This window comes from Silene latifolia, chromosome 4 (assembly GCF_048544455.1).
Source record: "Silene latifolia isolate original U9 population chromosome 4, ASM4854445v1, whole genome shotgun sequence".
Lineage (NCBI taxonomy): Eukaryota > Viridiplantae > Streptophyta > Magnoliopsida > Caryophyllales > Caryophyllaceae > Silene > Silene latifolia.
The window spans coordinates 30503088-30575176 of NC_133529.1; the positions used below are offsets into that span (position 1 = coordinate 30503088).

At 38.9% G+C, this 72089-nt stretch overlaps 2 protein-coding genes and 1 long non-coding RNA gene across 3 annotated transcripts; 2 read left to right on the forward strand and 1 right to left on the reverse strand.

The window, feature by feature from the left end:
• Positions 1-19533: 19533 nt before the first annotated feature.
• On the reverse strand, positions 19534-21044 carry LOC141652179 (uncharacterized). The gene is made up of 2 exons (XR_012547009.1): positions 20727-21044; positions 19534-20173 (listed from the first exon to the last, which is right to left on the reverse strand). It is a non-coding gene; the product is annotated as an uncharacterized LOC141652179 (long non-coding RNA).
• An 803-nt stretch (positions 21045-21847) lies between these two features.
• LOC141651313 (uncharacterized) lies at positions 21848-22435 on the forward strand. The gene has a single exon (XM_074459031.1). The coding sequence runs from the start codon at positions 21848-21850 to the stop codon at positions 22433-22435; it is 588 nt and encodes a 195-aa protein (XP_074315132.1).
• Positions 22436-24338: 1903 nt separating this feature from the next.
• On the forward strand, positions 24339-25103 carry LOC141651315 (uncharacterized). Its single transcript, XM_074459032.1, has one exon. It carries the CDS (start codon positions 24339-24341, stop codon positions 25101-25103), a length of 765 nt encoding a protein of 254 aa, XP_074315133.1.
• The last annotated feature ends 46986 nt before the right edge of the window (positions 25104-72089 follow it).

Here is a 72089-nt window from a genome sequence, read left to right on the forward strand (position 1 = left end):
TTTAATTATTTGGATCGCTTGAGCTGCTTAATTGGAATCGCTTGCCAGGTAGGGATAAATCCTACTCAACTCTTATTCGATAATGTTTGGTATAATGGATCATTTATATTAAAGTGGAATTGACCATATGTAAATTGTGTTGGTAGATATTATCGTAATTGTTGGATGGGAGAATTATATTGCATTGTGTTGGTTGATATAAATAATTGTGATGAGTTGAATTAATTGTTATCGTTGATTGTGAATGTGGTCATTGTGAAAGCTTTGCTATAGTCAGAAGTACGTTGTTGAGGGAGTTTTTACTCTGGGTGATGGTAATATATACATTGTGAGGGAGGGGTACTATTACATAATGGCGGTACGTTATTAAGGGAGGGGTACCAGAGTAATGTGAGCACGTTGTTAAGGAAGGTGTGCTAAGTCGAGGAAAGGAGCACATTGTGTAACACCCCCATACTCCAAGTGTCTTACCAGGACCACTCAGGTATAAGGATGCCACCATCTCGGTTACCCGAGGCATGATATTCATAAGACAATAACGAAACAACTTTAAAAGTAAATAAAGTTTAAAGTGATTACATAGCAATTCCAAACTGATAAAAAGAAATACAAGATTCTCGACGGTCTCATCGCTAAAACTATCAAAGCTATAAAACATCGTCTGACACAGCGGAAGACTTCTAACTGCCACGTGATGACTCATCCCAGCTATCCCATACGCGTCATATCATACCTGCTCAATAACTACTCACCACCCCCGAATGGATCACCACAGTTTTTAAAACATTTAAACGGGGTCAGTACTAATCACACAACTCAATATATATCAACAATAAGATAAACAGACAGCTTAACCGTCACACACACAACCACACCAATTCCAACAATCTCAATCACCGATCGTCCACCTGGACCAGCCCGCGAGTGGGGGACCGCAGCCGTACCCACCAAATCCCCGCTTCTCATAATGAGCGATAACCCTGTCCATTAATGTGCACATCCCTTCTGTGGCGGGTTCCACAGAAGGCGAAACTAGGGCGTGAAGCCACTCCCGCAAGTGACCTCACTCAGTCGAGGCCACGCCTCGCGAACCATAGACAACGATCACAATCACAATCACAATCACAATACAATTACTATATCAAACAATCAATCTCAACACATCAACAATCATCCCATTATGGGACTAATACTGAGTAGGAAATCCTACCTGGAACAGAAACACAATCAGACGGTCTCAACAGCTGTATAAAAAAGCCTCTTCTACAAATCCTTCTCCTATCATACATACACATAATCACTACCAATCATTATCTACAACAAAACCCCCAATCCCAAAATTAGGGTTTAATGAAACTTGACGAAATACTATAAAATTGGTATGTAGATCTTACCCTCGACGCAAGGATCACAAAGGTATAAAGAACGATGGAATCCGACCTCTCAAGCTCCGGGATTCGTCAACAACACGGATGAATGCGAAGAACGTAACTTGAATCTCCCTTTTAATGTTATTAGGTTTGTAAAAGTGTATTATGAAAGTGACGGAAAGATTTATATATTAATCCGTGTTATAACAAAACCCGTCGAATTATCACCCGCTAACCGAGCTACTCGATCGAGTAGCTAAGGTACTCGATCGAGTGCCCCCTTACTCGATCGAGTATCCTAGTTACTCGATCGAGTACCCAACAGGTCAGAAACTATTTTAAAACGCAACTCACCTTTACTCGACAGAGTAAGGCCTACTCGATAGAGTACCCAAAGACTCATAAATACGGAGTATTGGTCTTCCCTCCTAAAAAGAACTTCGTCCCCGAAGTTCAACCCATACATAAAAACAAACATACTAACTCGGTCAAGACGCAACAAAGCTACTAAGAACTCAAAACAAAACCCCAACTTACGAAACATGAAACCATGAACTCTTAACACCAACTCTACCAACTATTCCTACCTCCACACCTCGCTCACGATGTCGTATCAACTACATCATAAACTCTCCCGACACTAACTCCATACATAACCAACTACATAAATATCAAACGGAATGTTACATTCTACCACCCTTAAAAGGAACTTCGTCCTCGAAGTTTACTCACACTCATAACCTCATCATCCAATCACAACACTATCAAGTATTCTCGCATTCCTAACATCGAACTACTACAAGCACGTCCATGACCTTTTAACACTATCAACCACAACATATACAAATCCATACCTTATGCTACACCAACACTCTACTTCCAAATATACTACCATATGTACAACCATCAAAATCTCTTTTATCGCATCCTACTCCTCTTAAGATAAATGTTACGTCCTCGTAACTCACTAATACTAAATCCTAGATATATCTTTTCATTATTCTCATCACCACCGCATGTCAAAGATAACCACCTAGAACCTAAACACTCGCCATGCACATATCCAAGGCTCTCTTACTTAAACAACTCTCATACTTCACTTCACTCGTCACACCACCTAACCTATACCACAAAATCCTTAACTTAATCCAAAACTTCACTTGTTCCCTATTACCACAACATGACACACCTCTCTATATAAACTACATAAAACTCTTATCATCAAAAGCATAACTCACTATCCACACTTGTTACGTACACTCACACTAGATCCTCAAGTTCTTTTCTTTATTACCGCAAAACTCATACAAAACTTAACATGACACTAATTCCCAACACCCTACACTCACTGTCCCAAAATCTGATTATGAACCACCTGCAGCGTCCAGATGTAATACAACACATGTTCCACCGATCACTTACCATGACTATGTCTAAAGCCTCATCTTAAAACAAGATCAAAAGTACTGTAACAACTTCTGACGACTGTGTCCCATCAAAATAATGTCACTATACCATGACAACAACGAAAACATATACAACTCTCTTCATATCACACTGTACTCTCATACCAAAACTGAACTGGTAAGAAACATCAATAAACAAGACAACGGTCTATCTGCACCAACTGAAACTCGCAGGGAGCAACATCAAACAAAACAACAATCTATGTATAACTGGTATGTACTTTCGAAACTCGAATCATAAACATCCTGCCTACTCCACCACATCCGGTGACGGCATCACAACACCGCCACCAACAAGACCACACCGCAGATGCGAAAATACCCGCATCACAACACTAAATATCGTGCCCGGATCACCACCCGAGGCACCACAACCACATCGATAGTCATCACAAATTACACAATCCCATAAGTACTGGCTCAACATAACTTCTCGAACAAGAAAAAACTTACTCAAATCCACTTTACTAAATCACAAGCAACATATTATATGAATTAAACAGATAATAACCTCGTGAATATAATCCTCTTACCATATCACAGTTTGACATGTATCATGAATACATACAAGTATAGCCAGTCATGCCAGATCACTCAAATTATTACCTTTTTGAATATCATTCAATTAGATTAGCATACTAAACATGCATTACAGAACATTCAAATAACAATTTTATGATAATCACACCATACCACGTCTTGTGAGGTCAAAACCTCACACCAACATTTATATACATCTTAGACCCATAATTACATCCAACTAGTCAATCCTGATCACGTAAGTTACCACTCAACAAAGGTTACCTGTCACCCGAGCTTAACTCGTATACACCTCATAACATATTTTCCCATTCGCATATCCATCACCCTCTGCCAAATGTAGCCACACCACTAATACTCCACTACTAACAACCGCCTCATATAACCACATCTTATACTATTTCATAACCATACTTATCAATCCGGCCTCTACAAAATCAGTCTGATTGGAATTGTTACCTTTCTAATATACCATCACCCTTAACCACTAGTCACAAACCATAACACTACCGCTGTCGGGGCATCAAACCTCTTACACTCATCTCTAAACATCACGATTTCTTTCCTATCTTTGGTTAACATTCCAAATAACTATCATCAAATTCACCAACAAAATTATATCAACATCATTCCCAATACTATCTTACTCGTATTTTCATCTAACTCTCCACCAATTATCTATTATCGTGCAAATTCTCCACCAACTTCGTACTCCCTTAATTCCTCGAAACTCATGATTAATCATGTTGTCCTGAAATTTCCGTACAATCGTTAACTTACTTACTCTTTATAGTATCATACATCTCGACGATTCCTTACTTTTATGTCACATAACTCCGGTGAAAATTTTCCTTAGCTTACTTTTTACTCTCCTCATGCTTTTCTTTTTACACTCGACTAAAGCAATTGACCATTCAACTCCTTATTACTTCTTCCTAACTTTTTAGTGCTCCGATCACCTTCTCATTGCTCCAAAATTCCAATCCCATTATTTCTTATCGACATTATCTCACTCTTCCTTACCATGTATCCCCTCTCATCACTCCACTCACTCACACTTGTCGTTAATTTGTCCATAAAAATCAACATTTAAAGTTCAAACAATTACATATCTAGAAATCAATTCTTTTTTTTTTTTTACCGTTAATTGCCCAAGGAAATCACACATTAGTTTCGTCTCTCGATAACACAAATTTCCAAACTCAGTCACTATCTGCCAATCCACGTCGCGACATGTCTCCATTAAGTTCACTATAAACCACTCTTCTCAATTCCTCTAAAACGACCTTTCATTACATATATTCTTACTCAACACTATTTCTAACCATCTCCTTCCATAATTCGTTATACATCTCAGGTTGCTACTATCCACATCCTTTCTTTCAATTTTTTTATTCTCACGTTCCTTAAACTTACATCACTCTTTGCCCACATTCACTTACTCTTACATTACTCAACACACAATCATATCACTCATCCCGTCTCACAAAACATGCTCTATGCCTCAATTAAGCCATACCAATCTCCCTTTTCTTTTTTCCACTATCTATCACAACACATAGAACTCATGTCCTCCCACCGAACTCCTACTCACCACAGGTGTCACTCACTACACCATAAGATTGGGTAACTTACGCATCAGGATCAACATACATGTAAAACAATGCATAAAGAAGTAAAATAACATCTTTGAATTAAACATAATATGCAACGAAGTCAAAAGATAAGCATATGACCCAAAACAGGGGTCACTAGATCGAGTACAGGCCACTCGATCGAGTAATGGACTTACTCGATCGAGTAGGTGAAGATCAGAAGCACGTAAAACAAATCACCAGGGCTACTCGATCGAGTAACTAACGCACTCGATCGAGTGCCCCCTTACTCGATCGAGTACCAAGGATACTCGATCGAGTACCCCAATTCTCAGCACTGTCCAGTTTTCGTAAAACAGTCATAACTCACTCATTTCTTGATCGTTTTGGGCGTGTGACCTATCGTTAGAATCGTAAAAGAACAAGTTATCACCTCCAATTGGAATCACATTAAAATCATTTATGCATCTCAAGTTATAACAGTTTAAAGACAACCTCTTTATAATCGAAAAACACAACTATTGATTTTTTTACTTCCCAAACGACTTAAACAACAACCAAGCAAACAAAACCAGTCCAAAACTCATAAAACCAGTATTCATAATCATATGTTACTATTTTCAAAAGCCAAGCAACAACATTAATCATGCACATAGATTATTTAACTTGTCAATCACGATTTACCACATGCTTTTATTTTATAACTTTACGTACACAATAACATAATATACAACATAAAATCCCCTATTCACATGTTACAAACATTGCCATATTATTAAAATCCATTACCCATATAAACATGTTCCACACATGAATTTCATATTTTTATGCAATTACTTACTTAATCTCTTCCAACCAATTCATTCATTACAGCTACACACTTCTTACCACATATACACATGAACAATAGTGGACAAGTACATAAACTTATCATGCAACCTTATGCAAACCAAATATACGTATACGACACAACATTCCTATGCACATGTTATTATTATGCCACATTATGAATCATCCATCCTGCAACATCATCATTCATCACATATTATCACATATGAACTACTTCCTTTTTCTACCACATCATTCATCATTCTCATATACTTTTCCTACAATTCAAAACAACATTGTAAACCAACTATCATGCTTTCAATCAATAGCTTACGAAATCACATCATCACCATCTTTTCTACACATTCCCCATTCTCCACATACATACATCCACCGATTCATGCCACACATCACCATATAGGTACACAATTCACAAGATAAACACATAGCGATCCCGACTCATATCCCATGGTGACCGGTTCAAAATTGTAGGGCGAGTTCGCGACTTTAGGACGTCTCCCAAGCCTTTGCATTAGCTCCTACAACCTTTACCCCGGATTCATTTTAATTGACTCCCTATATTCATTAAATCCATTGGTTACAGGTTTCAGGATCGTCGCTTTGATACCATTTGTAACACCCCCATACTCCAAGTGCCTTACCAGGACCACTCAGGTATAAGGATGCCACCATCTCGGTTACCCGAGGCATGATATTCATAAGACAATAACGAAACAACTTTAAAAGTAAATAAAGTTTAAAGTGATTACATAGCAATTCCAAACTGATAAAAAGAAATACAAGATTCTCAGACGGTCTCTTTGCTAAAACTATCAAAGCTATAAAACATCGTCCGACACAAATGGAAGACTTCTAATCGTCATGTGATGACTCATCCTGCCTATCCCATACGCGTCATATCATACCGCTCAATAATCGCTCACCACCCCGAATGGATCACCACGTTTTTAAAACATTTAAACGGGTCGATACTAATCACACAACTCAATATATATCAACAATAAGATAAACAGACAACTTAACCGTCACACACACAACCACACCAATTCCAACAATCTCAATCACCGATCGTCCACCGGACCAGCCCCTGTCGTGGGGACCGCACCGCACCCACCAAATCCCCGCTCCTCATAATGAGCGATAACCCCGTCCATTAATGTACACATCCCTTCGTGGCGGGTTCCACGAGGAAGGCGAAACTAGGGCGTGAAGCCACTCCCCCGCAAGTGACTCACTCGCCCGAGGCCACGCCTCGCGAACCATAGACAACGATCACAATCACAATCACAATACAATTACTATATCAAACAATCAATCTCAACACATCAACAATCATCCCATTATGGGACTAATACCGAGTAGAAATCCTACCCGGAACAAAGAACACAATTAGACGGTCTCAACAAATTTGTATAAAAAGCCTCTTCTACAAATCCTTCTCCTATCATACATACACATAATCACTACCAATCATTATCTACAACAAAACCCCCAATCCCAAAATTAGGGTTTAACGAAACTTGACGAAATACTATAAAATTGGTATGTAGATCTTACCCTCGACGCAAGGATCACAAAGGTATAAAGAACGATGGAATCCGACCTCTCAAGCTCCGGGATTCGTCAACAACACGGATGAATGCGAAGAACGTAACTTGAATCTCCCTTTTAATGTTATTAGGTTTGTAAAAGTGTATTATGAAAGTGACGGAAAGATTTATATATTAATCCGTGTTATTAACAAAACCCGTCGAATTATCACCCGCTAACCGAGCTACTCGATCGAGTAGCTAAGGTACTCGATCGAGTGCCCCCTTACTCGATCGAGTATCCTAGTTACTCGATCGAGTACCCAACAGGTCAGAAACTATTTTAAAACGCAACTCACCCTTACTCGACAGAGTAAGGCCTACTCGATAGAGTACCCAAAGACTCATAAATACGGAGTATTACACATTGTCAGGGAGTTGTGCAATGTAAATGGAATTGGATTGTCTATCATAGGTTTTAGTTGTTAGTGTTTATTCCTACTCAACCTCGTGGTTGAAAGTGTATTCGTGAACACATGTGATGAACCATAATGGGGAGCAGATTTGACAGGTACTAAAGACTAGTTGACTTGGGAGCTTATGGGAATGCGTGAGGACTTGACCAGTCTACCTAGAAGTCTAGACCACATAGATTATTTAATCACTTTATTTATTTCCACTGCGAGTTGTAATTATTTGATAATAAGTTTTAGTTGGTTAAATTGTAATAAACATATAATCGCTAAGTTTTAATTTAAAGTACTTTGGTGAGTTGGACTTTGTTATTCACTGCCTCGGGAAACCAAGATGGTAACGCTCTTATTTACTTGGGACGCCTAGCTAAAGGCTCCTGAATAAATGGGGGTGTTACAAAGTGGTATCAGAGCAAAATGATCCTCAGGCCTAACCAATGAATAATAATGAACTTTGGATGTGTCTAAATAAAATGAACCCTGGCTAGGAACAGTTAGGAGCCCCTCTTACTACGGTTAAGAAAGCGCACTTAATTCGCACCTTGGCCCTTCCAGTTTTGAACCGGTTACCTTGAGAGATATTACAGTGTGGGGTAATTTAAAATGAATATTGTTTATTTTGTCTTGGAAGTTTTGTTGCCTTGTTTGAATATTGTTTTCATTGATGATTGCGGTTACGGGGACGTAACCTTGCTTTTACGGAGAAGGGATGTGATATGATTTTAAGCATTGTTATAACATGTGGATATAAGAAAAGTATGTGGGCAAGTATGTGGGAGGTGTAATTATTATTAACATGTGAAGCATTACGGAAATTGCGTGGAACTGTGAAGAATGTGGTTTGGTTGATTTCTCGAAATTTTATCATTCATTGTTTTGGCTGCCATTTATTGTCTGTTTGATATACTTGCACGAAAGTTTTATGTGTGATAGCCTTGTGAGTTAGCTTTCATATGCCACTGGTTTCATGCTTAAATAATATACCGTTTAGGAGAATTAAATATTTTAGTTGACAATGGTCAGAATATTCCTGTAGCGTTATGTTTTCGTCCCATGTTTTTGTAAAATTTGTCATTTAAAAATTACTTATTGTTTAGGTATGATTCTAACTTCACTGTTTAAAAGACTCATATATATTTTTAAATTGATAAGACATGTTGCAAGAAAATACTTTAACATTTCATACTAATTTTTACAAGTTGACCTAAGTTTCTGACAAGTTGCTGTAAAATTTCTGTTTCGACCAAATAATTTGTAAAATGCATTATAAATTGACCTTATGATTTTTTGACTTGATTATTTCTCTCATGATTTACTAAATCTCTGTATTTTCTAAAAAGTATAATTGCTCAGGAGGTAATTGTGTTATTATTTATTAATGATTTTTTTTGAAAGTTGTAACATGTTTTCTTAGCCTTGGAAAATGTAAGGTTTGTTTCTTATCCTTTTCACATTGATATTTTGATGTTGTAAATTATGTGAGATAGGATGACATGTCTAGTGATATGCGAAATGTGTTGCCCTAAGCCTATATATATATATATATATATATATATATATATATATATATATATATATATATATATATATATATATATATGTTCGCAATAATTGCATCCATGTTTAAATAAGATGTCATTGGTAAGATGTTAGACGAACAAATAATAAATGGGGGTGTTACACTAACCAAAGAACGTGACCAACTTTTGATTGCTCTAGCAACATGTGAAACTCAAAAAGATGATCTTATCAAAATTCTTTGAAATGTTAAACGACGAGTCAAGTCATGTCAAAAGTGCTTTAGACCGAGTGCAAAAATCAAACGATGATCTTCTTGTTCAAATTGAAACTTTGATAAAGGTTGAACAAACCTATGTAATAGATACTCTAACTGTGGCATCTGAGTCTAATGAGGAAATGGAGACTCTCACAAAACGTGTGTCTTCATTAACTAAAGAACGTGACTCTCTGCTAGCTGACCTCACTTTAAGTCAAAGGGATAACAAGAAACTTAAGCAAATTGACTTATTGCTCAGTGATGAAGCAAGACATGCTAAACACGCTTTTGACAAAGTAGGTCAACTAAATCTTAATCATCTTGCTAAAATTGAAACATTAACCAAAGAGCTTGATGAGGCTAAAATGTTTTTTTCAAAATGGGAAAGAAGTCAGAATGGTTTGGAGTTTCTTCTAAAACAAGAATACGAAAAACTTACAAAGAATGATGGAGTTGGTTTTAAATGCAACAGTAACACGCACTGTTGCACTCGAAACCAGGACCCAAGCAAAACTGATTTTCGAAGAAGAAAATATGTTGGCCTTCCTGAATATATCATTTGCAATTAATGTGGTAGAATAGGCCATGAATTTAATGGTTGTGAAAAGAGAGTCCTTGACTTAGAAAGAAACACTAAAGTGGCTAAACAAGTTTGGATTAAAAGTGAAGAGGTCAAAAAAGTTGTTGTCAAGTTTGGGTTCCTAAACTAAACGTTTGATTTCTTATAGGCATTAGTGAGGGGGAGCAGCAATTGGTACTTAGACAGTGGATGCTCTCTTCACATGATGGGGAATGAAAACCAATTCCTCTCGCTAGAAGCCTACGATGGTGGCATGGTGACTTTTGGTGAGAACAAACGACGTGAAATCATTGGTATTTGAAAAGTTGGTAAGTCAAAGTCACTATGTGTCAACAAAGTGTTGCTTGTCAAAGGATTGAAACACAATCTCTTAAGCATTTCACAATTATGTGATCGTGGTAACATCGTTGAATTTCATGCAAGTGAATGTAGAATAATTGATGGAAAGACTAGAGAGCTCATTCTTGAAAGTAAACGTGTCAAAGATGTCTACATGACTAACTTATACTCATTGTCGTATCAAACATTATCATGCATGAATGATCCTTGGCTTTGGCATAAACGACTTGGTCATGTTAATGCTAAAACACTTAATACCCTCAAGAAACTTGATCTAGTAGATGGCATTCCTAACATCAAATTTGAATTTGAATCACTTTGTGATAATTGTGTTAAAGGTAAACAAGTAAAATGCTCCTTTAAATCCAAAAATGTTGTTAGCACTTCAATATCTCTTGAACTCATTCACATAGACTTATGTGGACCCATGCATATTGCTAGTAAAGGTGGAAGTCGCTACTTTTGTGTTATTGTAGATGACTATATAAGATATGTTTGGCTTCTTTTCTTAAATTATAAAGATCAAACTTTTGATGACTCTTATTTTGGGTTAAAAAGGTCCAAAGTAAATTTGGTTATAAATTTGTCTCTTGAGATCCGACCATGGAACCAAATTTGAGAATTTGTCATCTGAAGCTTATTGTAATGAGAATGGTATTAGCCATAATTTTGTGGTCGCAAAAACCCGCCAACAAAATGGGTTGTGGAACGAATGAATCGAACTCTTGAAAATATGGCTAGGATAATGCTCATAAGCTCTAAAGTGCCGAGGAAATTTTAGGCCGAAGTCGTTAACACATCTTGTTATATCTATAATTGTGTCATGATTCGAAAAATCATTAAGAAAATCCCTTATGAATTACTACGAGGAAGAAAACCTAACATCTTACATTTAAAATGCTTTGGTCATAGTAAATGCTTTGTGCACAATAATGGAAAAGACAACCTAGGCAAATTTGATGCTCGAAGTGATGAATGAGTTTTTGTTGGTTATTCCGATCATAGTAAAGCTTACAAAGTGTATAACAAGAGAACCATAAAAATGGAGGAGAGCGTTCATGTAATATTTGACAAATGTAGTCTCTTTGTTTCAAATAAGCAGGTTGATGATGAATAGGATGATGAAGACGATCACTTTGAAGTTGGAATGATACGACATGATATGGATCAAGTGGTGGAAGAGGCTGAGCAACAGTTGGAGCCACTATTGTTTGAGGAAGTTGGCCAAAATTCAGGAGGGAATTAACCCTCCCCCGTCTCAAGATGAAGCAAGCTCATCTAGGGGGAATGAAGATAGTAGTGAACCATTCACTACTCAGACAGAAACTGATTCACAAACACCCTCACAAAATATTTCCCATGTAACAGTCACATCAACTATTGTATCAGAACCAAATGAAACAAATAAACAAGGCCTCCAACACCCTTGCTCCAAAGATATGGAAACATCAAAGTTCCCACCCTCTATCAAACCTAGCAAATGACCTAACCTCTGGAATTAAAAATAGATCCTCACTCCAAATCTTTTGTGCCTTTGATGCATTCATATCACAAGTTGAATACAATTATATCACACTGGCACTAACCGATGAATATTGGGTGACGACGATGCAAGAATAATTGGAGCAATTAGAAAGGAATAAGGTATGGCATTTTGTCCCTAGTCCCTCTCAACGTAGTGTAATTGGTACGAGATGTGTCTTTCGCAATAAGTTCGATGATGTTGGAGAAATCATAAGGAATAAAGCTAGACTAGTGGTACAAGGGTTTAATCAACAAGAAAGAATTGATTATGATGAAATCTTTGCACCGATAGCTAGTCTTGAAGCCATACAAATGCATATAGCGTTTACGTCTCACCTCAGCATAAAACTTTTTCAAATGGATGTTAAAACCATTTTTCTAAATGGCTATCTTGAGGAAAAAGTTTTTGTCGAACAACCTCTGGGCTTATAAACAATGAGTTCCCTAACCACGTTTTCAAACTTGATAAAGCACTTTATGGTTTAAAACAGGCACCCAGAGCTTGGTATGACAGGCATTCAAAGTTTTTGTTAGAAAACGGTTTTATACGTGGTTCGGTTCATAAAACATTGTTTATCAAGTCACAGTCATAAAAACTGTTGCTTGTGAAAGTATATGTCAATGACATCATTTTTGGTGCAACAAGTAATGTCGTTTGTAAATACTTTTCCGATCTAATGACTTCCGAGTTTAAAATGAGTATGATGGGACAGCTTGGATTCTTGCTTGGTCTATAAATCAAGCAAAGTGAGAAAGGAACCAAGATTCATCAACAAAAGTACTAGAAGGAAATGACAAGTAAGTTTGGGTTGACTAACTCGAAATGTAATACTCCACTTAACCGAAGACGTTATTCGGGTGGAGTAACCCTTTGAAGAGGTCTATTGATAGGCTTAAAATCTAACTAGTGCTTAAAAAGATTGAAAGTACTACTCGTATCAACAAAGTGCACTTTCTTTTCTAGTTATCCATGCAAAAGAACTCCAAAGTTCAGCGTGCTTGGCTGGGAGTAGTCTTGGGATAGGTGAATTCCGGGGAAGGTCCTCGAGATGCGCATGAATGAGGACAAAATGTGCTAAAAAGGACCCGTGTTGATCTGTGGGCCATGTACACATCCTGGTGGGCTGCCGTGAGTGACCGCTCCCGACCCTAAATTTGGGTCGGGGTGTTACAAGTGGTATCAAAGCAACCCTGCGACCGTCTGGTGAGCCTGTGGTCTAAAGTACCCGGGTCACTAACCTAGCGGGGGAGGATTCTGGGCCAGGCTCGGTTGCGGTCAGATGCTTTCAGGCGCAACGAGGACGTTGCGTTCTTCAAGAGAGGGTGTGTAATACTCCACTGAACCGAAGAAGTTATTCAGGTGGGGTAAGCCTTTGAAGAGGTCCATTGATAGGCTTAAAATTTGACTTGTGCTTAAAGGGATTAAAAGTACTACTTGCATCAACAAAGTGCACTATCTTTTCTGGATATCCATGAAAAAGAACTCCAAAGTTAAGCGTGCTTGGCTGAGAGTAGTCTTGGGATGGGTGACTTCCGGGGAAGGTTCCCGGGATGCACATGAATGAGGATAAAATGCGCTGGAAAGGACCTGTGTTGATCTGTGGGATATGTACACAGCCTGGTGGGTTACCGTGAGTGACCGCTCCCGACCTTAGGTTTGGGCCGGGGTGTTACAAATGGTATCGGAGCAACCCTGCGACCGTCTGGTGAGCCTGTGATCTGGAGTACCCGGGTCACCAACCTAGCGAGGGAGGATTCTGGGTTAGGCTCGGATGAGGTCAGATGCTGCCAGGCGCACCGAGGACGTTGCGTTCTTCAAGTGGAGGTGTGTAATACTCCACTAAACCGAAGATGTCATTCGGGTGGGGTAACCCCTTTAAGAGGTCCATTGATAGGCTTAAAATCTTACTATTGCTTAAATGAATTGAAAGTACTACTCATATCAACAAAGTGCACTTTCTTTTATGGTTATCCATGCAAAGGAATTCCAAAGTTAAGCGTGCTTGCCTGGGAGTAGTCTTGGGATGGGTGACCTCCTGGGAAGGTTCACGGGATGCGCATGAGTGAGGATAAAATGCGCTTAAAGGACCCGTGTGGCCGTGTTGATCTGTGGGCCATGTACACAGCCTGACTGGCTACCGTGAGTGACCGCTCCCGGCACTAGGTTTGGGTCGGGGTGTTACACAAAATCTATGGTTACACCAATGATCTCTAAGCTTATTCTTGAGAAAGACAAAAATGGTAAGAGTGTTAGTGAAAAGGTATATCGAAGTATGATCGGTTCATTGCTTTATTTAACTGATAGTCGACACGACACACAATTTAGTGTGTGTGTGTGTGTGTGTGTGTGTGTGTGTGTGTGTGTGTGTGTGTGTGTGTGTGTGTGTGTGTGTGTGTGTGTGTGTGTGTGTGTGCTTGCTTCCAATCAAATCCTAAGGAATCACACTTCAAAGCCGTTAAACGGATTCTTAGGTATTTGATTGGAACACAAGGTTTATACCTTTGGTACCCAACTCACTATGACATTGATCTTGGAGGATTTTCGGATGCGGATTATATGGGGAGCTCGTTGGATAGGAAAAGCATATCGGGCATTTCTATGTTCTTAGGACCGTATTTCATTTCATAGGCGTCTCAAGAAGCAAAATACCGTTGCCCTATCCACGACCGAAATTGAGTATGTAAGTGCCGCTCTTTGTTGTGCTCAAATTCTTTGGGGACGACAACAATTGCGTGATTACGGTCATATTTTCGAAATCACTCCCATATTTTGTGATAATACAAGGGCAGTTAACATCTCGAAAAATCCAATACAACATTTTAGAACAAAGCACATTGATATAAGGCATCATTTTTTACGTGATCAAGTCGAGAAAGGAAATATATGTAACCTTTTGTAGAACAAAAAATCAAATTGAGACATTTTTACAAAACCGTTGGAAAGGGAACAATTCGTAAAACTTCGTTTGGAAATTGGTTTGTTGGGTGATATGTAACACTAATTAAATTATTTTTATATATGATTGACTAGAGAAAGGGATGCACATGTTTAGAAAGTTTAAATGTCAAAATTTGCCACATGCAAAATGGCCGAAAAAATTGCATTAAGATCTCACATTTTGCATTTGAATTATTACCTTGAGCCTCTCAATTGCTTTATGTCAAACCAAATCTTACCTTTACCCGTCTCATATACCATTATTTAACCATTTTTACACTCAACCACTCTCTCATTAACTCAACCGTCCATTCTTTAAACCCCTATGTAATAACCCACTTTTCCCACTTACCCACACAACTTTATTCAAAACTCAAAATCACCTAAGCTTCCTTCACCTCTCAAAACCGTCACCACAAAAATCATTCAACAGGGAAGTAAAAAATCTTCAAAACGCTTTTAACCCAAAATTCATTGTCAAGCAAAACATGGCCACCCAATCCACTGCCAATGTCGAAAATTCCTACACATCCAAACTGTCTCCTACCAAGCCTTCAATAGTCAAGTCCAATGATGCAAGAAATAAATCCATGGCTCCCTAAGGAAAAGGTCGTGGTAGAAGAGGTCGTGGTGGACTGAAAAGGGGATCTCCCAATCTCTATGATATTGGACTCCAATGTCGATGTTGATTACGAGGAAGATGAGCCTACACTTAATCAAATGGCAAGTGAAATCAACAAAGAAAAGGTAGTTGTAGAAGATGTTGCTGAAGAGAAGGTTGTTGTTGAAAAGGAAAAAGAGAAACAGGATGGTTGTGATGAAGTTGAAAAAGAAAAAGAAGTTGAAAAGTAAATTGTTGTTGAAGTGGAAAGGAATTGAAGATGATGGTGTGAATGAGAAACAAAAATCGAGTGAAAAAGATGAAGAAAAAGTAAAGGGAGCTGAGAATGTTACAAAGGAAAGAGAACCCGAGGGTGAGAAAGATGATGATAATGTAGAAAATATCGGTTCTCCGGTTGAAAATCCGGAAAAGGAGGTCATACATGAAGATGAACTCATCCCCAATGATGAAAAAATTGGTGAACCCAACAATGAAGACAAGGTGCTTGAAGATGATCTTGACCCTCTCTTCACCGAAACCCCAAAAACCAAATCCAAAAGAAAAATCATGAGCTATTTGGTGATGATGATAATGAAATCATCTTTGAAATCCCTGCCAAAACAAAAACCAAGCCCATTACCAAGAGAAAGAGAGGAACAAATCCCAAGACGGCCAAAAAGCCGAGATACCCGAGGAAGAAGGAGGTGGTGGAAGAACCGGATGATGAAGATATTATTAAGAATAAAATCCCTCTCAATACTTGCACAGAGTTGATGTTAACAATTCATGATGATGCCTTCAAAAATGATGTCCTGACTCATCTCAACACCACTCATCTTTCGGATGATACTCTCAAGTTACGCCAAGGAATGCTTGCATGTTGCTCCCATAGTGGGAGACGATACAAAAAATCATGATATGATTCTTCTCTGGCTTTTGCATTCTTCAAAGCTGCTGTTTTCGGTCAAGGTTGGTTTGATCTCCTCGACAAATACTGCCATGTGTATTGTTGGAGGTAATTCAGTTCGATGCAATAGTCAAGGTTGATGTTGTATCAGGAACTCTCTCGACATTCATAACCCAAAAGCCCTTTGTCTTGACCATTGACCAACTAGCCTCTTACCTTGAGGTTGAAGCCGTTGGCCTTACCACTTTTCCTAATAGTACTTGGGGTAATATTGATGAAGCTATGGCTATTGAGGATGTGAGAACCCTTCGACCCGATAATGACAATGGTCCAACCAATATATATGCTCAGGAACTTCGTGCCCCCATCGTTTCTCCTTTGACCTTGTTCACTGAGTCATCTTACGTAGCAACAATATTAAGGGAAGATGCTCTCTTCTTGAGATACTTCTTCTCCATCATATCCTCATGCACCGCCCAATCAACCTTCCCCAACTCATCCTTCTTCGTATAAATGAGATAGCCCCCGACCTATAAAAGGGAACATTTGACAAGAATACTGTGATTCTCTATGGTATGTGGTTCTCTCTTATCTTTATGAAGAGGAAGTTAGTCATGAAAGGTAGCCTAGGTATTGAAAAGTTAAGTGATGAAATGACCATGGGTTTACATTTTCAATTGACTTTGGCTATTAGCAATGGGAAGTTGGTTCGCAAGTTTTCTGGAAAGACTAAGTCTGGTGCAACAGTTGGCTCAACTTTTGAAATGGGTGATGTACATGATAAGTTGGACAAGCTCTTGACCACGGTGTCTAAGTTGGCCATTGACAATGAGGACCTTAAGGAGGAAGTTTCTGAGCTCAAAACCATTAATTAAGATCTCATTGAGCGTGTGCAAGCTCTTAGTGAAAGTGTTCTCGATGATGAATGAGGCATCACGTGCCTAAATTGTCTTCCTAACCTTTTGGCTCTTTGTTTTAACTCTTATGCAAATTGTGAACTATTTTTAGCTTTGCTTTCGAACTTTTGCTTTTGATTTAATTATGTACTACTTAAACATGTTTTGTCCTTCTCTTGATGATGTTAAGACGAGGAAGTAATTAATTATGTGTTTATCTATTAACCAATGACTCTTAGGTTAACGTTCACCATGGAAATGTCTTAGCTACCATGATTAGATGTTCTACTTAGGAAAAGCATGTTGACCTTCATTCACCTTGATCATATTTGTTTAATGTCTTTATTGGTTCTAAGAAGGACTCACCATGGGCTTAGGGGGAACTTAACAAATATTTAAAATTTGCCATCATCAATGGGAAAATTTGTTAGAACACACTTCGTTGATGATGCCAAGTTTCATTGTCATTTAATTGTTTACCTCTTGGTTAAATTGTTTACCAAATTGAAACATCCAATGATTGTTCAAAAAAGTCCAAATATTATCAAGATGAAAGACAAGTAAAGAAAGCTCATTGCCTAGAATAAATGTTGTAAACGAGTTAGTGAAACATATCCTCTATTAAGCATAAGTGACTGCAAAACCATGCAATAGTTCTTGTGACTATTGCACCATTGTTTCTAGTACTACCGTATTGAGAATTTTCGGAAAATTCATAAGTGTTCAAAATCCTTTCAAAAGTAATATTCTAAAAGGTTTGAAATTTGAAAAACAAATTTGAGAAATAATTTCAGAAATAATGAAGGAGCTCAAATTGAACAATTCCAATCTTCTTTAATTGTGCATCTTACTTTTACATAAATGGAAAGTTGAAGTAGTCAAGTACTAATGTTTTTTACCATTTGTGGTAAGTTGTCACTTGTCGAGTGTGTTGGGGTTTTAAAACCTGAAAAGAGCAAAAGCAATCTTATTTTTGTGTGCTTAAGCAACACCTAATACTTACAATAAATCTAGGCTACTTAATTTATTAATGAATTATATTATCTAAGGTACCCACATTAGATCATTTCTTTCACTATAAATAAGGAGCATTAGATATCATTTATTGTCAAGACTTTTATGAGTATTCATTGTAAAACACTTTGCAAATCTTTTCAGCATTTAAAATTTTGTTATTCAATCATTTGCAAAACCATTTTTCTGTTTTCAAAAGTCTTCATTTCTTTTTCAAAGCTACAAAATCTCCAAGTATCCGTTCGCTTCACTGTTGCATAAAGAGTATGTTCAATGATTTTCGTGTTTAGGTCTTAATTGTAATCTTCATGTTCTTAAGTGAACCACTGAGATTTTGACTTTGTAAACCTAAGAGATAGAACTTAAGTCTTGAAGTGGAGTAGCTTTGAGCAAGGGAAAGTCTTGAATCAGAGTAGCTTCAAGCAATTGCAACCGGGGTTGGTTGGTGAGTTATTTTCATTGTAATGGTTTAGTTAGGTTTGAGTAAATTTTTAAACAAGCAATAAAATAACGGTTGGACGTAGGCTCCATAGTAGGAGCTGAACCAATTTTTTAAAACATCGTGTTGTTTTTTTTATTTACTTTTACGTTCTCTTATCATTGCAATTTTATTTATCAATCACGATATCAGTGTTGTGCAATAGTCATCCATATTTTTGCGTAGACCTGCTATACCTCTTCTAAACTTACAATCCATTAAGTTTCTCAAGTTTGTACTCAATAGCTCTTATTTGTGTTAGCTTCTGACCAAGTAAAGTACAAAATTTTTAAAAGGTACACCTAATTCACCCTTCCCCCTCTTAGGTGTTTATCGTTCTAAACTCTTCACTTGTAAACTTTGTTGGGACTCTACTCACTGTAGGTCTTCGGGTTTTACACCCTTATTGTTAATAAAAAAAAAAGTAAAAGCGGTATCTAGTCTTGCTTAAGACGGTACTATCCGTCTTAAGTTTAAGACAGGTCAAATATTCCACCACATAGCTTATACGACAAGTCTTTTACCTTTTCCAATGCTTTGTCTTATTTATCTCACATGGTTATATTTGATCCTTCTTAACTTCAGATCAATAGTGTTCGTCTTAAACAAGAATTTATAACTATGGCTTGCTCAACTTTTTTTGTTTACTCCGTGATGTAAACTTAAAATTCTAAATTTGCTCTTAATTAATTAATTAATTAATTACACATATTTAATAATCAACTCAATTTCCTATTTTTTTCTACAACAATCAAAATCATAAAATAAAATCATCCTAGAAAATTTTAGGTAGTCCAAGAGTCAACTCAAATCGGCTCATTGACTCATCAAAGCCCATACATCTCTTGGTTGTGGGGGATCTCAAAGTTTTGGGCCGACTGAAAACCCAATGTTAAATCCAGCCCATGATTTCCCATTATGTTACTAGGCTTAGCTAGTGTGTCCTCGACCGTTTCTACTGAACCGGAGTCGCTACCACTACTTCGGCTCGAGCTCAAATCATTCGGTTGGATCATAATTGTCTTCGTCTTAGACCGTTTGAATTGGACATGGTTCTTGACTTTAGGGGATTCCTTATTTTTCTTTGCCACGTGGCGGATATCGCAAGCTTTAAAGACCGGACTCACATATTGGACCGCTGATTCAACCGATATTTGGGTAATTGGTAAATCGTTAAGAACCGCTTCTACTGCTGCTTCACATAGGTGCCAACTTCCAGTTGACATTAAACCGGATGAACCGTATATTGGGTTCACTATTCGACCGCACGCTTCATTTAATAATGATCTAAATATAGCTGAAAACAAGAAATTCAATCAATTAGATTTACACAAATAAATTATTTAAAATTATACAGTAAAACGTAGATAATTTGTAATTTTGCTGGTCCGTATAAAATGTGTATACCATAGACTTAGTCTATGGTTTGTCACCATAGACTTAGTGAGGTAAATTAGAACAAAAAAAAATATGTAGATAATTTGTAATTTTTTTAATTTTTTTAATTTGTAAATTAGACGTAGATAATTTGTCATTTTTTTTTTGTTCTAATTTACCTCACTAAGTCTATGGTTTGTCACCATAGACTTAGTGAGGTAAATTAGAACAAAAAAAAAATTAAGGATTTTTATTAAAAATTCCAATAAATCTTGCTCTCCTAGTTATGTCCACAAGTGGCGGAGCCAGAATCTATTGTCAAACGGGAGACTTTTCAAAGGTACACGAAAAAAGTCAAAAATATAAAAATTGTGAGCACTAGCAATGTGTGACGTGTTAAACTCAAAAAATGGTGGGATATGAGATGAGACACAAAATGGAACAAAGAATGAGTAGTCCTAAAAAATACTTACAAGGGCGAACATGGTCAGGACCAGCAGAAAGGAGGTTAAGAAGACCGGCACGACCATAAAACTTTGCAAGAAAAAGGGTAGCATTAGATTGAGCTTTAGGAGACTTAATCCACTCAAGACATGGTCTAATATGACAATCTTCACTACACCCTTTTCTTAAAACTCTACAACCATTGCAACTAAACCTCATCTTTGAGTAATATTATTAGATAGTATCTTGCGTTTCAATAATGTGTCTAATTGTATAAAAAGTGATTAGAAGAATGAGTAAAATTGTGTTGATTATATAGTGGTAACAAGAGTTAAAGAGAAAGGTGGGCGGCAGTTGTTTTTGGTCCCTGGTTTGTTGGAGATTTATCTTATCTGGTTTTGCACTAGTATTATGTGCTTTTCATGCAACTTGCAAGCAATCACACAACTGCAACTTTGTATATTTTTCCAAATTTGTCTTTCTATTTACTTGGAATGTTATATGCAATATTCCGTACTCCGTACTCTATTTCATCAAACTACTAATTAATTACTACTAATTTTAAGATCTTAATTATAATCCAATCTTCTATGTGCCTATGTGGTGTATATTGAATTGTTTTACAAGTAACTTTCATTCTATTTTAGAAATTTTTGCAAGTGGAATGATTTTTTTAGGGTCATTATAGAATAATTTGCAAGTGGCCCACTTGTATATTCATTTTAGGAAGTGGAATATTTGATTTCCTTACAAGTGGCTAATTAGATAAAGAGGGCGGTTTTGAGTTGTTTCTGTCTAATGTTTTTGTATAACCAATATATAAAAGTGTGTTGATTTTTTTTTAAATAATTTGCAAGTGGACCACTTGAACGTTGTATTTTAGATAGTTTAATATTTGATTTCTTTTTAGGTGGCCAATTCACTAGACAATAGATAACGATTTTAGGTGTTTGTATCTAATGCTTTCATGTCTACAATTTATGCACGTGTTTTATAAGTTGTCCAATAATCATATGGATTAACAATGTCACTAAATTTAGATTTCAACATCTTTATCTTTGCCTCGATTTAGTTTTTTTTTAAGGTAAAATACAAAATAATTTTGATCAAATCAAAATTTAAGAAAACAACAAGATTATTGTAGATGAATATGAACACTTATGGGGCGCCATGTGTAAACCAACGTGCCTCGGTGTTACATGAGGTTGAGGAATGGATTGGGTCTTGCAAGGATCCATATCTGTTGGTGGGAGATTTTAATCAAGTAGATTATCGAAGTGACAAACTAAGTTTGAGTCAACGACCTATTGGAGGGGCGGATGATTTTAACCTATGGAAAATTCGCAATGAGCTCTTAGATATCCCTTTTAAAGGACCACGCTTTACATGGTGCAATAACCGAAAGGGGGATAAGAGGGTTTATGAACGCATTGATAAAGCATATGGGTCGAAAGATTGGTTTACTATTTTCCCAAGTACTGGCATCAAGCACTACCCTATCCAAATTTCGGATCATGCTCCAATAGAAATAGATTTGAACCTTGTCACCACAACTGGAAGTAGACCTTATAAGCTTGATGCTTGGGTGTTGGACCATGAGGAATGCATGGAGAGAATTAGGGGTGAGTGGAAGAGGGTTGTCACGGGATCGCCGGCGTATCAAGTAAATAGGAAACTATCCAGAATCCGGACGTGTGCTAAGCATTGGGCACCGACAAAAGAGCAGAATGGAGATTGAAATGGGAAGAGTTCGACCAAAAGTTGGAGCATGGTATGATGCTGGCCATCTCGGGGAATGGAGATGAGGAGTATACCAAAGTAAATGAGGAAGTAACGGAGTTTGCCAGGGCGGCAGCAGCTTTCTGGAAACAAAGGGCTAAGGTAAAGTGGATGGTTGATGGAGATACTTGTACTAAATATTTCTTTAACTGGGTCAAAGGACGGGCAGGGAGAAACCACATCCATGGGATTAAAGGGTCGGATGGAAATTGGTATTATGATATTGATCATATTCGGGATGCATTCCAGAATGCCTTTATGGACCTTTATTCATCATCGACTGACAACATGGAGTGGCGGGATTGCGCAGTCTTTGAAGACACACTGAAACATCTACACCACTCTCTCTCACAGGATGAAGTGGATCGTCTTAGCAGCCCTTTTTCCGCTAAAGAGGTTCGTGCGGCAGTCTTTCAAATGGGTGCACTAAAAGCTCCGGGCCCTGATGGTATTCCTGCAATCTTCTATCAAAAATGTTGGTCTATGATCAAAGGAGATTTTACCAAGGCGGTGTTATCTATTCTGAACTCTGGGAGGGTATTACGGGAACTTAATAGGACTTTTATCGCACTCATCCCAAAGAAAGAAAGCCCAGAAGAGGTTTCGGATTACCGCCCAATTAGTCTCTGCAACGTGGTGATGAGAATTGTAACAAAATGCATTGTCAACCGCTTATCAAAGGTGATGTGTTCACTAGTTAGTGAAACACAGAATGCCTTTATCCCGGGGAGGAACATCAGTGACAATATTCTGGTCGCACATGAGGCCATTAACAAAATATCGATGCATAGGCATGGGCGACAAGCATTATGTGCTTTCAAAGCAGATATGAGTAAAGCGTATGACAGAATTCGTTGGGACTTCTTGGAGGCGGTCTTGGTTAGGTATGGCTTTCCTCAAAAACTGATAACACTTATGATGAATTGTGTTACTTCGGTGAGTTACGAAATCCTGGTAAATGGAATCCCTCTGCCACAATTCCATCCGCGGTGCGGCCTGAGACAGAGTGATCCATTATCTCCATATTTGTTCATTCTGTGTATGGAAGTCCTCTCCCGGAACATGGAGCACGCTAATGAACAAAGGTTAATTCATGGAATTCAACTAGTTAGGGGGGTTCAGCCGACTACACATCTTTTCTTTGTGGACGACTCGGTGTTCTTCTTCAAGGATAGAGGTGATGCGGTGGCCGAGTTACTGCGTATTATAAATGACTACTGCGAAGCATCAGGCCAAAGATTGAACATTGAGAAATCTGGGATTCTCTTCAGTCCTAACACCACCTTGATTAGGGCTCGGAGGATTATGCAAGCTTTCAATATAAAAAAGAACAATGGCATTGGTAAATACCTCGGAATCCCAGCGGAATTCAAAGAGTCAAAACAAGGGATCTTTACTGCTCTCATCGAACATGTCACCAGACGCATATCGTCATGGAACAAGATCTTTCTATCACCAGCTGGACGACTTACTCTGATTTCATCGGTTCTATCCAATCTATCAAATTACTTTCTATCGGTCTTTAAAGTTCCGGTAAGTGTGGCAAAGAAGATAAACTCTCTTTTGACACAATTTTGGTGGGCAGGATGTAAGTTGGGGAATAAACTCCACTGGTGTAGCAAAAATTTTCTGAGTTTACCAAAGAGTGCGGGGGGGCTTGGCATTCGAAATGTCCAATGTCTTAACCAGGCTTTGTTGGCTAAACATGGATGGCGGATGTGTCTGGGGATAAATCCCTTTTCAGTAGGATGTTCAGACAAAAGCTTTTTGGATCACAGGTTTTTCTTCATGGGATGACTCCTATCAAGGGGTCCGGATGCTCGTGGGGCGTGCGCAGTATCCTATATGGGTTAAACTTTGTAATGGAGAATATTGGATGGAAACCTGGTATTGATTCAGTGATAAATGTGTGGACTGCGAGATGGGTGGGGGGAGACCGGCCGGAACCTAAGGCTGAGTGGTTGGGTCACAATTCTAGTCATCTGGCGTCTTTACAGGTTCAACACCTTCTTCTTGGTGATGGTAACTGGAATGAAGCCTTTATAAGAAGCTTGTTCACGGAGGAATGGGCGGACCGAATTCTGGCTATACCACGTTGCGAAGTAAGGCAGAGGGATAAGATCTACTGGCCACGCACGACAACGGGAGATTATACAGTAAAGAGTGGATATGGTTTGATCTTTGAGGACTTCATGAACAGAGTAGAAACTGTTAAACACAACAGTAGACTAACTGATCGGGGCCGACTACTATGTCGGTCAGGGCTTTGGAACTTACCTGTTCCTCAGATGTGGAAAATTCTCCTTTGGAAGATTATCACCAATGTTCTGCCTATCGGACGGGAATTCCATAGGCGAAATATTAAAGTGGACACCTCCTGCAGCATGTGTGGTGGTAACCAACGTGTGATGGAAACATCTGAGCACATATTTCGAGATTGTGGTCTTTCCAGCCGAATTTGGGCGGGCTCTGACTTAGGCATTCGGGTGGAAGGAGCATGGGGAGTATCTATATCCGACTGGATATGCAACTGGATTCGTTTCCTTTCCAAACGGGAAGAGAGGACTCGAGAGGTGATACTTTTTATCGCTATCTTATGGGCTATATGGTCAGTGCGAACAAAATAAAATTTACGGATCAGGTCCTTTCATCGCAAGGTATCACCAATATGGTCTTCAAAGTTATCCAGGAGCAAACTAATATCTTGTGGAAGTCCTTCACTTCGAGACAACATCAGACTGCCCATGTTATTGAGGAAGGGACACCTCAAACGGAAGCTTTGGCTATTCGGAATGGTCGTCCGGTGTGTATTCTGGGTTCACCGACCGGTTGTGCGGTGGTACGTGTGAAGGTTGATGCTAGCTGGAATCGTAATTATGAGGCGGCTTTCGGATGGTTTGCTTCTGATGCCACGGGGAGGGAGCTGGACCAGAGGCAGGCACGTGTCAGGGCGGAATCGGCTTTACAGGCTGAAGCTTTGGGAATTCGTGATATTGTGATGTGGGCACAAGAGCGGCGGGTTTTCCACTTGGATATTTCATCGGACTGCCTACAACTTGTAACTCAATTAGCGGAGTCAGAAAAGGGGGATCACAGGATTACGGGTATCCTTGAGGATATTCGGGCCTCCTTTAGTTTTTTTCACTGCTTAGTTTTTAACTTCATTCCTAGACGTCTTAATGGTCTTGCGCATAATCTAGCAAAGCAGGCCATGAATCTGTAAAACCTTTATTTACAGCTGTAAAAAAAAAAAAAAAAAAAAAAATATGAACACTTATGAACACCTTCTTTTACATTGTTCCATAACACAACCTTTTACGAGGGGCTCTTTTAATCTAAAGTAGTATTGACATAGAAATGAATTTGATGTAATCGATTGTAGATGCAGAATTGTCAAAAGTCCCAAACTGCATAAATCTTCATTAACGAAAAAATTTTACACAAATGAAATACAATCTAACGCCACTCTCACCAAGGAGAATAATTAAACCCAACAAATGGGTAGACATAACCCAAAATTGGGTACAAAAACCTCAAATAAAGAGAGAATGAAGACTTTATTATGGTACATAACTAAATATTATGATTATACAAAGTAAATGAGGCTTATCATCATCAAATTTTGATGAATGATAGCCCCTAAAACAAGAATAAGAGGGTGTTTTGTTGGCTTTTTGAAAGGGAAAAAAGGCAGTTAAGTTGGCTCGGTTTTAGTTGAGTTGTCTCTTTCATTTGAAGAAGAGTTTTAAGTAATCACAACTTCTTGAACTAACTACAAAGCAATGTTTTAGTTAGAGTACCATATACCAACCTAGTATAATTTATCAATCATTATAAGCCAAAAATCGGAGCACTCTCTCTCTCTCTCTCTCATCTCTCTAGAAAAAAACCCAAATAATTTAACCTTGCACCACCGCCTTTCCTCTCACCCCTCACTGCCAACCCTCTCCTGCCCAACCTTTCGCCGGAGTTAGGTCGCTCCATGGCCTGGCTCCGGCGAAAGGTTCACTCCTCCCATCTTGATCCCTCTTGCCTGATTAAACCCTCTCGTTTCAAAGATCGATCCTTCTTATCCTTTGGTCTCGACTTTGTTGTATGGCTATGAGATTGTCGAATTGTGTGTCTGTCTTGGTCGCCCGCCCCCGATCCCTCGTATTTTCTTTGTTTCGGCAGGGTTTGTTTAAACCCTTATGTGGTCATATTTCTTTCTGGCTTTGAGGTCTGATCGCTTTGGTTTTCGTCTGTGATAGGTGATACGTGCATTTTATGTAGTCTTTTTAGCCTATTTTATGCACGTATTTCTATGCTTTTATCGTGGTTTTATGCTACGAAATGCCCCGAATATGCTACTTTGGTGTATTTTGTCTTAATTGCAGGAACGGACCATAAAGTAGTAGATTCAAGCCTAAAACATGTCCCTACGCATGCTTTTTATCCGGAGACACTCTGACTCTCTCTTTTCTCTTGGAACGATACACTGTTACTTTGCTTTTTATTCCGGATCATTATTTGGTAACGTTTCTTCCTTTTCTTTCTTAATTTAATGTTTAATTCTCTTTTAATTCTTGTTCTTGTTTATTTTATCATGAGTAACTAATTCCCCATAGTATGTTAGGATTAGGGAAGCCGTGGTAGCAATGTTTTAACTGACTTATATAGATTAGTCTTGCGATAGGAATTGTATTAGGCAATTTAATTGTTATCCGGTCGAATGAATGCATGCAGGAGACCATAAATTTAGTTAACCCCGACCTAGATCGAAAGATTGGAAGGGAAGGCTTGCTTAATTACAATAGGGTATTGCGGTGAGGGCGAAAGTTAAGTCACATTTTACGCTCTAGGGCGGTTTAAGGACCGAAAGGTGACGACCATAGCTCTTCTTATCAATAGTCTAATCGCCTTAGTATTCCCGATAGTATAAGATCTGATAGCTGCCACGGTGGACCGACTCCTAGCATACTTCCTTTCTCTTATTGCTAATTCCCTTTATCCCTTTTCTCTTGCCTTTAGCCTTAGTAGTTTAGTTAAAATCAATCAAAACCCCCAATTGTGACATTTAGACAGATAAATAGACAAATAGATAGTACACCGCCTCCCGGTGGAGATCGACCCTACTTGCCCGACACATTAGCGGTAATCTAGGTATTTTATTTTTGGTACGAAACGTGAGTATCAAATTTTGGCGCCGTTTCGGGAGGCAATCTATTTATTTATTTGTTAAATTTTATCTGTTTTTAGCCTCAAGGGATTTTTCCCTTGAGGCCGTTCTGATCTTTTTCCTTGAGTGCTGTTTTGATAGGCCTTACAGGTACTACCTAGACAGTTCTAGGTGAAAGACCGTCAAAGGGAAGGCTTGAGTACCTTTGACCCGTCACCGATGTCCCATTATATGGAGCAAAGTAGGTGATCTGCTGCGGGAGATGTGGTCCGCCGAGCACAATGCAATCGGTTGTAGTTGTGCCGCCACATCCATCCTATCAATGGCCACCGCAACAAGATCCTCCTGAGATACAAGAAGAAGAGATTGCGGAGCTGAAATCCTTGATGGAGACACTTGCATTCCAAGCGCAAGAATACTTCTCGCGAATTGATAAGCTCGAGTCTGCAGTTGCTCAGTTAGCAGCTGAGATGGAGATAGAAGAGATCGCGGAGTGGACATATTCAGTGGCGACGCTTGTATCACAAATGCAAGAGAGCAACAAAAATATGGACGCTCGATTCCATGAGCTCGAGGCTGTAGTTGCTCGATTAGCGGTACCGAGATGCAAGAAGAAGAGGTATACCTTCTTTGAGAGCGGTTTTCCCCTGAAGAAACCGTGTTGCCCAATCCGAGGATGACCTCTACGACTCGGATGACGAGTTCCTATCATATTTCACTGTCCCACGCGAAGATTTCAGCACAGATACGGGAGGAATCACTCGATCGAGTGACAATTATTGGTCGATCGAGTGATTTTCCGGGAGAAGGTGCTCGATCGAGTGGAATTTCTACTCGATCGAGTGGCACGCAGAGGAGGAAAGCGCTCGATCGAATGACAATTCTTCTCGATCTAGTAGTCTGGCCATTGGGAGCTTTGGTTCGTCATTTGGGCTTGATTTTGATGATGATTTTGACGATGATAACGGTTATGGTGAATCCCCCTTATTCAAAGCCGAGTTAGATGCGCTTGAGGCTGAGATTTACGGGACGGGTTCCACCGAGGGCGACAAAGGACAACTGAGTCGGTAATTACTCCTAGCACGGAAGAGGTAATGAATTCTTTTATCTATGATTCCGTCATTAAGAGTGATCAACCTGAGGTAGTAAATGGTAATTTCATTATTGTTTGTAATTTGCCTCGTCTTATTCATGCTTCCTTTTTCAAAGCTATACCCCCTCATATGTGGACATATAAATTAGCAATTTCTCACCATCCTTGTCATTTTAAAATTGTTAATCTAATTTGGAGCCCTAAATTATTGACAATTGCTCCCGCGCTCCTATATTTCGTGGATAAATTTAGGAGCGCCCATAGGAAATTTGTTAGACTTAAACGGTTGTTTAATTTTATTTCCTATTCTGCTATTCCACTTTGGTGCTACTTATGCTGTTGTGTAGCACATGCGCAGCTTTTTGACAGGTTGCTGCGCGCTTTGAGCTGTTTTGATTGTGATTATTTTGAAAGGAGCTTGAAGAAAAGAAGGTCGAGCTGGGACCTGACTGAAGCTAGCGCTACCCGGGAGGCAACCCGGCGATTTTATTTTTGCATTTTAATTCATTTTAGTTGTAATAAATGGTTTTTATACCATAGACTATCTCAGTATGCTTGTTTTTGTCAGTTGCGGGCTGTTTTTCATTGCATTTTGCAGGAATACGCAGAGGATCACTCGATCGAGTACTTGTTGTACTCGATCGAGCACTTTTGCTGCCAAATCCATTCGATCGAGCATTTCCTCTACTCGATCGACCACCTGCAAAAGGAGAACCACTCGATCGACCTAGTTACCTTTCGATCGAGCAGTTTTTGAATGCCCAGTTCACTCGATCAGCTACTATTCCTCTCGATCGAGTGCTATTGACTTGGATTAGCTTCCTGAGACGGTTTTCCGGGCCCTTAGCAACCTCCCATTTCATGGTCGGTTTGGGGAGGTCCCCTTATTCGCGCAATCTTGTGAGTTTTTCCGCATTTATTCTCTTTCTCCTTTCAGTTTGCATTTCCTTTCCATGTTTTGGTACAATGGGGGCATTGTACAGTTTGATTTGGGGAGGTTATGCATCCATATCTGTGTCTGCATCTTGTTTTTATTGCATCCATATCTGTGTCTGCATCTTGTTTTTATTGCATTTCTGTTATCACGTTCAATTTCAGTATGCATTGTTGTTTATTTTCATAAAAATCAAAAATCTCATAAAAAATGAAAAATTTTCAAAAATTCAAAAATATTCACGTTTATTTTAGCATATAGGTTGAGTCGGAACGGTAGATTTACATGATGATATTGCACTATATCTGTCTTTTTGCTTAAGCCTTGCATTGAACTGTTATCTTTTAGCATTGTCTTATTGCATAATCTACGAGTTTATGTTTAAATTTAGCTGAACGAATAGACTTGACCTGAAATTTTGGCAACCTACTTATAATTTCTAAGATTTAGAGCCTTATAAACTGGTGTCATTTATGACCAGTTTCATGTAGGATTGTGAGTAGTTATTCCTTGCATAACATGTATCATCAATTTGCACGTTTATGAAATTCAATTGCTTTTTGCCTTCATACATTCGGGTTAGTGGTTGGTGTCACATGCAGGAGGTGCTTACATTTCCCTTTTCTTTCGTTTTTACCCATAAACTCCACATTAGCCAAATCGCAGTTGACCCTTAGCTACATCCAAATTTAGCCTGCCTTGTCAAGCTAGTTTAGATTGTTTTGCGGTATATTGTCTATTGTATCAAGTTTGGCTCATATCATATTGATTTGGAGTTGGTAATTTATGAAGAAAAGGAGGTTGATGAGAAAAAAAAACGAGAAAAAGAAATAGAAAAAAAAAAGAAAACGAAAAAAAAATAAGTTGAAAATAAATAAAGAAAAGAAGAAGAAACCGAAGAAAAAAATAGAAAAAGAAAAGAAAAATGAGAAAAAAATGGTTGACGGTTTCTGCTCCTATGTTCTATCTTATATCGTTTAAGGAGTATGTTTGGTTCGGTTTGGTGAGTTTTATGCCAAATGAAGGGCATGTGCTTAATTTCAAAATTGAGTTGGAAATGGATATGTTTCATATGGTTCTGTTTAGGTACTAGCTTGGCCGCCTATACCTCCACATTCCCATAAATGTTTTGCCTTTTCCTACCCATTGCCTCACTTTACCATATTTTTGTAAGCCCTCGGCTGTGACAGGACCTTGTTTGGTTGGAATGTATGTACGGTAGCTAGAATTGTCTATCATATTAGTTGCATGCATGTTTATGTGGGTCGTAGTCTAGGTGAGCGACTATTTTTCTTCTTCTCTCTTACATTCATTTGCTTACCCTTTGCTTCATGAGAGAAGAGTGACCCGTGAGAGTCCATTATTAAAGGTCTTGCAAGGTCGACGGTTCAGCTACTTTTATAAACATCTTATAACTCGTTTGCATTTGACTGTCTTGCTATAAGTGTTAGTTTGCTTGCATTAAATTGGTTTAAGTGGGCATTTGTAGCTAGCTCTGAGTTATCTTTTCCGTTCCTTTAGTTGCATTTAGTTTACTCGGGGACGAGTAAAGGTTTGGTTTGGGGAGATTTGATACGTGCATTTTATGTAGTCTTTTAGCCTAATTTATGCACGTATTTCTATGCTTTTATCGTGGTTTTATGCTACGAAATGCCCCGAATATGCTACTTTGGTGTATTTTGTCTTAATTGCAGGAATGGACCATAAAGTAGTAGATTCAAGCCTAAAACATGTCCCTACGCATGCTTTTTATCAGGAGACACTCGACTCTCTCTTTTCTCTTGGAACGATACTTTGTTACTTTGCTTTTTATTAGGATCATTATTTGAGAACGTTTCTTCCCTTTTCTTTCTTAATTTAATGTTTAATTCTCTTTTAATTCTTGTTCTTGTTTATTTTATCATGAGTAACTAATTCCCCATAGTATGTTAGGATTAGGGAAGCCGTGGTAGCAATGTTTTAACTGACTTATATAGATTAGTCTTGCGATAGGAATTGTATTAGGCAATTTAATTGTTATCCGGTCGAATGAATGCATGCAGGAGACCATAAATTTAGTTAACCCCGACCTAGATCGAAAGATTGGAAGGGAAGGCTTGCTTAATTACAATAGGGTATTGCAGTGAGGGCGAAAGTTAAGCTGTTTACGCTCTAGGGCGGTTTAAGGACCGAAAGGTGACGACCATAGCTCTTCTTATCAATAGTCTAATCGCCTTAGTATTCCCGATAGTATAAGATCTGATAGCTGCCACGGTGGACCGACTCCTAGCATACTTCCTTTCTCTTATTGCTAATTCCCTTTATCCCTTTTCTCTTGCCTTTAGCCTTAGTAGTTTAGTTAAAATCAATCAAAACCCCCAATTGTGACATTTAGACAGATAAATAGACAAATAGATAGTACACCGCCTCCCTGTGGAGATCGACCCTACTTGCCGCTGACTTCTGTTAGCAGTAATCTAGGTATTTTATTTTTGGTACGAAACGACAGTATCAAATTTTGGCGCCGTTGCCGGGGAGGCAATCTATTTATTTATTTGTTAAATTTTATCTGTTTTTAGCCTCAGGGGATTTTTCCCTTGAGGCCGTTCTGATCTTTTTCCTTGAGTGCTGTTTTGATAGGCCTTACAGGTACTACCTAGACAGTTCTAGGTGAAAGACCGTCAAAGGGAAGGCTTGAGTACCTTTGACCCGTCACCGATGTCCCATTATATGGAACAGCCGGTGATCTGCTGCGGGAGATGTGGTCCTGCTGAGCACAATGCAGCTGTAGTTGTGCCGCCACATCCATCCTATCAATGGCCACCGCAACAAGATCCTCCTGAGATACAAGAAGAAGAGATTGCGGAGCTGAAATCCTTGATGGAGACACTTGCATTCCAAGCGCAAGAATACTTCTCGCGAATTGATAAGCTCGAGTCTGCAGTTGCTCAGTTAGCAGCTGAGATGGAGATAGAAGAGATCGCGGAGTGGACATATTCAGTGGCGACGCTTGTATCACAAATGCAAGAGAGCAACAAAAATATGGACGCTCGATTCCATGAGCTCGAGGCTGTAGTTGCTCAGTTAGCAGCTGAGATGCAAGAAGAAGAGGTATACCTTGCTGAGAGCGGTTTTTCCCCTGAAGAAACCGTGTTGCCCAATGCTGAGGATGACCTCTACGACTCGGATGACGAGTTCCTATCATATTTCACTGTCCCACGCGAAGATTTCAGCACAGATAGGGGAGGAATCACTCGATCGAGTGACAATTATTGGTCGATCGAGTGATTTTCCGGGAGAAGGTGCTCGATCGAGTGGAATTTCTACTCGATCGAGTGGCACGCAGGAGGAAACTGCTCGATCGAATGACAATTCTTCTCGATCTAGTAGTCTGGCCATTGGGAGCTTTGGTTCGTCATTTGGGCTTGATTTTGATGATGATTTTGACGATGATAACGGTTATGGTGAATCCCCCTTATTCAAAGCCGAGTTAGATGCGCTTGAGGCTGAGATTTACGGGACGGGTTCCACTGAGGGCGACAAAAGGACAACTGAGTCGGTAATTACTCCTAGCACGGAAGAGGTAATGAATTCTTTTATCTATGATTCCGTCATTAAGAGTGATCAACCTGAGGTAGTAAATGGTAATTTCATTATTGTTTGTAATTTGCCTCGTCTTATTCATGCTTCCTTTTTCAAAGCTATACCCCCTCATATGTGGACATATAAATTAGCAATTTCTCACCATCCTTGTCATTTTAAAATTGTTAATCTAATTTGGAGCCCTAAATTATTGACAATTGCTCCCGCGCTCCTATATTTCGTGGATAAATTTAGGAGCGCCCATAGGAAATTTGTTAGACTTAAACGGTTGTTTAATTTTATTTCCTATTCTGCTATTCCACTTTGGTGCTACTTATGCTGTTGTGTAGCACATGCGCAGCTTTTTGACAGGTTGCTGCGCGCTTTGAGCTGTTTTGATTGTGATTAGTTTGAAAGGAGCTTGAAGAAAAGAAGGTCGAGCTGGGACCTGACTGAAGCTAGCGCTACCCGGGAGGCAACCCGGCGATTTTATTTTTGCATTTTAATTCATTTTAGTTGTAATAAATGGTTTTTATACCATAGACTATCTCAGTATGCTTGTTTTTGTCAGTTGCGGGCTGTTTTTCATTGCATTTTGCAGGAATACGCAGAGGATCACTTGATCGAGTACTTGTTGTACTCGATCGAGCACTTTTGCTGCCAAATCCATTCGATCGAGCATTTCCTCTACTCGATCGACCACCTGCAAAAGGAGAACCACTCGATCGACCTAGTTACCTTTCGATCGAGCAGTTTTTGAATGCCCAGTTCACTCGATCAGCTACTATTCCTCTCGATCGAGTGCTATTGACTTGGATTAGCTTCCTGAGACGGTTTTCCGGGCCCTTAGCAACCTCCCATTTCATGGTCGGTTTGGGGAGGTCCCCTTATTCGCGCAATCTTGTGAGTTTTTCCGCATTTATTCTCTTTCTCCTTTCAGTTTGCATTTCCTTTCCATGTTTTGGTACAATGGGGGCATTGTACGGTTTGGTTTGGGAGGTTATGCATCCATATCAGTGTCCGCATCTTGTTTTTATTGCATCCATATCGTATCGCATCTTGTTTTTATTGCATTTCTGTTATCACGTTCAATTTCAGTATGCATTGTTGTTTATTTTCATAAAAATCAAAAATCTCATAAAAAATGAAAAATTTTCAAAAATTCAAAAATATTCACGTTTATTTTAGCATATAGGTTGAGTCGAACAGTAGATTTACATGATGATATTGCACTATATCTGTCTTTTTGCTTAAGCCTTGCATTGAACTGTTATCTTTTAGCATTGTCTTATTGCATAATCTACGAGTTTATGTTTAAATTTAGCTGAACGAATAGACTTGACCTGAAATTTTGGCAACCTACTTATAATTTCTAAGATTTAGAGCCTTATAAAGCGGTGTCATTTATGACCGAGTTTCATGTAGGATTGTGAGTAGTTATTCCTTGCATAACATGTATCATCAATTTGCACGTTTATGAAATTCAATTGCTTTTTGCCTTCATACATTCGGGTTAGTGGTTGGTGTCACATGCAGGGAGGTGCTTACATATTCCCTTTCTTTCATTTTTACCCATAAACTCCACATTAGCCAAATCGCGTTGACCCTTAGCTACATCCAAATTTAGCTTTGCCTTGTCAAGCTAGTTTAGATTGTTTTGCGGTATATTGTCTATTGTATCAAGTTTGGCTCATATCATATTGATTTGGAGTTGGTAATTTATGAAGAAAAGGAGGTTGATGAGAAAAAAAAACGAGAAAAAGAAATAGAAAAAAAAAAGAAAACGAAAAAAAAATAAGTTGAAAATAAATAAAGAAAAGAAGAAGAAACCGAAGAAAAAAATAGAAAAAGAAAAGAAAAATGAGAAAAAAATGGTTGACGGTTTCTGCTCCTATGTTCTATCTTATATCGTTTAAGGAGTATGTTTGGTTCGGTTTGGTGAGTTTTATGCCAAATGAAGGGCATGTGCTTAATTTCAAAATTGAGTTGGAAATGGATATGTTTCATATGGTTCTGTTTAGGTACTAGCTTGGCCGCCTATACCTCCACATTCCCATAAATGTTTTGCCTTTTCCTACCCATTGCCTCACTTTACCATATTTTTGTAAGCCCTCGGCTGTGACAGGACCTTGTTTGGTTGGAATGTATGTACGGTAGCTAGAATTGTCTATCATATTAGTTGCATGCATGTTTATGTGGGTCGTAGTCTAGGTGAGCGACTATTTTTCTTCTTCTCTCTTACATTCATTTGCTTACCCTTTGCTTCATGAGAGAAGAGTGACCCGTGAGAGTCCATTATTAAAGGTCTTGCAAGGTCGACGGTTCAGCTACTTTTATAAACATCTTATAACTCGTTTGCATTTGACTGTCTTGCTATAAGTGTTAGTTTGCTTGCATTAAATTGGTTTAAGTGGGCATTTGTAGCTAGCTCTGAGTTATCTTTTCCGTTCCTTTAGTTGCATTTAGTTTACTCGGGGACGAGTAAAGGTTTGGTTTGGGGAGATTTGATACGTGCATTTTATGTAGTCTTTTTAGCCTATTTTATGCACGTATTTCTATGCTTTTATCGTGGTTTTATGCTACGAAATGCCCCGAATATGCTACTTTGGTGTATTTTGTCTTAATTGCAGGAATGGACCATAAAGTAGTAGATTCAAGCCTAAAACATGTCCCTACGCATGCTTTTTATCCGGAGACACTCTGACTCTCTCTTTTCTCTTGGAACGATACACTGTTACTTTGCTTTTTATTCCGGATCATTATTTCAGTAACGTTTCTTCCCTTTTCTTTCTTAATTTAATGTTTAATTCTCTTTTAATTCTTGTTCTTGTTTATTTTATCATGAGTAACTAATTCCCCATAGTATGTTAGGATTAGGGAAGCCGTGGTAGCAATGTTTTAACTGACTTATATAGATTAGTCTTGCGATAGGAATTGTATTAGGCAATTTAATTGTTATCCGGTCGAATGAATGCATGCAGGAGACCATAAATTTAGTTAACCCCGACCTAGATCGAAAGATTGGAAGGGAAGGCTTGCTTAATTACAATAGGGTATTGCAGTGAGGGCGAAAGTTAAGCTGTTTACGCTCTAGGGCGGTTTAAGGACCGAAAGGTGACGACCATAGCTCTTCTTATCAATAGTCTAATCGCCTTAGTATTCCCGATAGTATAAGATCGATAGCGCCACGGTGGACCGACTCCTAGCATACTTCCTTTCTCTTATTGCTAATTCCCTTTATCCCTTTTCTCTTGCCTTTAGCCTTAGTAGTTTAGTTAAAATCAATCAAAACCCCCAATTGTGACATTTAGACAGATAAATAGACAAATAGATAGTACACCGCCTCCCGGTGGAGATCGACCCTACTTGCCGCCGAACTGTTAGCAGTAATCTAGGTATTTTATTTTTGGTACGAAACGACAGTATCAAATTTTGGCGCCGTTTCCGGGGAGGCAATCTATTTATTTATTTGTTTAATTTTATCTGTTTTTTTAGCCTCAAGGGATTTTTCCTTGAGGCCGTTCCCGATCTTTTTCCTTGAGTCTTTGTTTTGATAGGCCTTACAGGTACTACCTAGACAGTTCTAGGTGAAAAACCGTCAAAGGGAAGGCTTGAGTACCTTTGACCCGTCACCGATGTCCCATTATATGGAAAGCAGTAGGTGATCTCTGCAGGAGATGTGGTCCGCCGAGCACAATGCACTGTAGTTGTGCCGCCACATCCATCCTATCAATGGCCACCGCAACAAGATCCTCCCGAGATACAAGAAGAAGAGATTGCGGAGCTGAAATCCTTGATGGAGACACTTGCATTCCAAGCGCAAGAATACTTCTCGCGAATTGATAAGCTCGAGTCTCCAGTTGCTCGATTAGCGGTGAGATGGAGATAGAAGAGATCGCGGAGTGGACATATTCAGTGGCGACGCTTGTATCACAAATGCAAGAGAGCAACAAAAATATGGACGCTCGATTCCATGAGCTCGAGGCTGTAGTTGCTCAGTTAGCAGCTGAGATGCAAGAAGAAGAGGTATACCTTGCTGAGAGCGGTTTTTCCCCTGAAGAAACCGTGTTGCCCAATGCTGAGGATGACCTCTACGACTCGGATGACGAGTTCCTATCATATTTCACTGTCCCACGCGAAGATTTCAGCGCTGTACAGGAGGAATCACTCGATCGAGTGACAATTATTAGTCGATCGAGTGATTTTCCGGGAGAAGGTGCTCGATCGAGTGGAATTTCTACTCGATCGAGTGGCACGCAGGAGGAAACTGCTCGATCGAATGACAATTCTTCTCGATCGAGTAGTCTGGCCATTGGGAGCTTTGGTTCGTCATTTGGGCTTGATTTTGATGACGATTTTGACGATGATAACGGTTATGGTGAATCCCCCTTATTCAAAGCCGAGTTAGATGCGCTTGAGGCTGAGATTTACGGGACGGGTTCCACTGAGGGCGACAAAAGGACAACTGAGTCGGTAATTACTCCTAGCACGGAAGAGGTAATGAATTCTTTTATCTATGATTCCGTCATTAAGAGTGATCAACCTGAGGTAGTAAACGGTAATTTCATTATTGTTTGTAATTTGCCTCGTCTTATTCATGCTTCCTTTTTCAAAGCTATACCCCCTCATATGTGGACATATAAATTAGCAATTTCTCACCATCCTTGTCATTTTAAAATTGTTAATCTAATTTGGAGCCCTAAATTATTGACAATTGCTCCCGCGCTCCTATATTTCGTGGATAAATTTAGGAGCGCCCATAGGAAATTTGTTAGACTTAAACGGTTGTTTAATTTTATTTCCTATTCAGCTATTCCACTTTGGTGCTACTTATCTTTGTTGTGTAGCACATGCGCACTTTTTTGACAAAGTTGTCGCGCGCTTTGAGTGTTTTGATTGTGATTAGTTTGAAAGGAGCTTGAAGAAAAGAAGGTTTAGGACTGATGAAGCTAGCGCTACCCGGGAGGCAACCCGGCGATTTTATTTTTGCATTTTAATTCATTTTAGTTGTAATAAATGGTTTTAATACCATAGACTATCTCAGTATGCTTGTTTTTGTCGATTCGGGGCTGTTTTTCATTGCATTTTGCAGAATACGAGGATCACTCGATCGAGTACTTGTTGTACTCGATCGAGCACTTTTGCTGCCAAATCCATTCGATCGAGCATTTCCTCTACTCGATCGACCACCTGCAAAAGGAGAACCACTCGATCGACCTAGTTACCTTTCGATCGAGCAGTTTTTGAATGCCCAGTTCACTCGATCGGCTACTATTCCTCTCGATCGAGTGCTATTGACTTGGATTAGCTTCCCCGAGACGGTTTTCCGGGCCCTTAGCAACCTCCCATTTCATGGTCGGTTTGGGGAGGTCCCCTTATTCGCGCAATCTTGTGAGTTTTTCCGCATTTATTCTCTTTCTCCTTTCAGTTTGCATTTCCTTTCCATGTTTTGGTACAATGGGGGCATTGTACAGTTTGATTTGGGGAGGTTATGCATCCATATCGTGTTCGCATCTTGTTTTTATTGCATCCATATCTCGTGTATCCGCATCTTGTTTTTATTGCATTTCTGTTATCACGTTCAATTTCAGTATGCATTGTTGTTTATTTTCATAAAAATCAAAAATCTCATAAAAAATGAAAAATTTTCAAAAATTCAAAAATATTCACGTTTATTTTAGCATATAGGTTGAGTCGGAACGGTAGATTTACATGATGATATTGCACTATATCTGTCTTTTTGCTTAAGCCTTGCATTGAACTGTTATCTTTTAGCATTGTCTTATTGCATAATCTACGAGTTTATGTTTAAATTTAGCTGAACGAATAGACTTGACCTGAAATTTTGGCAACCTACTTATAATTTCTAAGATTTAGAGCCTTATAAACTGGTGTCATTTATGACCAGTTTCATGTAGGATTGTGAGTAGTTATTCCTTGCATAACATGTATCATCAATTTGCACGTTTATGAAATTCAATTGCTTTTTGCCTTCATACATTCGGGTTAGTGGTTGGTGTCACATGCAGGGAGGTGCTTACATATTCCCTTTCTTTCATTTTTACCCATAAACTCCACATTAGCCAAATCTGCCAGTTGACCCTTAGCTACATCCAAATTTAGCCTGCCTTGTCAAGCTAGTTTAGATTGTTTTGCGGTATATTGTCTATTGTATCAAGTTTGGCTCATATCATATTGATTTGGAGTTGGTAATTTATGAAGAAAAGGAGGTTGATGAGAAAAAAAAACGAGAAAAAGAAATAGAAAAAAAAAAGAAAACGAAAAAAAAATAAGTTGAAAATAAATAAAGAAAAGAAGAAGAAACCGAAGAAAAAAATAGAAAAAGAAAAGAAAAATGAGAAAAAATGGTTGGTTTGCTCCTATGTTCTATCTTATATCGTTTAAGGAGTATGTTTGGTTCGGTTTGGTGAGTTTTATGCCAAATGAAGGGCATGTGCTTAATTTCAAAATTGAGTTGGAAATGGATATGTTTCATATGGTTCTGTTTAGGTACTAGCTTGGCCGCCTATACCTCCACATTCCCATAAATGTTTTGCCTTTTCCTACCCATTGCCTCACTTTACCATATTTTTGTAAGCCCTCGGCTGTGACAGGACCTTGTTTGGTTGGAATGTATGTACGGTAGCTAGAATTGTCTATCATATTAGTTGCATGCATGTTTATGTGGGTCGTAGTCTAGGTGAGCGACTATTTTTCTTCTTCTCTCTTACATTCATTTGCTTACCCTTTGCTTCATGAGAGAAGAGTGACCCGTGAGAGTCCATTATTAAAGGTCTTGCAAGGTCGATTTGTTCACTACTTTTATAAACATCTTATAACTCGTTTGCATTTGACTGTCTTGCTATAAGTGTTAGTTTGCTTGCATTAAATTGGTTTAAGTGGGCATTTGTAGCTAGCTCTGAGTTATCTTTTCCGTTCCTTTAGTTGCATTTAGTTTACTCGGGGACGAGTAAAGGTTTGGTTTGGGGAGATTTGATACGTGCATTTTATGTAGTCTTTTTAGCCTATTTTATGCACGTATTTCTATGCTTTTATCGTGGTTTTATGCTACGAAATGCCCCGAATATGCTACTTTGGTGTATTTTGTCTTAATTGCAGGAATGGACCATAAAGTAGTAGATTCAAGCCTAAAACATGTCCCTACGCATGCTTTTTATCCGGAGACACTCTGACTCTCTCTTTTCTCTTGGAACGATACACTGTTACTTTGCTTTTTATTCCGGATCATTATTTCAGTAACGTTTCTTCCCTTTTCTTTCTTAATTTAATGTTTAATTCTCTTTTAATTCTTGTTCTTGTTTATTTTATCATGAGTAACTAATTCCCCATAGTATGTTAGGATTAGGGAAGCCGTGGTAGCAATGTTTTAACTGACTTATATAGATTAGTCTTGCGATAGGAATTGTATTAGGCAATTTAATTGTTATCCGGTCGAATGAATGCATGCAGGAGACCATAAATTTAGTTAACCCCGACCTAGATCGAAAGATTGGAAGGGAAGGCTTGCTTAATTACAATAGGGTATTGCAGTGAGGGCGAAAGTTAAGCTGTTTACGCTCTAGGGCGGTTTAAGGACCGAAAGGTGACGACCATAGCTCTTCTTATCAATAGTCTAATCGCCTTAGTATTCCCGATAGTATAAGATCTGATAGCTGCCACGGTGGACCGACTCTTAGCATACTTCCTTTCTCTTATTGCTAATTCCCTTTATCCCTTTTCTCTTGCCTTTAGCCTTAGTAGTTTAGTTAAAATCAATCAAAACCCCCAATTGTGACATTTAGACAGATAAATAGACAAATAGATAGTACACCGCCTCCCTGTGGAGATCGACCCTACTTGCCGCTGACTTCTGTTAGCAGTAATCTAGGTATTTTATTTTTGGTACGAAACGACAGTATCAGTAGGGTTCTCTCAATGAAGTTTTCGTCCCTCAGACTCCTTGTCCTGTCACCAATGTCTTTGCATGCAACCCAGGGGTGATCCCCTTTTCCCCCCACACCTGGTATGGATCTCTTTAATTTTCTTGTTTTATTTTGTATGTGTTGTTGAGCTTAGCTCTGTTGGGTGGGTCGTTGTTGGTCTATGTGGTTGCGTTTTGGGTCTGATATGGCGATCCCCCCCCCCCCCCAATTCCCCTCACCTATCATCTCTATTTTTCGTGTCACTAGTGTCTGTAAGTGTCGTCCCGTTGTTTGGTCTTATTGCATGTAAGGCGGTGGTCCTGGGAGGTGTCGATTGGTGAAATGGATGTCTTTTGTTGGTTTTCTTGGTGCTTGGTGTTGGGCCGTGTCTTTCGGGGGGTGTCTGTTCCCCTCACCCCTTCAACCACCATTCCGTCTTTTATCACTTATGTCTTGCTGCATGTGCAGCTCTTTCGGTCATGTTGTCATGTGTGGTCCTCTGTCGCGGGTTGTCGGGTGTGTATGGTGTCCTTGGTTTTGTTTACGTATGTTTTGTTGTTGAGACATTGGATTCGTTCGATCGATAGAAGTTTATGTGGTTTTCTTTGTCTGGATTGGTCTGGGGCCATTGAAGAGTGTTCCAGGTCGGCTCATGGGGGTTTTGGTTGTGATGTTGGTTTCGGTCGGAGGCGGTGGTTTTGTCTTCCAGTTTATTCATGACCTTTAGTATTTTCATGCTTTCAGCTTTAATAAATCTCCTTACGCAGATCTTTCTGTATCTTTGTGTTTTGTTCCTTGTGTTGTCCCTCGTAATAATCTATCCTAAGAATAATGACGGGTTGAGGTTGTCTCCGGTCTATGCTGGCTGCATCCTAGGACGGTTCCTTATGATGTTTATGGTTAGGCGTTTGGTTGTGGGGCAAATTATGTATTGGTCCGTCTGGTTGGTAGTAATTGGTGGAAGGTTGGTCGGGGGAAGCTTTCTTGCCTTTCTTATCACCTTACTTGCTTTCTTGGGTCGTTGGTCTTTGGACTATTGGGGTCGATCACCATGGTGTAGGAGATTCTTCTCTACTGAAGACAAGCTTGTTCAGCTCGTTCTTCCTCCTTTCTTTCTACGCTCTTGTGGCGTAAGTACACCTAGCTCGTCTTGTTGGCTCATGGAAGTTGTTAGTATTACTGATGATTTGGACGAAGTTGCTCGTGGCCTTTCTACGTCGTCTTACCAGCTTGTCACCTGTCGTCTTTTTTGTCACGAGGCGATGTTAGTTTTATTAGATTTATGGTTTACTTTTCTCCTTGCCATTGTTCAATGTAATATTATTATGATAGCTCATGCTTTAGCTATGTTTATAGCCTAAGCTAGCAATCTTTTTCACTCTGACAAAAAAAAAATAAAAAATAAATAGCCTTCTTAGAACTAGTATCCAAATTTTTATATCATGACATCTGAGGTTGTGATTGCGTTCGTCACATCTCTATAAGTTACGTTCAAACTTATTCCCCTTCACGATTTTTGTTATTAATCATTACCTTTTCATTTTGTCATGATGGTTACTAGAGGAACCCTCGTCCAATCTATGACTGAAACGATACAGGTGCTCAAATGCAAGAATGAGGCTATTGATCGATAAGTTAGAACTTAACTCGTGCACAAGTTAAAAAATGTGTTGTAACACCTCCCATTTATTTAGGAGTCTTTAGCAAGACATTCCCAAATAAATAGGATTGTTACCATCTCGATTTCCCGAGATAGTGAATAACAAAGTACAACAAACCAAAGTACTTTAAATAAAATTTAGCGATTACATGTTTATTACAACTATCCAAACTAAAACTTAATATAAAATTAATTACAACTCGCAGCGGAAATAAATAAAGTGATTAAATAATCTATATGGTCTAGGCTTCTAGGTAGACTGGCCAAGTCCTCACACATTCCCATAAACTCCCAAGTCAGCTAATCTTTAGTACCTATCAAATCTGTTCCCCAATTATGGTTTATCACATGTGTTCACGAATACACGTTCAACCACGAGGTTGAGTAGGAATAACCAACAACAATACAAGATGAAATAAATGAAAATGCATGATATGATATGATATGATATGAAAATACAACTGAGCTCATCACCCAAAACACCCGTTCATCCCGCCAATCCCTGGCCCGAGGTATTCATCATCCGAACCGAAGTTGAGGTATTCACCATCCCAACCGAAGTTGGGGTATTCAATTATACGCCATGCCAATTATAAAAATCATCCCAGGCATAAGACTGAGGTATCCAATGCAAACGAAATTCCAATATATATAATCCAACAATAAACAATCCACATCAATTAATCTATCCAATTCCACAATACTTTTAAAAATTCCACAAACCAACAAAGATAGACGAGTTGAGTAGTTATCCTACCTGATAACAAATCTTTGAGTCACACGAGTCACACAAGCAATTTAATCGATCTTTTACAAATCCATAACCTACATAACATAATTATGTATAACATAATTATTTACAATTACTAAATAACCAACCAACTAATCATGCACTTATCCTATGCTTATCATGTCCAAATCCTTTTGACAACTTCAAAGCTAAATATTTAATTCTACCGTTTTACAGCATAGTTCAGTCTCACTATAAAATTCATAATTAATTCAATAAAAATCCAAACTATGCAAGACCAGTGGGGATGGAACCCTAAGACACATATCTATAGTTCTTGTGAAATAGAACTTCCTCAAATTCCATACTTATCAAGGTTTTCTTGAAAGATTTATAAATACTGACGAATTTCGTCGCATAAAAAGTATTGATTCATAAAACAAGTTTAATTATGATTTTTGAGAAATTCCAATGCCTACCATCATTTAGACTCTTCAAAGTTAATGTATGAAAAAGTAGTCCGGATCATCTCTCCCATATATTTGTCCCATTTCCTGTCCCATCAACCAAAAAATAAAATTTGGCAAAAAAAATAAAACAAAAAAAGGAAGTCACGTGCATTACTTCCCTCATCTATCACTCCTTCTCTCCCCTCTCTCTCTCTCTCTCTCTCTCTCTCTCTCTCTCTCTCTCTCTCTCTGTTTTCGCATTAATAAGCTCCCCATTTTTTCGACCAAGTTTAACTCCGTGCTTCATTTTCCTAACCGAAATAACCTTCGTTATGCTATCACCACTCGATCATCACTATTGCTCACTTCTCATCTCACAAATCAAACACCACGCACAAACTCGGAATCGAAACCCGAGTATTGTTGCTACTGCAACAAAAACAGGTACCTTTTAAGCTTTTCTACCTCCTCGCCTAAATCACTAGTAGTATCCCGTAATTGAGCTCATTCATGGCTCGATTACGGCCCCAAAATAAACCAACTCTTTCGCATCAACCACTTCGAGCGCCAAAAGCTCTTCACGCTCATAACCACTGCTGCACCACCGCGACACCAGAATCAGAACCGCTTCTACCCATCACGAGCCCAACACCAAACTCGCACCGCACAACCACCTGCGAATCTGTGTGACAACCGTCACACCATCACGACACCATTTACTCTGTCGTCACTTGTCACTACCAATTCGCAGGCCACCAATCGATGCCATTGAAGCGCAGGTCAAGTTGCCGTATCATAAGTATTTCATAATATTCCAGATTTTAGTTTGGTTTGCGGTTATGTATTTGTTTTATTTTATTTTAATCTTTTGGTTCTATTTTTAAATGTTTCATGGGGGGAGATTGAAAGAGTGATAGACGAAGAAGGGCTCAGAGTAAGATGCAGAGATGCACGTGACAATTTTATTTTTATTTTATTTTTGCCGATTTCATTTTTTGATTGATGAGACAGGGAGTGAGACAAATTTATGGTACAAAGGATCCGGACTGATGAAAAAGACCCAGCTAAATTTCAATTTATAAATTAGGTTTACGAAACAAACTTTAGACTACTAGTGCATTGCCGGATTCTCAGTCGACATGTTCATAACGAATTTATTCTAGAAAATCTACAAGGCCAATTGCTACGAAATTTTACAGGCATAAACTAGACTTGAGAATAAGCTAAGTATATTCTTTACATTTTCGAAGATAACAACTTTAAAACGGTCTGATAATTCGTTTACGACAACTTACAGATTTACATAATTGCTGTAACTTTATTCTTTAATAAAATCGTCACAAATTTAACTATAAATGGTTATATTTAATCTAGACATGATTAGGTGATGAAGTAAAACTTAAAATATGCTTATAAAGATTAAATATTAAATATTTGAAAGACTAACGATGAACTTACAAAATAAAAGATTCAATCCAATGAGAGTAGATGCAAAATCCCCAAATTGATTACCCAATTCCCTTTTCCCTTTTTATCTCCCTTGTAATTCCCCCGCTCTCCCTCTAACTTTTATGTGATGTAAAAGTGAATAAGTGATTTATGAATAGGCTAGCATGATATATATAGTAGTAAGGTAGTATTATTTTAGGAAAGTTTTTCTCTTTATTATTATTATTATTATTATTATTTTGTTTAATAAAGCGCGCAGCTATCATTAATAGAAAAACAAAAGTTTACATGAAATTGGTGGGGAGCCGAGAAACAAGCTGGGCTCCCACACCCTTAGCAACAGCAAAGCTAAGTCTAGTAAAAATGTAAGCGGCCACCCGAGCCCCCGCATCCTGAGATACCGAGAATTTCTGGATCCGCTTGAGCAAGGCAACAAAGATCCGAACCCAACTCCCAAGTGATGAGAAAGAGAAGGGAAGGAAACCATAACCGCAGCAAGACAAATCCCCGTACTTAGCACACTTACGCCGAGCAAAGATCAAGCAACAACCCGGCCAGCACAAAATTCGTCATCCCGATCTGAGTCAAAGGAGAAGACCCGGTCAAGTCAACGCACACATCACGCCCCCTGCCCCAAGAATAAAGCAGCAAATCCGCAGGACGAAGAGAACCCCCATGCCCGTCAACCAAACCAATATCAACCTCCTTTCTCGCAGAAATACCAGATCTATAGCAGATGTCGAAAAGAGTGTCGCGGACGAGGTTATGCCGATGTTTAACGCCTACGGTACCAGTACAAGAAACAGCGTGGTCCCCAAAAACATCATCATCAAAAACCCGAGAGCAAGCTGGACAGGGCCTAGAGACCGCGAATAACGGAACACCCAGACGATACCCAAGCACACTACGGTAAGTCCTCACGTTCATAGTCTAACCCAACCCAGACGATATTATTATTATTATTATTATTATTATTATTATTATTATTATTATTATTATTATTATTATTATTATTATTATTATTATTATTATTATTATTATTATTATTATTACTATTATTACTTTTTACTAATATTACTACTACTGTTATTATTAATATTATTATTATTAGGGTTTTTTGATAACTCCTACCACGAGTAACCCACTTTTTGAGAACTGCTACCAAGGTAAAAAAAAGTTTAAAAAATGCTACCATAATTCTTGGTTCGTTAAAAATTCAGTACCAGTTCATAGCAAAACCTAATTTTTGACATGAAAAGACAAAAATATCCCTCCTTTTACCTTTCCCCTTTCTTACCCATAAAATACAAAGTTTCTTCATAACCCATCATAACCCACTATCATGGTTTAAATTAGGGACTATCACTTCTACTCTTTCGTCTTCCTCAAATTAACCTAATCGTTTGCAAGAATTTAACCTAATAACATTAACCTTCCTCATTTTACATTATTAACCTAGAAAAGCCCTTTGTTGGCATTTTCTGCTCTTCATTCTCATATTTGTATTCCTTCTTTACTCTTTACCTTTAGTTTAGTAGTACAATTTTTTTATTGTTCATTGATTTTCTTAGTTATTTGATTATTAGATTGCCTAATTACAAGATTCAAATACCATAAACCCAGATTTCGTAAAACCCTAATTTGAAAATAAAGGTGAGATTTAACAGGAATAATTAATTAATAGAGTAGAAGGAAAAAGAATGAATGAATTGAAAGGAATTATTGTTACCTGATAATAGATTCAAATAGAAAGATTTAATGAATAGTTCTAATTTATCTAATAAGAATTAGGGAAAAACAAATGAGAAATTGAAGAGGAATTAATGGAATTAAAGAGATTAAAGTGTAAGGAAGTGAGGGAGTGAGTAACTGAGTATGTTATAAAGAGGGGGGAAGGGTAAAATAGGAATGGGAAATATAACTTAAACTAAACATTTGAAATGAATGGCTGAGATTGATTCAAGTAGGCTCGTTTAATTAATTGGTACTGAATTTTTAACGAAGCAAGAATTGTGGTAGCATTTTTTAAACTTTTTTTACCTTGGTAACAGTTCTCAAAAAGTGGTTTACTTGTGGTAGAAGTTATCAAAAAACCCTTATTATTATAACAACAAAGCATAAAATATGGATTCCCGTCTCAAAATACATTTCCTCATTAAAAGTATAAATTGGTAATTATAATAATAATGATCATAAAATATATGTTAATAAATTAAATTCATAAAAGTCGTTTAATAAATGTAACTCCTCACATTTACCGTTGACAATCCTTTAACTATGTTCTTCAAATATACGAGGTATTATATGTGTTCACTAGGGTACTTGATACAATAAAAGTCTTTATGTTGTATAATAAGTAGGTAGTGAAAGTAGAAGTGTAAGTCTTCAAATTACTTTAAAAGTGTTTCTCTTATTAAGCTTCGAGTAACCGTTTTACAAGTGTTGTGATGTTGAGTGCATATAAGGGATATTTTTGGGACGAAATAAGCGTGATGTAGACTTTTTCAAAGCTATACTCTTATGAAAAACCCCCATGCACATATCCATCCCGGCCACCATCTCAGGTGGGTGCAGGTTTCCAAAAACCTTGTCAGTCCCTACAGATGGAATCTAAAATCGTACTCGCCGCATTGATAATTTAATCATCTCTTTATGCAATACTTTTTAAGTAAAAGTTGGTTCAATCACTATAAATTCTCAAAATATTTTGATTTTTTATTTATGACTTAAGAATTGACAGACTTTTAAGAAAACATTACTCCCTCTGTCCCAATCATTTGTTTACTACTTTCACTTTTGAGTGTCACATTCAATTGTTTAATTTTTTATATTTGAAAGACTCTTTATGGGTAATTTAATCATCAATTGCATTATTGTCCACTTATCATTCAATATCTCTACCTACAAATGGTGTTCTAAGATAAAGGTAAATAAATAATCTAGATGAAGGAAGTAATAAAAAAAACCTTTACAAAATAGTAATACTAATATGAATGAAGTTTAAATTAACAGATAAGTTTGTTTGGTGTGAAACTGTCGTCGCCCCCTTTGCGTAGGAGTGCATGACGAGTATAATGTTAACTAGTTTTTAACCCGTGCAAAATTGCATGGGTATATTTTTAAGAACATTGTTGTAAATAATTAACAATTAATAAATAATAACCAGAATACATGAATATTTTATACTCTAATTCTTTTATAAAAAGGGTAATTTGATAACTTATACCTTGAATAAGTCACTTTTTCAAATCTTATACCTAAGATAATTTTCTTTAAAATTTTATACCTAAAATAACATTTTCTTCCAAACTTGATACCAAATTTGGAAAAAAAAAGGCATTGAATTGACAATCTTACCCTCACTAATTAAACATTGTCATCTTTTGTCTCACCTATTAATACACACATCCATGATTACCACCACTAAAAACCATCAAATTAGTAAGGGCAAAATCGTTAATTTAGGGATTTTTTGAAGATTTGATATCAAGTTTGGAAGAAAATGTTATTTTAGGTATAAGATTTTACATAAAATTATCTTAGGTATAAGATTTGAAAAGTGAGTTATTCAAGGTATAAGTTATCAAATTCCATATAATTATAATAGGTTAAAACACTGCAAAAATTCATTATTAAAACATGAGATAGAGTATATTAAATGCAATGTATATAAAACAATATGCATGTCATATAGAAAAATTATATCTTACTGAATATATTTATGAGATAATAACTTATTTTTTTTTATTTTTATTAAGGAAATTCTAGCATGTTGTTCTTCAATTTCTTACTCCATTTACGTTTAATTTATACTTAAATTTAGTATGTAGTATTTTTGTAACAGTATTTACGTGTAGAAAACATAAACGTAAACATTTACGTCTAAAACTAAAACATAGAGATTTTCAGCAATTAAATCCAGATTAATTTTTGTGGGTCCCACAGTTACTTAAAAAAAATGTATGTAATGACGTGGCTTAAGGAGAATGCGTGAAAGGTTTTTGGTTTTATATAGATAAGATTGAAATTGAATACTCACTTGTAAATAGTGTACAAAATAGATTTGTAATTTGTTGTTAACTTTTTTGTTATCATTAGAAGATTGAAAAATCTGAAAAAATGTCAAGGCGGTAATATTCTGTTGACGGTCAATGAAAATACCTTACTAAATCCTTTATAAGACTGTAACATTAGGTTTCTTTTTGGGCCTACTATAAATACATTCATTAAATCACGCCCGAAAAGACCACATCTTATTATTGCATTGTACTCCCTCCAACTCAACACGTTGTTTACATTTTTTCCGGGGTGTCAACTGATAATTTATATTACTATTTTCGGCCAATTTCCTTTTACTCAAAAAAAAAAAAAAATTAATATGTATACCCTTAACTTATTTTTAATAATAGATTGATTTATTTGTAATAAAAGTTAATAAAATAATCTACACTATTTTAATTGAATAATTAATTAACCTAAACAAAAGTAAGCTATCCATCTAAATGAACACAAATAATTCACATCAATAACCCACATTGAGGTTTAGTTATTCAACCCTAACATGTTTTCAATCTCTCGCCTAGCCGCCATCTTTATCTTCTATCTCTATCTCCCATCTCTATTCTCTCCCTCATCTTATCTAAATAAATCAAAGTAAGCTCATTACCAGCCAACTTAACTTACTTATCTCTTTAGTCTTACCTTCCTTCCCATTATCTTCATTATACTGAGTCTTATGGTATACCTCATCTAAGAATCGTACATTTGTACCCATCTTTTCCATTAAAAAAAATCGAAAAATCTGATATGGAAAAGAGTCAAAGGGAGATTTGTATTTGTATGTCTCAAAAGCTAAATTTTTGGTTAGTAATAATAATTTTCAATTTAGTTTTACAATTTTTTGTATTTAATTTTCGGTTGGTATTTTGAATTTGTTTATTTTTATGGATTGAAGATTTTAAACATTTTAATTGTAGTAGAAGATTGAAAAAATACAAAGACTACTTTGTGGTGTTTAAATGTACGGATTATTATTAATCTTCCTTTAATTTATTTTTATTATTATTGTCAATAAAATGTACTTAATGGGTATTAGATTAATAAATAATCAATTTTAAATTTTTTGTTGTTTTGTACTGATAATAATAAATTATTGAATTATAAAAAATTGTAGTAGTAATTTTTAATTTTCCATACCATCCATAAAAATGTTATAGAACTATAGATAGAATAATTCCCAAATTCGCATTGGCAGTTTCCAGGAAAAAAAAAACAGTTGAAATTTAGAGTAAAGATGACGTAATCATATATTATATTAAAGCAACAACCGGTTGCCTCTTTGATTGCCACGTGTCACAACACATTCAGACGCCACGTGTCATACTCCCTAATTAAAAAAAAAACATAAAAAAGGTGTAATCATTTATTATATTTAGATTTCCAGCTTGATTGGCTTTATAAAAGCCAATATAATCAAATGAAAGAGATAATTCTCAAGTCATAGACCCTAATTAAGGTAAACAAATAAAACTTCCTCGGCCATATCTTTTTTAAGGTTATTTATTCCTAATTTAACTTTCTATATATTCATCCAACTCAAATACGGAAATACAATCAAATCAATAATATTGTTGAGCAATTTACCTAAAATCTCGCATGATATCTTTATATTCAAATATTAACTAGAATATTCCTTCCCATGTGATCTTCATTGCCCATATAATTAACTTATTTTCCATCATTTCCCACATATCTTCTAGATTTCAAATAATAATTCTTTGTTCATCTTGAATTTTACAATGCATTAATAGTTATATGATTATAGTGTTCTTTTTTTTTTCTCTGCGTACAAAAATAATTTTAAGTTCTTAACTATTATATTATTATATATTATATTAAAGCTGAAGCCATCAGTTTAATACTTTGACACATGCCATTCACTATTTAAATGTCACGTGTAATTCACAACGAAATGAGACGTCATTCTACAAAAAAAAAAACAAAAAAAAAATGTCAATCAAAATTTCAATATATTAATCATGATATGTATACTAATTAATTAATTATGGAAAAATACATATATTCAAATCTTAGAAATGTGGCAATCACGTAAAAGCATGATTATTGATTGATTCTTTCCCATAATACGGATAACTTAGAGAAAGAATTAGAATGATTATAGCAATAATTATACGGGAAAGTTATTATTATCATCATTAAATGAGGAAAATTAATATTCCCATAAACGATATTGTGTTACGACTGTTAACATTATAGGAGAATTTAGCATGATTATAGGAAAAAATTCTCATCACATTATCATAGAATCAATTACGTCTCACTTTTTAAAACGATATTGTGTGAAATCTCTAATTTAAGATGAAATGTTTGTTCGCACCAAAAAAAAGATGAAACGTTTGTATATATATATTGAATTATTCTTTCCTGCTAATAAAAAGACTCATGTTACTTTTAGAGCATTCAATTGGCTTCACAATTTAATAATCTATATTAGCATGTGATTTACTCAAGTAGTTCTTGGTTTTTGAAATAGGAAAAAAATCAAAATATTTCCTAAATTAGAAAAGCGTTTACTTGAAAGTTGAAATCCGGTACTTAATTATTAGAGTAATTCTACCGTCCTCCCGGAGAGTGATTGCCATGATTATTTTTGTAATTATTAATTTAGAGATGATATATTTTCATCTAAAAATCTTGCTTAAAATTCGAGATTTTAGACTGATTGTCAGGGTTATATAAATCAAGTTATTTCTCATAAAATAGTTAGTTAAGAATATTCAATGAGACTATAATATGATGATTATGAAATAATTCTAATTCTAACGAATTACATTTCTAATTATATTTTTCAATCAATCTCAAATATTTATCATGTTAGTTTACAAACCCCGCTCATATCAACTTCATTTTAGAAACACCGGTTTTGGATTTTACATTTGAAGACTCGTGTCTATAATGATAAATATCAATATGTTTAAGATGTTTAATGGCATAATCGTGAAGCTTGAATAACAAATTTTGCAAAATCCTAAGACTATTAAATAATTTCCTAATACATATTAGGAAATGACAATAACAATAATTTCAAATGTAGATTGAATATTCTAATTAAGGTAACAAACATAATCAGGGATATTATCATATTATACACCTTGATATCCGGTATATAATTTAAATACCCAGGATCTTAACATTTTATACAAATATATACAGTGTATTTGCTATCCATTTATACAAACTAACAAATCAAGTCGTCAATTAGCCATATAATACGGAATCTCAAACTTTAATAACGGCAATAATTTTCGTTTACACCTTATATCCAACTCCTTCAAATCTGGGATCTTATCATTTTATACAAATATATAATATTCAGTCAAACAGAATATTATTAAAATAAATTATTAAAATTATCTCCAAAGATATCGCCCAAATCAACTTGAAGAAATTAGGAATAGTCTTTCAATCACTTTTATACTTTTATTTTGTATTCCACCAAAATTTACGTATAATAAATGATAAAATATTTATCAAATTTAGTAAGATTTCTCCCTAAAATTCATTTTGATGGTACAAGGTTCATCAGATAAATGCCGAGGTTTATTATTAAGTTTCACCCCACTTTAATATGGTATCTTTATAAACTCATCGCCTCATCATATATTATTACTCTGTATTATTTGTAAGATTTTTACAATCAAATGGGCAAAAAGTAGAATAGATAGCCCGGAAGAATACGGCAAAAACATGTTGCAAGTGATCCTTTTTCTTGGTTAAATTAACGTTTATTGGTTGTAAAATATTCAAATTCTTAAATGCTATGTGTATGTAATATTTAAATTATTTACATGGCTAATTTTTTGAAAACAAAAACTTAGACGGGCCAGAATTCCGTATAATAGGGTGTAAATTAGACTAATTTTTGAATCGCAAATTCTATGACCATCATATGCGCGACAATAAAAAATGTGACCTTTATTTTCAATAGTGACTTGCTTTTTACGGTATATTACTAAAAAAAATGACCATTTTTTTTAAAAATTGCTCACTATTTATGGTAAAGTGGTTGCTATTTATCACATAATGATCACTTTTGGTAAAAACCAAAAAAAAACACGGGTACAACCATCATACTCAAGAATTGTTGTTTCTTAAAGGAAAAAAAAAACAAAGATGGAGTAGAAGCTTATAGAAATTTGTAGGACCCGGATTAGACAATTTTTTTTAACCTTATCGTTTTAACATCATTTAATAATTATTTTTTATATTTTTGTGAGTATTCTATTACTCGGTACATGGTACATGGTACATGGTAAGAAGATAAAACCAGGGCGATAGCAATAAAGAGATTATAAGGAGCTTCTTAAATAATGAGCTACAAAATAAAGAGCTCCTTATATAAAACCGTAAGAAACCAGTTTCATGTTATGAAAAGTAAAGAAGAGAGGACCACATAAAAAGTATGAAACTGTTACTATTGAAGAAAAATAAGGAGTTCCATAATCAATGTTGTGAGTTGATGTGTCAATAAAAAAGTTTAGTATGACAACTGGATATTTAAATATATTATAAAAGGGCATAAATAGAAAATAGTTTCAAAATAACATTTGTCTATATACAATTTATATACTGATATGTGATGAGGCGATAATAAAAGCGCGTAGTGTTTGGGTGGTACCTAGCTAGCAGAAAAAAAAGTCTTTTGCATAATCAAATATTTACAAGGGAGTATTTAATAATTAGTCATTTATTTTTGAAATAGTTAATATGAAGTGTGTATTAAAAATTGTCATTTGAACCGTTAAGGACACTTGATCTGATTCACTTACGGGCTCAGCTTGAATAAAATCAAATGTGGATGTACAAGACGCAGGGGGATTGTTGAGGCAAGATGGGGTAGGATAGTCGAAGGACGGGCGTAGGATATGGATTGTAGAGTGGTGGTTAGTTTAGGGGGGGTGATAGAAGGTTGAGAGGGACGTCGTGGTTCGAGGTGTTGGGTTGGGTCACCACTATGGTGGAGGGTGTGCCGGTGGGTCTCAGAGTAGTCGGTCAGTGACGGCGAACGCTGCTTCCAAACGTCCAGGCGATGATGGGTGAGAGAGAGAGAGAATGAGAGAGAGGGTGGAGAAGTGAGAGGAGAATAGAGGAAGAGCGGTAATATGACCCAAAAAAGTATGTGTACAATAATGAGTAAAATTAAATGTATATTGCCTAATAAATAGTTCATGAAATCGACAATAATTTTATGTTCACCTTTTAGATTTTATCTCTCATAAGTTAAAAAGTAAAGAAAAAATATAATTAAGCAACATAAATTATCAAAAGTGTATGAGTAGACAAAATAAATTTATTTAAAATTTAGTTATTTACTTTAATAAATAAGAAAATACGTAAGTTTTTACTCTTAATAATACTTTTTGTTACCACCCGTGCAGTGCACGGGTTCAAAAACTAGTTATTTGTACATTGTAAATGGGAATAATGATGACGTGGGTTAAGCACAGGGCTATAAATGCTTTTGAATTAATAAAGATAAGATTGTTAATATCCGTCTTACTAAAAATTCTAGCTATACCTCTATTAAAAAAAAAGTTCTACATATACCGCTCTAATCGAGCCAAATTCAGTGTACTACACACTTTTGTATTTGTCCTATTGACATTACACGAGTAAAAGCTTGCCATTTGGTTATTTGGTGATCGGACATATGGACAAGATGATTATATGACATCAGAAGGGATTTGTGATTAGAACGGTCAAAACTTAACCTGATCTGTAAACCCCAATTTTAATCGACTCGATTTTTCAAGGTTAAAAAACCATAAATCTGGACTCGCTATTCGAAAATGGCCTAAGGTTGAAAGACCCATTATTTTTAGGTTGAAACCTGACCTGACTCGTTCGAGCAAACGGCTGGCTCAATTTCGGCTTTGCAAGAGTTTGGGTCGACTCGTTGCGCTGGGTCATTTGGGTTGGGGTCATTTTTAGGCAAACTGTTATCAAGTTATCTATGGACGATAATAATCAATGTACAACAATAAATATTCGGGTCAAGTTATATTGGGTCGGCTCAATTCTGGTTCGGGTCAAACTCAGGTCTGAATTTTGGATGTCGGCTTAGGGTATGGTCGGTTTATTCGGATAAGGTCAATTTTTTCATGATTACTTAAAACCTTGCAACATTGATAAAATTGTAAGGGGTTTTTTGTCAAACACAACCTTTAAAAAAAAGTTTTTTCCAAACACCACCTTTAAAAAAAAAGTTTGTAAAACACAACCTTTAATAAAAATTTTGTTGCCAAACACGACTTTTTGGCTGAAGCACTTAACATTTTGCAATGGGGTAACTTTCAATCGATGTTTGAGATAGCAAATGATGTCGGGTTAAAATGGCCTTGGTTTAAAATTTCGTCATATATAACCAAGATGGCCTTGGTTTAAAATTTCGCATGAGCCATTGAAATCTTAGAGACAGCCTTGGTTATTTGGTGATTGGACATATATATGACCAAGATGATTGATTAGATGACATAAAAGACATGTGTGACTAGTCCCTGCTTTGCTGGTCAGCCCGATTCCAACTTTGTGGATTATACTAAAGGTGGGCCAATAAGGCAGGTCTGCTCCACCCGACATGCGACTTAGTCGATTCGACTAGCCCCATGTCTTGGGCAGGTTCGAGGTTGAATTTTACATGCCCAACCCCGCCCTAAACCCTTTAGAAACTTAAAAAAAAAAAAAAAACTAAAACTGGTCCATTCCGACTGGCTCGACCTGCTATCAAGGCTCACCCTCTCTCTCGACATTTTAGAGATAGGTAAGCCAATCATGGTCGATCCTCGCTTTGCCTAACCCGAACTCGGTTTGTAACCAACCCTCTAATCATGACTCATGAGATGCCTCAAAAACTTAAATGGATAAGTTTGATGGTAGATGAATGATATTATGCAGTCAACGGTTGACTCTCACATTAGTGACGATTTTCATCTTATGAATTTATTTTTAATGGTTTCTATCTTTTTGACCACCGAATCCATACAAATATACAATAGGTAGACTATATCTTACGATATTATGCGGTCATAGGTTGACTCTCATCAGTCTTATGTTAGTGACAATTTTCATCTTACATATAAACAATACTCATCTCAATTAGATTTTAGTTTTGATATCGAAAAGTTAACATATTATCCCAAAAAAATTATAAGCTTAAAAAATGCACATATATATTGTAATACTACGGTTTTCTAAGTCTGTTACTCGACCGAATATGGCTTACTCAGCCAAGTAATGCGTCGTGTGTTTCTGGTCAGGCTATTGTCCAGGAATAGTCGGCCGAGTATGGTAATACTCGACCGAGTAGGGGATACTCGGCCGAGTATATTCTATACTCGACCGAGTATCCAGTCTGACGGTGTTTATTTTCGCGGTTTGATTTAAAGAAGATTGGAGATATATAAACGACATTTACAGTTTCGTAATCACTTTTACCAAAGCCTAAACTTTCAACGTAACTCTAGTCATCTCCAAATCTCTCTCAAGTTCGTGGATCTTTCGTGAGTCTTGTTCATCCTTCCTTCGCATCGATTGTGTCGGTAAGCCTCTAGTTCTATGAGTTTTATCAATTTGTCTTTTAGGGTTTTGCCCTATTTTTGTGATTTGGGGGAAAGGGGTTGTTGTGTATGTTTTTGATTCAATTGTATGATTATTTTTAGTATAAATACCTCATTTCTACATCTCCCGCCAACCACCCAGTGATGATTGGGCCGCATGTCTGATACGAGGAACGATTTATGACAGTCTGTAAGTTCATCATCAAGTGATAGCTCAAACACTCGAGTCAACCCTTGGGTCGCTATCTACGCACCGATACGGTCGTTTTGACAGTAATTAGAGTTTATTTGGAGTCCGGGTCAAAAATTGCTTCATTTTCTAAAAACCGTTTAAATGCCAAGTCGGAATATTCCAGAATGTTCTAGAATTCTCTGGATATTTATTCCTAATTAAAATTAATATTTTAAGTAAATATCTACCGTAATATTGTGTTTCATGGAATAAGGAAGTGTAAATCTACCGAAATTCCATAATAAAACGCGAAAATCTTTATTGCTAAGGAGGAAACCTCTGGAGAAAAGACGCAGCAACTGCTGCGCCTCTTTGAAGAACCGAAGTGGTTGCCGCGCCTCTTCTCCGGTCCTCTTTTTGAATTTTACAGAATATTTTCGAGATTTGTTTCCAAATCCGTGTCATTCCTAAACTCTTATGTATGTTTAGTATAAATAGAGGCCTTCAGCCTCCATATTTGGCACGCGAGTGTTCCGCCCTTCTCTCTCTCTCTCTCTCTCTTTGCATCCTAGACTACGCTATTACCTTTCGACGCCTACGTGCTTGATCAATCGACCACGTAAGCTCAGATAATTCTGAGTGTAATACTACGGTTTTCTATGTCTTTGGGTACACTATCGAGTGGGACTTACTCTGTCGAGTAAGTAAGTTGTTTTACGAAACAGTGTTCCGTCTGATGGGTACTCGATCAAGTGTGGCACTCGATCGAGTAAGGGCCACTCGATCGAGTAAGTGACTTACTCGATCGAGTAAGCGAGTCTTACGGGTTGTTTTAGTCGGGATTTGTTATTAACGCGAGATTATTAAATTAAGCCTTCCGTCACTTTCTTTATCATTTTTCACCCTTTTTAAAACCTTTCATAGAGAAGAGAAGTTACGTTGTCTTCATTCGTCGCGTTACTATCAAATCCCAAAGGCTAAGGTGGTCGGATCGTCGTGTTCTTTACGCCGTTGAGTTCGTCGTGTCGAGGGTAAGGTCCTTGTATAGTTTTTATGTTGTTTCATTGATTTTGGTTGAAATCCTAATTGGGTAAATTGGGGGTTTTGGGAGTATTGTGTTTGTTAGATGGTGATTGTATGATTGTATGTTTGATAGGAAGTGATTTCATTGAAGAACGATTTTGATTAGCTGATTGTGACGATCTTGGTGATTTTTTTTCCAGGTAGGATTTCCTACTCAGTTATTGATTACATGGTTGTGGTTGATGGTTGTTTAATGTTATTGTGATCTATAACATGTTGGTTTGGTGTTGGAGTTGGTGTTGCATAATTGATTGTATAACTGTCTGTGGTTCTCGAGGTGCGTCCTCGGCTGAGTGGAGTCACTTACGGGAGTGGCTTCACGCCCTTGATTCGCCCTCTGTGGAACCCATCACATAGGGGATGTGCACATTAAGGAACATGAGTTATCGCTCAGATGAGATGAGGCGGGCTTAGGTGGGAACGGCTGCGGTCCCCCACTGGCAGTGTGGAATACTTGTTACGATGGGTATTCTGGCAGGACTACACACTAGTCAGGTGTGTGGAGTTATGATGGAGATTTGATGATTGTGTATTATATCTGTTGTATTGTTTTTGTGTAATCAGTAACTGACCCCGTTTAAATGTTTTAAAAACTGTGGTGATCCATTCAGGGGCGGTGAGCAGTTGTCTAGCAGGTACACAATGGATGCACGCGAGATTAGCTGGAGATGGAGTTGTCACGAATCCGATAGTAGTCTTCCGCTGTGTTGTCATTATACTTTTGTCACTTTAGTTGTAGTTTGTTTTAGAACGGTTGTACTTTAATTTACAGTTGGTTTTGTAATATAATCACTTAAACTTATCTATTAAAGTACTTTCTTTTATGGTCTATTTGATATACATTGCCTCGGGTAACCGAGATGGTAGCATTCTCATGCATTGGGTGGTCCTGGTAAGGCACTTGATGTATGGGGGTGTTACAAAGTGGTATCAGAGCGACGATTTTGGAACCTGTAACTAATGAACCCAATTAATCTAGAGAGTCAAAATAAAATGAACCCGGGTAGGAGTTGTTGTTGGGGCTGATGTCCTTTACAGTTAGTGCAAGGACTTATAAATCTCTAAAAGGATCAAAGGGTATACTTTTGTATCATAATCAGTTGGTCCACGTTTATCAATAACGGTTGGCTTGCTAGATAAGTTTGACGTTATTGTCATACAGATGGCGGTGATCAACTGGTCCCTAAAAGTCACACCTATAGGATACGTTTGAGAGATGTGACGGTATGAAAATACAGTCATGTAGATGCCAAATTTGACTAACCAGATAGTCCGAGTTATTTGACTAATAATTAGTCAAAATGTGATGTTGAGATATTTTATTTAATACGGATTAAATAAAAATGGCTAAGACGAATTAAGCGGTTAATTCGTAAATTGAATATAAGCGTTTTATATTTAATTAAATGTATATTGAATATAATTATACAATATTGTCTTTGTCGGACATGTATTAATAATTCAACTAATCCGTGTTATTAGTTGATGATTTAATATCCGATAACCGATGACAGTTTATAATAAACACCGCGTTGTATACATTTTAGCCTCGGACCACGAGTTAAAAATAAGGAGAAAATGGAAGCCCATTTCCTCCTAGTCCACACGGTTTGGCCGAATGAGAGGAAACAAAAAGGAGACCTTCTCCTCACTTGTAACCTAATTGTCATTTTGCAAAATAAATTAGGGTTTTGAGAAACATTTCTCTTAAAAACTTTTAGATCTCTCATCTAAGCAAAACTCACAAAATAATCCTCTCAATATTGCAAGGCAATTAGAGGATTCATTCTAGCAAAAGGGCATTTCTCGGACGATCTTGGGTGCAACAATTAGGAGGAGATCTACTTTGATCTCTCATTGCCGAATTGCACTAGGACCGGAGGTTATTTCTAATGCTTTATCATTGTTCATTGTTTTTCGTTTATGACTATAAATCACGTATTAAATTTGCGTTATAATCCTTCAAATTATGGGTTTTATACGGATATTACCCTTCAGTTGTTAGGAGCTAATGCAAAGATTTGGGAGACGTCCTAAAGTCGCGAACTCGCCCTACAACTTTAAACCGGTCACCATGGGATGTCATGGGATCCTTATGTGTTTACTAATGTTCTAATGTATATGATGGATGATATGTTGTTTGGAATTGTTGGAAAAGTATATGAGAATGATGAATGATGTGGTGGTAAAAGGAAGTAGTTCATATATGATAATATGTGATGAATAATGAAGTTGCAGGATGGATGATTTATAATGTGGCATAATAGTAACATGTGAATAGGGATGTTGTGTCGTATATGTATATTTTGTTTGCGTAAAGTTATATAATAAGTTTATATGTTTGTTTACTGTTGTGTCATATGCACATGTTGGATGAAGAATGCGGTTGAAATAGATGAATGGATTGGAAAAGATGGAGTGAAAATTGCATGAGCATATGAATTTCGTGATTAAGAATATGTTTAGGTGACGAAGTGGATTTGTAATATTGTTGTATTAGTAACATGGAAATAGTATTTGTAATGTATGAGTATGTTTCGTTTTACGAAAAGTTATAAAGTTAAAGAATGCGGTTAGTACATGATTAATAAGTTGAATGTTATATGAGCATGATAGATGTTATTGTTTGGCTTTTGGTATATAGTAACATATGGTTAGGGATAGTGGTTTTACAAGTATCGAGTCGCTTTTGTTCACTTTGTTGATGTTTAAGTTGTTTGAAAGAGAAAATCAAATAGTTATGTTGTTCGATTATAGAGAGGTTGTTTTTAAACTGTTATAACTTGAGATGTATATATGATTTTGATGTGATTCTAATTGGAGGTGAAAGATTATTATTTTACGATTCTAACTATAGGTCACATGCCCAAAATGACCAAGAAACGAGTGAGATATGACCCTTTTATTTAAATTTGGACAAGTCTTTGAGAAATGCGTAGGGTACTCGATCGAGTGGCCCTCACTCGATAGTTCACCTCTTGTTAATCGAACGAGTAACCCTTACCCGATAGAGTAGCCCTGTTAATTTCTTATATGTGCTTCTGACCTTTACCTACTCGATCGAGTAGGCTGTACTCGATCTAGTTACCCCTGTTTTGGGTTATATGCTTATCTTTTGACTTTGTTGCATATTATGTTTAATTCAAAGGTATTATTTTGCTTCTTTATACATTGTTTTACATGTGTGTCAGTCTTGATGCGTAAGTTACCCAATCTTATGATGTAGTGAGTGGCACCTTATGGTGGGTATGAGTTCAGTGAGGAGGACATGAGTTATATGTGGTTGTGATGGATAGTGGAAAAAGAAAAGGAACATTGATGAGATAATTGAGGCATGATGCAAGTTTTGTGAGACGTGGTAAGTGATATAATTGCAAATTTGAGTAATGTAAAGGTAAGTGTATATGACCAAGGAGTGATGTAAGTGTAAGGAACGTGAGAATGAAAAGGTTGAAAGGAAGGATGTGAATGGTATCAACTTGAGATGTGTAAGGAATTATGGAAGGAGATGGTTAGATTGTGTTGGTTAAGAATATATGTAATGAAAGGTCGTTGTAGAGGGATGGAGAATAGTGGTATATAGTGAACTTAGATGGAGACATGTAGCGACGTGGATTGTAGATAGTGAGTGAGTTTGGGAGATTTGGTTTATTAAGAGGTAAAACTAGTGTGTGCTTTTCTTGGGAAATTAACGGTATGAAACGAGTTTTGGTTTGTGAGTGATAGCATGATGTGAGAAGATCTATGGTAAGAAAGATTGAGATGATACTGATATGAAATAATGGAATTTGAGTTTTAGAGCAACGAAAAGGTAACTGGATTAATAGAGAGTTAGGTACAAGGAGTAAGGAGATGAACTATTAATTGGTATTGTTGAGTGTAAAGAGAAAAGAAGGATAAAAGTAACTATGAAAAATGTTGACCGGAGTTATGTGATATAGAAGTAAGGAATCGTCGAGATGTATGATGTGAGTTATCGTCGGGTCTCCCAATCAAACACATTTATATTCTCAACAAACAACTAGTTAGTGGCTAAGTCGAGGTCGATCCATGGGATGGTGTGCTTTAGGTTCTAAGTCTATCTATCTCTATTTATACTAGTGTCACAATTGTTGGGGTTTGTAGTTGTGTTCTAAACTAATGAAAGCAATAAAGTAAAGCAAGCAATAAATCCAGAGATGTAAATAAATGACTAAAAGTGCTAGGATATCATGGGTTCATAGGGGATTCATGGGAGTAAAACATACAAACATGTTCTCAATTAGATGCAAGCACTTATTGTTGTGATGGGATTGAGTTGGTGTATAAGCTTACAATCCCTAAGAAGGTTTGGGTCCCGGAGCCGAATCGGTTAAGATTGTACAACACCTACAAGTCGACTTAATCCTTCCTATTCAACTCTATGCATGGTCTAATGAGGCTCGAGTTGGTTTATATGTGTTCCGGGTGTAAATCCAGAGCAGATGTTTGATACCACTCGTTGCTAGTAGAATGATGTCCTTGCTAGAATCCTTCCTGCGGTCTCCTGAAACGATGAACAAACTGAGGGCTCGGCTTTGGCCGAGCGTACTCACTCCGACGCTCAAGTCAGTGAACTTAGAGAGGTAAGTTGTGGTTACTTGGCTAAGAGTGTATTGTAGAGAGATAAGGAAGATATTACCAGATGAATAGTGAACTTAGAGAGGTAAGTTGTGGTTACTTTCCTCAATGAAGGTTGAGGAGTATTTATAGGCATTCACCTTTTGTCACGTAGTGGCCAAGTGGCCACGTGGCTCATTAGGTGGAAAGACTGTTGTACCCTCGGCCGATGCACCTGTGGTGGGCTCGCCGAGGGTCTTGGATATGAGTACGCGGATATGTGTCTGGGTCGGCTAGTTTGTCCGGCCGAGACCAGTGTGACAGCCGATGGATTGTATCGGCTAGAAATTTTGTCTAAGTCGTTTGACTTTGCTATGGATACCCTTGACCTTGCTCAATATGTTGACTTGGTCACGGTGCGAATATGCCCCATCAATTTGCCCCAGCCGTAGTCTATGCCGTGGCATGGGCTCCGATGTATGTTGAGTGTATATTCTGCGCAAGTGTTATGCAAAAATTTTCTGCGTCGGCTTCTTCTGATGCATCGGCTTGATCATTCGTAGGCCTACCATATCCCCCCTCCACATGGATGCGTGAAGGGTATCCGATGTGGGAAAGAATGATGATGCCGGCCGAGACCAGGGCTGGGAGTGCCGGTTATTTCTGATTGCCCCCGGCCGGTGCTTCATGGCTTGGTCGATTGTGTGGCCGGCGGAGAGCGGGTGCTTAGGAATTTGTTGCGGGAGATGAAGAGATGTGAATGAGCGTGTTGAATACGCTTGGTAACTGTAGCATTGATTGACATTCAACTGTTGCAACGATTGACATTCCGTGGTTGCATGTCCGACACGTGTCTGCTTGCTGATTGGTTGACGCTTCATGGGCCGTGCCCTGATTGGTCCTTCTTCATGGGCTTTTTCCTACAAATAGGGCAGTTATTCTGTGATTTTGGCCATTACTTTCATTTCCTCAAATTTTTCGAAAATTTTCTCCCAAAATCTTCATCTCTCTAAACTTTGAAGGACTTTCTTTTCTGCAAATCTTCGGTCTTCGATCCGGCGAGCGTGTTTCTTCAAGGTAATCAAACAAATTCTTTTTATCTTGCTAGTAGTTTGTTGTGGAAATGTCTTCTGCTGATGCTGGACCTAGCAAACCTGCGTCGGGGGGCCCTAGGTCTCCTTCTCCTGAAGTTGATCCTCAAATTCTTGAGGAATGGGAGGACTCTGATTCCTATGGCGATTTTGGTGATGATTTCGGTGATGAAGTGGAAAGGCCTTGTCGCAATGAAGGGAGGCAGTACGTTATGGATCACGGCAAGGCCTGCAAGGTCCTTCTTGACCGTGCTTGGACTCATGAGCTCGCCAGTTGTTCAGGCGCTCAATTTTTCGAGGGCCATTTTTTCTTCGGTAGGGGATACAAAATTGTTATCCCTGAGGAGGGTCAGGCCGTCTGTTGCCCTCCACCGGGCCATACCGGCGTATATATGCAAAGATTTGGAGTTTGGGCTCCGGTTTCCGTTGAATGAGTACGTTGTGGCCATTATTAGAGCCATGAACGTTGCTGTTGTCGCACACCGCACCCGCTGGCTATGAGGACTATAATCGGCTTTGTCGGCTCTGTCTCTTCAGGGAAAGGCCCCAACGGTGAATTTATTCCGCCGGCTTCACCATCTCAAACCATTTTTTCGCGCGTCGGATGGTATAGTGTGGAGATGGAGCCGGGTTATGTCTCTGTCAACAAGCTTCCTTCTTGCAAGGATCGGCAAGGCGGTGGGTGTACGTTAAGGTGCGGATGACTATCCGCCGCCTACGCTTTTTTCCAAAGACCGAGTGAATTTGCGGTGTGAAACTCAGGCGGAGCACGATAGATGGGTTTCCCGGAAGAAACTCAAAATGGATGTCAGCCGCGTCTATCTCCAAGAGGATGAGAAGCTGGCGATGAGGCTCTTTGAGGTGGACAAGAGTGGGGTACCGAAAAAATGGATTCCCCCGACGCAGATCATCCTTCAGGATGAGCCGCTCTGCCATGTTGGCCTCATACCGGCCCTAGCACAGGGTGAGTGGGGTCGGTGTGAGGCCCATCGCCGCTGTTAATGCTCTTGCTACTCGGATTTCGGTTTATTTTTTTTCTACTTAACTCTTGCTTTGTTTCTTTCGCAGACCACTTTGGAAGGTACTTGTCTGAGGATCTTCTTCGTAGAATGGGGCTGCACAAAGATGGGACCGTTGCTAACTTGCATCCGAAGGCTCCAGCCCACGACCGTAGGAAGTCGGCGAGTGACCTTATGGAACAACGGCGGAAGGGCTTGAGCGCGGAGGAGGCTCAGGCGAGGGTTGTTAGCGGTGTAGTGCGTCGGACGCGAAAAACACCGTTGACCCCGGCTCAATCTCCTATCCCTCCCCCCAAGAAGGTGGAGATTGTTGATATTCCTTCTGAGGGGGACTCTGATGCGGAGGGATCTCCTCTCATCCGTAAGAGGAAGAAGACGGCCTCTCGCCGGCGAGGAGGTGCCTCCTCCGGTCAAGAAGGCCAGGCAAGGTAACTATCCATCCCGTGGCTAAAATCTAGCCAGGTCATTAGGTGGCCCTAATGACTTGTTTTCCGATACGCCGATACATGTCGATACTAATGCTTTTATTAAACTTTTGTAGATCAGCCGCAGCCGGCTTCTGCTCTCGTTGGGCAGCAAGTGGAGGGGACCTCTGCGCAGGTTGGTGATCAAGGCGTCACCGTCAACCCTTCATCCCAGAAGGTATCCTCCTCCCAGCCGCAGGTCGGGGGTCAAATTGTCACCACCGTCCCTTCATCTTAAGGCTTCGTCTCCCAACTCATAGAGGAAGGCACGAAGCTAATTAGGGAGCTTGCAAGGTGGAACGTGGCTACCGCTGCCCGTCTCAGGGAGCAGGAGAAGGACGTGGCCCGAGCTGTTCATGAGCGTAATGCCGCTAAGCAGGTGGCCGTGTCGGCGAAGCTGGGTCTTCTCAATGAGCGGAAGCTTAGGGGAGATGCTGAGAAGGCGCTCTTGGCCGAGCGAAAAGTCAGGGAGGACGCTGAAAGGGAGGTCTCTTCGAGAGAGCCAAGGCCGAGGTGCGGCGGCCAAGCTGCGAAGCTCGCTAGAGAAAGCTCGGGGGCGTGCCGACCTCTATCTTCAAGCAGAGGGACGAATCCGGGACCTTTTAAGGCCCAGCGAAGCCGATTCGGGGCAAAGAGGCCGTCATCAAGGAAGGAGGAGGACATTGAGATGCTCCAAACCGTCATGCTCCCTAATGCGCCGTCGATTCGGATCCGGCCGAAGGAGCGCTGTGGAAGTGATCGAGGAGCTTTTCCTCTTGAAGATTCCTTTCCGTGGGACGGATACAACGAGCCGTTTGATGATAAGCTTGCGGCTAAGGAGAAAGCCATGGCGGAGAAGGCCCGTGGAGGCGGCGAGGGCGAAGATTGAGAAGGAGGCGGCCGCGGAGAAGGTCGCTCTGCCGAGAAGGCTAAGGTGGCCCATGAGGAAGCCGACAGAATGAGGGCGGCCGATGAAGCCGAGGCCAAGCCGAGGTCGCTAAGGAAGCCGCCGGGTTGCCCATCGAAGAGGATGCGGCCACCGCCGATGGTGAGCAATGATGACAGGCATAGGGAGGTGGGTCGCCGGTGTCTCAGATAGCTTCACTCCTCACTAACAACGGGTCGCTTGATGAGAACAAGTTTACAGCAGATCTGTTTCAGCTGTTCGGGGCCAATTGTCAAGCTCTTTCACTGTCAAGCCCTTTCCGTCTGCCATCTTTTGGCGCTTCAAATGACTTAAGTTGTAGTTTTTGCTTTTCTTTCCTTGTATTTTGTACAACTTTGATAGGTTGTGTTTTGGTTTATCCCAATGGGGACTACGCGTCTTCTTTTCTTCCGTAAACCGTTATTATTAATAAGAGTTCGTTTCTTTTGCCTTCGGTATGCCGAGGTCTTCTCCATAATTTTTTTTTTTTTTTTTTTTTTTTTTTTTTTTTTTTTTTTTTTTTTTTTTTTTTTTTTTTTTTCGTTTTGCCTCTGGCTTGGCCGAGGTCTTTTCTCGTTTTTGTCTGAGTTGCCCTCTTCTGTTATTAATTGAGCGTCTCTTTTTGTTTCCGACTAGGCTTGGCCGAGGCGGTTTAGAGTGTACATCTCAACTGTTTTTAACGCTTTTAAGGCATTTCATTTGTTTGCCAACTGCGCACACCGCGACTGTCACGGTGTCTGCTTTCTGATGGAGACTGCCGCTCTTGTCGGTAATGACAAGAAGAGTCGGCGTCCGGATAGTGTGTTACGTGGCGTCTACCACTTTAAGTGATGCCAAGCGTCTACTATTTGGGGTGACGCCACAAAGACTACATTTCTTCATGGGGACCACCGCTCTTGTCTATGACAAAGTGTGAGTCAAGCGTCCGGATAGTGTGTTACGCGGCGTCTACCACTTTAAGTGACTCGCCAAGCGTCTACTATTTGGGGTGATCGCCACAAAGACTACATTTCTTCATGGAGACCACCGCTCTTGTCTAATCGACAAGATGAGACGGCGTCGGCTTCTTTTCAACGATCGCCGCTCTTGTCGAATCGACAGATGAGACGGCGTCGGCCTTGTTCAACGATCGCCGCTCTTGTCGAATCGACAAGATGAGACGGCGTCGGCCTTGTTCAACGATCGCCGCTCTTGTTTAATCGACAGATGAGACGGCGTCGGCCTCTTTCAACGATCGCCGCTCTTGTCGAATCGACAGATATGAGACGGCGTCGGCCTCTTTCAACGATGCCGCTCTTGTCGAATCGACAGATGAGACGGCGTCGGCCTCTTTCAACGATCGCTCTTGTCGAATCGACAGATGAGACGGCGTCGGCCTCTTTCAACGATCGCGCTCTTGTCGAATCGACAGATGAGACGGCGTCGGCTTCTTGATGGCGTCTAGCCTGAAAAAGAATGAACATTTTGATGAAAGACTTGGTTGTTTTTACATTTGATATTAACATGCGCCGGGGTGCCCATAGCTATTTTGGGCACCTCTGGCGCTACAAAAAAAGGCTTATAAGCTTCCTAATGCCTTATTAGAGGCGCTCTTCCCCCATCAGCCGTCGGTTACATCCATAAGGTCGCCCTTTGGTTGTGAGGATGAGCTTTTCCCCCTCTCCGATCGCTTTGCCACTTTGAGGGATTGCATGTTGCATCCTCTCGCGATATCCGGATGTTGACCACCTCGTCTTTCTCGTCTTTGAGACGAGCTTATGCGCTTCCCCCCGGTCCGAGACATACATTAATGTCGTGGGCCGGATGGACATCACCGCGTCGTCGGCATCGCTCGGTGTAACTCGGCCTATCGGGCGTTGTAGGCGGATGAGCCGTTGATGACGACAAACTCGGCTAGGACATTCTTGGTCGCATCCCCTCGCCGAACATCACCGGAGTCCGATTGAACCTGGGGGACCAGCCCGCCCGGAGAAGCCGTATGCAGTGGATGTGCGCAGGGCTCAAGTCCTTGAGTCTAAGGCCGAGGTCATAAAGCACTCCCTAAACATAATGTTCGTGTAGGCGCCCGTGTCAATCGACACCTCTTCACCAGGTGATTGGCTATGTCCGGGTTGACTACGAGTGGGTCGCTATGAGGGGCGATGACTCCTTCGTAGTCCTTCCCTCCAATAGTCATATCGGGAATGCCGGAGGCGGGGTCGCCGTGTTGGGCACAAAGTTGATGGCCCGATATGCCTCGTTCAGTGCCTTTTGTGCCCATGAGCCGACCCGCCGTTTCGTTACCTCCGATGACTACGTGGATAACACCTATCCGCTGAAAAACGGATTTCTTATCCGCCGCCGGCGTCGGTCTTGACGCCTTTGGCCACATACTTGTCGAGGCACCCCTTCCGGATTAGCTCTTCAATGGCATTCTTCAGTCTGTGCGGCAGGTTGTCGATGAGGTGGCGGCGCAACCGTGGTACTCGCAGATCGGGTTCGCGTCTCCGTCTCCTTTTGGCTTGGGAGGCCGCTCCCACGGCCCTCGCCCTCGCTCGGGCGGGCGAAGACTGGGCGGCCGTGCGACGAGCAGGGGTTTTGTCATGGTAATGCCCTCGGTAAAACAGCCCCGAACTCCCCGCGCCGGTCTTGTCCTCCGCTCCCGGCGGATCTATCGACCGTGACCGTTATTGTCACGGCGTTTCTCAGACCGCGACCGTTAGTGTCGCGGCGTCTCATCCGGCCGTCATCCCGCGGCTTTTCTTCTCTCGAGGTCTCGGCCTCGCCGGGGCCTACCCAGGTTTTGTGGTAATCTTCCACCTTGATGGCCTGGTCGGCCATCTTTCGTGCGGCGTCCATGCCCAGGCCCCCGTGCTTGATGAGCTCGTCTTTTAAGCTTCCCTTTGGGAGGCCCTTCATCAGTGCGAACGCCGCTAGTTCGGGGTTGATCTCCCGAATCTGCTGTACCCTGTCCTCGAACCTCTTCACATAGGCTCGTAGAGACTCGCCTTCCTCCTGTTTGATAGTTAGGAGGTCCGATGTCTCCACGGCCCTCCTTTTGTTACAAGAGTACTGGGCCAAGAAGGCGTCCTTTAGGTCGGCGAAACAATATACCGAGCCGTCGGGAAGTCTCTTGTACCAACTCTGAGCCATCCCATGCAGAGTCGTTGGGAAGACCCGGCACCAGACTTCATCGGGCTGTTCCCATATCGACATGTGAGACTCAAAGGCCTCGGCGTGGTCGGTTGGGTCACTATCTCCTTTGTATGTGAGCGTCGGCAGCCTTCGGATTTGGGTGGCACGGCGGTCTCTAGAACATAATCATCGAGAGGCTGTTTGACCACGTGTCGGATGACACGCGGCGACCGACTCCTCGCATTCCTGGTCCGGCTTCTCTCCTCGTAGCGGGAAGGGCTCCTTCTTCGACTCGGACTTCTTCTCCGACTCTCCTGAGTCGGACTTCGCTGGTTCCCCCGGGGTGTTCCCCGTCGATGTTGCGGCGACGCAGATCCCCTCTCCCGAGTGCGAGATGGACTTATGTTCACCACGTCCACTCTGGGCTCCTCCGGCGTCCGATAGGGTCCGCTTCTCCCAAAGTGCTTCGTTCAAATTTCTTGGAGTCACGCCCGGGCCCGGTTTTTGGACGGTTTCCGCCGCTTGTGTCGGCGAGCCTGCGTGAGTTGGTGCACTCCCAATCAGGTCTAGGAGTGTCTTCAGTTTTGCTATGTCAACCACTTGCCCCATGATGGTGACCTGGTTGACGGGCGGCGGTGTGTCCGGTGTTATCGGCATTCCGACTTCCGGTTGGATTACTCCGCCGGTGGAGGGTTGCAATACTCAGGAATGGTGAAATGTCTCATCCTGGGGTAGCTCGGTTTCGTCGGTCACGACTATTTGTTGTTTTGACATCTTCTTAGCTTTTGGGGTGGGTTTTTTTCTTGTGTTTTTGTTTTTGTTGTTTTGGGAATGAATGTGACTAGCTTTTAGTGTGTACTCCCCACAGACGGCGCCAATTGTTCCGGGTGTAAATCCAGAGCAGATGTTTGATACCACTCGTTGCTAGTAGAATGATGTCCTTGCTAGAATCCTTCCTGCGGTCTCCTGAAACGATGAACAAACTGAGGGCTCGGCTTTGGCCGAGCGTACTCACTCCGACGCTCAAGTCAGTGAACTTAGAGAGGTAAGTTGTGGTTACTTGGCTAAGAGTGTATTGTAGAGAGATAAGGAAGATATTACCAGATGAATAGTGAACTTAGAGAGGTAAGTTGTGGTTACTTTCCTCAATGAAGGTTGAGGAGTATTTATAGGCATTCACCTTTTGTCACGTAGTGGCCAAGTGGCCACGTGGCTCATTAGGTGGAAAGACTGTTGTACCCTCGGCCGATGCACCTGTGGTGGGCTCGCCGAGGGTCTTGGATATGAGTACGCGGATATGTGTCCTGGCTGGCTAGTTTGTCTGGCCGAGACCCAGGTGACAGGCCGATGGATTGTATCGGCTAGGCTGTCTAAGTCGTTTGACTTTGCTATGGATACCCTTGACCTTGCTCAATATGTTGACTTGGTCAGCGGTGCAGAATATGCCCCATCAATATGCTTACAAGCCTCATTGAAGAGATAGGTGATGGGTAAAAAATGCAAGGATTCATAGGCTCGCATTTCATCAAACACAACATGTGCACAAGTTGAAATCACAACAAGCAAGCAAATTAATTATGAAAACATATTATATTAAGCATAGATCAATCCCCATGTTTGTTTTCCCTAATTCCCAATTAATCCTAGCTAAATAACTACTCACTTATTATCATGGAAAACATGTTATCAATGGTGTCAATCATCACAACAAGTATAAACATGATAAAAGAGTGAAGAAATAAACAATAAAGAGTAAAGAGTAAATAGATTATACCAAACTTAAGATGATCTAAATAATAAAGCAAAGAATAATAGAAGAAAACTTGATTGATTGATGAAGAATTGTCAATTCTTCAATAATAAGCCAATAATCTTCAATTACCCAATAACAAACTTGAATAATGATTAAGGAAAGATTAAAATGTAATTTTGTGGAATGATTTAGATTAATCTATTCTAATCTACTCCTAATCTAATCTAAGAGAACTTGATTTTATCTAAGGAAACTTGGTGCCTTTGATTATTACAATTGGAGTATATATAGTAGTACATCATTAGGTTAAACAAGGGTAGATTAGTAAATAACAATGCTTAAGTGTAGAGTAGTGAATTTCAAGTTCCGAGGGAGATGCGCATATCACGTTGCTACTCCCACCAAGATCCGCTCGGATCAGCTTGGAGCACGACCAGTCTGTGAAGGGATCCGCTCGGATTGGCACCGGGACGCCCGGATCATAGCGTTCTGAGACGCCCGCCTTGGGAGCAAGACGCTCAGATTACTGGGCAGAGTGCTTCTCTTTTTTAATGTCTAACAATCTGCTCATCTTGCAGGGGAGACGCTCGTCTTGGGACTGGGGACGCTCGTCTTTAGTCTCGGGACGCGCGGATTGGCGGACAGCTTGTCTATTTGAGCTCGGATTGTAAAACGGACGTCATTTCCTCATCCGTACTCCTATTAGAGTGATTCAAAAGCCTAGACCACTTGATTTTTCGATGCTGTTTTATCTAGCATACTTTCAGAGCCAAAGGAGTAACTCTTGGTTTGGTTCCGAGCAGTTTCTTCTTGTAATGGCTTCGTTCTCGTCATCCTTGCTTT

What these genes read in the sequence shown, in the direction of transcription:
- LOC141651315 (XM_074459032.1), top strand. Translation starts at nt 24,339, where the DNA reads ATGGAGAATATTGGATGGAAACCTGGTATTGATTCAGTGATAAATGTG.
- LOC141651313 (XM_074459031.1), top strand. Translation starts at nt 21,848, where the DNA reads ATGAACACTTATGGGGCGCCATGTGTAAACCAACGTGCCTCGGTGTTA.